This window comes from Panthera onca, chromosome D3, assembly GCF_046562875.1.
Source record: "Panthera onca isolate mPanOnc1 chromosome D3, mPanOnc1 haplotype 2, whole genome shotgun sequence".
Classification (NCBI taxonomy): Eukaryota; Metazoa; Chordata; class Mammalia; order Carnivora; family Felidae; genus Panthera; species Panthera onca.
Window position 1 is genome coordinate 76093816 of NC_138350.1, and position 70926 is coordinate 76164741.

Sequence of the window (70926 nt, forward strand, 5' to 3'; positions counted from 1 at the left end):
CTCCGGGCAGAGGGTCAGGCAGGTGCCACCCCCCGGGTGTGGGCTTCGCGGTCAGATGAACTTAGGCTTCACCCTGGCTCTCTCCACTTCCTGCGGAGTCCCCCCGCTCGGTGAGAAAATGAAGGTGATGGCACGTGCCTCTTTGGCACAGTTTAGTGATAGCCCCTGTGGCGAGCCTAACGCTGTGCCTGGACCACAGGAAGCCAACTGCGTCTGGCCCTTGGAAGCCGGTTTAAAAAGTGGAATGGTAACAGCAGCCCCTACTACCCACTAAAGTGCTGTCTGTGAGGAGCTCAAGCAGGACGGAGATTGAACACCGAAAGCCTGGGCTCGGACACCGATTGCCAGGCTCTGGGAGCAAGACCCGAAAACCACCCTCACTGCCTCCCAGAGACACCCGCCCTCAGAATCGACCACAAGAGGCTCCTGGGTGGCTCCATCGGTTGAGCATCTGACTCTGGCTCAGGTTGTAATCTCATGGTTCATGGGTTCAAGCCCCACGTTGGGCTCTATGCTGACAGCTCAGAGCTTGGAGCCTACTTTGAATTCTGCGTGTTTATCTCTCTCCCCCTCTCCACCTCTCTCTCTCCTTCCTTCCCTCACCTCCCCCCAAAAAAATAAAGTAAAAAAATTAAAAAGAAAGAATTCACCACGAAACCAGACAGCTGCCCACAGATTCACTGCTTGCTTGACCTCCATACTTAGCACAGACAGCATGATCCCTCTCTTTTTTTCCCTTTGCACAATAATTATATTCATGTATCTGATTATAAAACAGTAATTTAAGTAGTAAACCGTTACAATAACTATATATAAAAATCACCCATAGTTCCTCTCACCTGGAGAAGGTTCATGATTAAAATTTTGATGTTCTTCCAGAATTATTCTTTGTAAGCACATGCACACAAGGTTTTTTATTTTTACACAGTGGAATTGTACGATGCATATATACGCTTTGAATATATCCCAGATACCTTTCCATGTCAGGAAATGTCGATGTATTCCATTAAAGTGGCTACACCGAATTCCATTTCCTAGACCGTGCATTTTTTTACCAGGCCCCATCGCTAGGCGTGCAGGCTATTTCATTATTTTGCTACACAGGCAGCATAATGATCATAATCTTGGGAGTATGCGTCTTGTACATTTGACCAGTTTTTTCCCCGTGGTATAAATTCTAAAAGTATTATGACAGGGAATGCTGTGCCCATTAAAATTGATGCCTGTTGCTAAATGATCTTCCCAAAAGGTTGAAGTAATTAGACTCCCACCAGCAGAGTGGGGAAGAACTGTTTCTCTCCAGTCAGCCCTGCTGGCTGGCTGCTCTTTTTCCTCACTACGTGTTCCTTTTGGAGGCCCCAGAGGTGTTTTTCTCCTCTTCATGCCCCGTTCTCTCTCCCTGTGGTTGATCTTCTCATTCTAGGACTCTCTGGAAGCTGCAGCCCCCGGAAAAAATTCTACCTTAGTGTTGCTGAACTGTGCGTGAGACCTCTCAGTCCCAAGGGCTGGGCTTGGATGTATTGACTTGCTTGGTGTGAATGTGATGGGGAGACTCCGTCACTGAAAGGGAACAGCAGTGCAGTCTTCGAGGAGGAATAAATGGAGAAAAGAAAAGCCATCGGGGGCTTATTACAAAATACAGGATAAATGAATACGGTCCACAGACCTCTAGAGAGCGGTCAAAGAACTGAAAAGGTTGTCTTCTAAGAAACGTGCCCATCTCAACCCCACGCGTAACCGTCCACCATCCTCGAGGATTGCCGTGGCACTTACGGGACGGGCAGACAACTGCAGGGAGAACCAGGGAGACAGGACCACGGCCGTGGAGAAGGGGAAAGTGGGAAGTAAGGAAGAGCTTGAAGAAAACTTAAAACTTCAGTAACAATTAAAATCCACATCGCGGACAATAAAGAGCTGAAGTAACATCGTAGAAAATGGAGTTCAGTCATGTGATAGAGGCACCAGATCCCTCCCTGAAGAAAGAGAAGTAGAAAAGAGAGGAAAATGGATGACCAACGTGCTTTGAAAAAGCTATCTCATCATGACCAAGAGCAGTAATCAAGTGCATAATCCAGAGAACAAGGTCTGAGTTTCGGGGCCAGAGAGGCTCAGTCTGTCCCTGGGTGTGTGTGGCCTGGAGGTGAGGCCTCACTGATGGGGGACCTCCGCCAAAGCAGAAGATTTCATTACAGATTGCAATCTATCCCTTGTGATGGATGTGACCTGGAAACTTAACTCTGGAAAACCCTTTCCGCAGGCTTGGCTCATTCTCAGAAATAGCCAGTTATGCATGGGGGTGGGGGGGGAAGGCAGAAAGGGATCCCAGCAAAACATCAACGTAGCTGTCGTTGAATATGGGACTTGGGGGTGGTATTTTTTTTCCTCCCCTCCCCCCCTAAAATTTTTATAAGAGTAAGCATTTTATTTATAAAATAGTAAGTCCCCTCCTCCCTTGGTTTCTGCTACTTAGTGCCTTATACGCCATGATGTTGAGTTAGGGCCGGCATGAAGTGCAGAAAAGGCCACGCTTGCTTTCAGCCTCTTTGCCCTTAAAATCCTGGGTGGCCCTGCGGGAGGGAGCCTGCCCGGGCAGTGGATGAGGATGTGTCTGGATGCACACAGAAGGCCAAGGCCTCTCAGAACAGCAGGGAAATCCATCCCTCAGCCTTGCTTCTGAAGCTGCTTTTATTTTTTTAAGGCCCTGTGCTTTGCCTTTTTGAAAGAAACTCCATGTATCTTTTCTTAAGATTATAAAATCGAATTCTCAGAAACAAAGTGCATTCGAACTTGGATCTCTGTAGTCTTGATAAGCGTACCCTGTCATTTCTGTTAAATGTAATTAATTAATTTCTTGATAAATGATAGCAGATGAAAAAATGTTGCTCTTCTCCATTGTTGGTCATGTACGAGAACAATTAAAACTCATAAATAACCGCAAAATAATTCACCTTTGATGATAACATCTTTAAATGTGTAACATCTCAACGATATAAAAGCCTCATTAGATAATCTCTTGTACACAGAGCCCATTTGCTGGGAAATGTTTCCGAATGAATTTTGCTTATCTTCTTTTATAGTAAGACGTTATTAGTAATGTGCAGAATAATTTCACGATGGTGATCGTTGTCTTATCTTTGCAATTACAGACCTATCAAGTGGATCTGAAGCCCAATGGGTCAGAAATAATGGTAACAAATGAAAACAAAAGGGAATATATTGAGTACGTATACACATATTTACAGTCTCTTCTTTTTATTAAATTGAATGGCATATTTGGTTCGTGTCCCTTGCCAAAACAGCTCATGCGTGTCGGGGACATACTTTTCAACAATATGAGTTCCTTTCTGGCTTGGGCTAATGGGAAGTCAAATTATAGGGTGGAAAGTTTGACTTGTATCATGACTTCAGTGAGCTGCCTTGTATAAAGGAGCCACAAAAGGAGAAAAAAGTATACGGTATTGAGTAATACAGCAGACACGCCATGGGAGTACGTGGGTATGTGGTCTAAAATTGAGATTTGCAGTGATGAACCGTAGTGTCAACAGCCAGTGGGGTAAAATTAGGAACAACCAGAAATAAAATATTGCATCTCTCTCGACCTCATTTCCATAATAAAAATGTAAGAACATAGTTAAAATGGGTAGGAAAATTCATATGTGCAAACATAATGAATTGTTTCTGATAGCTATAATTTTCTTAACCTAATCTCAGCCTCAGTTGGTGGCACACAGTGTTTAGTCCTTTGGAAATCCAACTGTTAAGTCATCCTAGGGCATTTCTGCCCGTCAGAAGGCCTTTGTCTGTTGGGCACGTTACATTTCCCTCTTTGGTACATGTGTCTGCCTCAGGCACGCAAGTCCGGGATCCTCCTTGCTGGCCCCAGAGCAGGGAAGAGGGTCAGTGCAGCCGACCGGTGTTTGGTTCCCGGGCCCTAGTTTCTGGTTCTTGCCGGTTGCAGCCGTGGCCTGAGCCCCGTACCTGCATTCAGGACTCCATTACGTCAAGCCGGTTCCCTCCTATCTTCTCAGCGTAATTGTTGGTCAGAGGACTTGAACTTGGAGAATTGGTGAAGAGTCTTGACATCTTTTAGCGTCCTCTACAAAGAAAAACCTGTCCTTCCTAATTAGCAAGAAACGGAGAGTGTCGGAGCCTCTGCCTAGAGACCCTGACAGACCATGCACTGTTAAGTAGCAGACTTCTCCCCTCATAAGCTAAAAGCTTGCTGCGCTTAATTTAAACAAACAAACAAACAAACAAACTAGAAGTAAGATACTCCGGTCCTTACCTGTTCACATTAATTGGCACACTTATTCCGAACTTGAACAGTCTCAGGCAGGGTGACACCTTGGCGGATGCCATTGTCTTCATTTGAAGGTACAGGCTTTGAATGGGTTTTTTAAAACACTGCCCTGAAGGGGATTGGGGTCAGATGTCTGAGGGTGTGGACATTGTCATGCATGTTGTACATCATCCTTTGCAGTTCTTTTTAAGTTTCAAATTTGGTGGGAAAAGACAAGATGGTTAAAATCTCCACCTGCCCCCTGACACATGGGTTCCCCCAGTGCACGAAGGCTCTCGGGCTGATGCGTACAGCAGGTGCAGGGAAGCCTGATGTGGCCAAGCAGTGGCTGTGTAGTGGGGCTGGGCCTCAACGGCCCAGGGTTGCCAGGGTACCATCTGGTAGGGGAGAGCCTTTCCGATAAGGTCCTCATGCTATTTCCAGGACTTGAGCCGGAATCTAAAGTGGATTCACCTAACAGTAAATTCTGCTGTGCACTAAACATTGTCACGGAGAAGATGGTTTCAGTGGATTTCTGTTATTTAAGGAGGTCTTATCATTAAGCCTCCAAATTTTGGTATTAAAGGGTTAGTGTAAATCATTTTGCTGGTAAGTTATGTGTCGTTGAAAACCAGTACACTGGCTAGCGCTTCCAGAATGAACTGTCTCACGAGATATGTTGTACTGAGTACTCCTTTTAAAAACATAACGTACATGTTGGGGCGCCTGGGTGACCCAGTCGGTTAAGCTTCCGGCTTTGGCTCAGGTCATGATCTCGAGGTTCGTGAGTTCAAGTCCCACGTCAGGCCCTGTGCTGACAGTGCGGAGCCTGTGTGGGATGCCCTCTCTCTCTCTGCCCCCGCTCACTTGCATGCGCACGCGCACTCTCTCTCTCCCTCTCTTAAAAAAATAAAATGAAAATATATGTACATGCTTATGTATACGTGGATGTGTGTATATGTGAGTTCACGTGTGTATACGTGTACCATGCGCATATACATCCATACTCCACAGCCTTTTTTATCCCTCTTCTCCACGTAGTCGCATTTATACGCAGCTTTGTTAAACTAAGGCTTGGTTGGAGGGAATGAATTACTTTTGAAATGCTCAGGCTTTAGGTTTCCCACCCATGTTCCAGTCACCCTTGAAAGAATGAATGCATCAACTCTAGACCCTCCCGTTTGCCCCCCATCAAAAGTGGGGTTTCTCCACTTTCCCCTCCCCCTCTGAGAAGGTGTGAAGAAACGAATGTGTGCCCGTGGTGACGAGGGTGGATGCAAATTGTCCCATTTCTCCTGCAGCTTGGTCATCCAGTGGAGGTTTGTGAACAGGGTCCAGAAGCAAATGAACGCCTTCTTGGAGGTAAGTCTTGGGCCGCCAATCCTCGCCTGAGAGAGGATGGCTCTCCTCCGTGGGGTGGCGCGGGGGCGCTGTTTGCACACCGCAACATGGCGAGGGAGTGGGGATGCGCGGCAGAAAGGTCAGGCCTGCGCGGCTCACCCTGTGGGCCACCCTTTCTTTTCAGGGATGTTCTCCTGTTACGCTTCCGCCTGAATTCCTCACAGACTTCCACCCAGGCACACGTAGAACACCTCTGCTTAGGCTGGGTTTCTATCTTAACACCGAGCCGTCTTGGGCCAGCGTTCACCCTGTTAGAGGGTGAAGCAGACACTCCTCAGATCCAAATCCGTGATGTCAGCGGTGCTCCCGAGCCCCTAGCGGAGGGTGGGGGGGATTCATCGTTTTTTTAAAAAAAATGGTTCACTTGGACCAAAAGCGAAATTCCTTTTGAAGCCTTGATAACAGCTTTAGTAAAGAGAACACGAGACCACCCCCCAGGTGCACACCAAACCAGTGTGGAGTCCTTAGGCGATGCCCTCCTTGGCCTGCCCCAGCTCGGTCACCCACAGCAGCAAGTAGAGCCCTAGGCCACTCACAAAATTCAGGGACTTGCGGCATGAAAGGGTGAGTTAGACGTACAAGAGCACAGCGAGTTTCATGCTTTCTTTACGTCAGAGACCCGGGAGGCAGGTTCCTGGCCCTGCCCCAAGGGATCCCACTTCCAGGAACCAGGTGCTGCCCACAAGACCCAGCGGCAGGGAGCAGGCCGCTCTGGAGCCCTCCAGGGGTCGGTGCGAACCGGGAGCCAGAGCTGAGTCTCTGTGCTCCTCTCTCCTGTCCCGGATCACATCACTTCCTCTCGTATCGCCTCTCTGTGCCTTCCGTACCTTGTTGTGAAACACGTTCTCTCGCACATCTGTGGCTCGGGTGTTTCAGGACACATTGACTCATCGCTCTGTCATAGATGGCTTCCGGAATTCGCCTGCCTCCAGTAACCCGTATTTTCCAAGGGTTTCTGAGATTACTCAAATATCCGAACCCTCTAGGTCCTCCTGCTTTTCAAGACGTTTCTATTGTGACTGTGCCGTTCGTGTCGAAACTACAGTCACCGGATACTATCGCTGACACATAAATCACCAGCGAAGAATGTTTTTCCTGGCTGCTTTGTTTTTTCTGTGAAATTTGTCTCTTTCAAGGAAAAAGGTGTTGACGGTGATTTTTTTTTTTTCTTTCAGGGATTCACAGAACTGCTTCCTATTGATTTGATTAAAATTTTCGATGAAAATGAGCTGGAGGTTTGTGTTTTAAACGTTTTCTGTAAAGTAGGTATTTTTAAAGTGGTCCTCACTACCTCACCAATGAGATGTTATTTCCTGGTCCGCAAGGTCTTAGGGAGTGAGCTTAGATGGATTGCACTATATGTCTCTCACGGGGTGTGCTTGTCGACCTTAGAGGAGAGAGTAGCAAAAGCAGTCCCTTGTCGGTTCCTCACCCGGGAGAGGGCAGTTCTGGGACACGGGACAAGTAGAGGCCTGCTGAGCTGAGTTGGGTTCGTGGCCAGGTGCACAGGGTAAGGAGAATTGCTGTCGAGAGAGTCAAGGTTGAGACGGCCCGTTGGCTGGGCCTCCCGCCCACACAGGGGTAGCTGAACTGGGCCTTGGCCAGGACGCGAGCACCAGGGGCTGTGGAACAGTGTCTCTGTGGACTTGACGTGGTGCACATTGAGTAAGGGAGAACTTTGGGAGACACCAAGGCAGTAGCAGGAGGCCATTGGTACAGGATTGTTTCAGTTTCTTTGTGTTGACCTAGGTGAGAACTAGGAACCTCTCACCCTTCGTTCTGCCCACAGCAATAGAAGGAGGAAGACTGTGTCCACTGAGATGCTGTCCCCCGTCTGTCCAGGCCACCACATCCAGCGAAGCATTTCTCCTAGACTAGCCTTCTGTTCTTTTATCTTGAAATAGAAACTTCAAGGCCGATGATGTTGAGTCATATGTCGTAATCCCTTCGTTTAGTAGGTGGGGAAACTGAGGCAGGGAGCAATTCATGACCTCCCACGTTTACCCAACAAGGTTTGGGCACGGTCACGCCTAGGATCCATTCTCAGGCGTCTGGTTTAGCTCTCCTTCCATTTTTTTTTGGTGCCTCTGCAGGAGCGTCGTGTGCTCTTGTGCCCAGGAATCCTTCCTGCTGGGGGGGTCAGGTAGTAAGACGAGCCCTAAGCCCCGGTCACTGCCCCGGTCACTACATTAGGACAGGTCCACACGCACACAGCTCTGGTCAGCAAGCCGACTGAGCGGGGCTCTGGCTGCCATAAAGCACTAGTCCTCCTGTGGGTTGGGAGACATTTCAGATATGGAGACACATAACCTCTCCGAAGGGAAGACGGCTGGAGTAATGAGCAGCTGTAAACGGAGCCCGAGAAAATCTGAACACCCAGCTCAGATTAGAGGGGTGGGCAAGAGACAGACGTGGAGTGGCATTTGCACCGTGAGTGGCTGTGGCCTGAACACACGTTAGAACTGGGTCCCCCTCCTTGCCCACGCTGCCTCTTACCTGAGGTGGAGGAGAATGTTGTCCCCGTCACCTGTTTTTAAGAGCTCCTGGCGTACCTGCTTTACCCATGACAAAGTGCTGGTGTTGAGAAAAGGCCATTCCTCCGTGGGTGATTTCTTGGGCCTTCACATGCGCCCGTTCACATCTGGTCCTTCTCTCTCCTAGTTGCTGATGTGCGGCCTTGGCGACGTGGACGTGAACGACTGGAGACAACATTCTATCTATAAGAATGGCTATTGCCCAAACCACCCTGTCATTCAGTGGTTCTGGAAGGTAAGGCCGTGGCTGCTGGGGCGGTCCCTCTCCCCAGCCTGGCTTGGGCCTGAGGGCTCTGTGCTGCCTTCCCGTGGTCCTGCTTCTGCAACCCAAGACTCTGTTGGCACTTGGGCCACTGGGGGGAGAAAGCAGCCCTTCCTGCTGTGTTTCCATCACTCTGGTGAGCAGTTATCCTGCACATGGTCCATCCTTATCAAAGTACTTTGTCCTTCCTTGACCGCCTGACTGAAGCGGCTTTATGTGAGGAACCCACTGAGTACAAGGAAGTCGGTAATTGGGTTCGAGAGTCAGAACTGGTCCACCAAAGTATAAATGAGAATGGGAAGCTTCTCGGGGCAAAGCATGCTTTGAGATTGTGCCAAGATGCCATTTTTGGTTAAAAAATCATTTTCCCCTTTCTTGGTTAATTCCAACAAATATTTTGATATTTTATATCCTTCAGTCAAGGATGCAAATGAAATTTGATGTACTATCTTAGGGCCAACGTTTGCTTTTTCTTTAGCTGAGGAGAGAAGCGAAATAGGAGTGAGTTAAGTCCAGGCAAGAGACCATAAACTGCCTTCTAAAGAACAGTTTCAGGGGGGGAAAGCTTGTTTATTTACTTCCAGAAATAAGAAATCCCAAAACTTGTTTTAATTTCATGATCCCTGGGATCATGACCTGAGCCTAAACCAGACTCGTGACCTGAGTCAGACGCTCAACCAACTGAAGAGAGAGAAAAATTTAAAAGCAGGATCTTCAAAGCCCAGTCCGCCTGTCTACACAATTCTTGTCATAATTCAGATGCGTAGCATACCCGGGTTTTTCTAGAGGCCTGACCTGGCCTCTGCTGTCCTTTCTTTTTCTAAAATGTTACCTTTAGAGGATCTGTCTGGGTCTGAAATCTCCCCTCCTAACCTGGCCTCCTGATGTTGGCGCTTCTCGAACACTGGGGGTGTATGATCGGCCCGCGGTGGGGCTGGCACGCCTCGCCCACGGAAGCGTGAGCTCCGTGCCACCAAAGAGTTTGCTTTGTATTTCATTTATTTTGACCTGTCGGCAGAAGAAGAAAGAGACGTCGCGATCTCTCGTTCTCTGAGATCACACAGGCGGTACTCTTGGGCCCATAAAAAACAGACTCTGTTTTCAGTCAGCGGTCTCGGTCTTACGCTGCAGTATTTATGACTGCGTCTGGCCTGTCTGGGTTACCGCAGCCCAGGCCGGGTGCCCCACGCAGTGTAACGACCTTCTGCCTCCGTTCCCAGGCCGTGCTGCTCATGGATGCGGAGAAGCGGATCCGGCTGCTGCAGTTTGTCACGGGGACGTCGCGAGTACCCATGAATGGGTTCGCCGAACTTTATGGTGAGCGGGGCACCGATGGGTTCAGTTCTCCTCCTGTGACTTTGCAGCCAGGCTTCCGCGGCGGCCCCGCACGGCTCTGCCTCCCAGAATGTGTCACCCGTAGGTCCCGTCAAAGGACTCGTGGGGAGAGGGCTTTGGGTTTAGTACAGAAAAAAGTTGGTCTGTCTGTGTTGTTTTTTTTTTTTTAAAGCTTATTTTGAGAGACTGAGCATGAAAGTGGGGGGGGGCAGAGAGAGAGAGAGAGAGAGAGAGAATGAGAATCCCAAGTAGGCTCCATGCCATCAGTGCAGGGCTCGATTCCATGACTGAGATCACGACCTGAGCCAAAAATCAAGTGTCAGACGCTCAACTGAGCCACCCAGGCGCCCCGTTTTTCTCTCTCTCTCGTTTCGTATCTTGGTGTATCTTGAAGGACTGCTTACCTCCAGGAGACAGAATCCCTTGGAGCTTACTATATAGATGTTAGGAAATCACTCTTTCTGCTCTGCTTTAAGGTTGGAGTTCACCACCCCCCCCCCCACCCCAATGCCTTAAGTGTAAGCTTTCCGGGCTCCGCTGAAAGGCTGCAGCCGGCTGCACTGGGGCTTGCTGTGAAACTTGGTGCCCCTCCATTCTGAAGGAGGTGCAGGGTCTGTGCGAGGCTGTGCAGGCCCCTGTAACTCCCGACAGCAGGGCTTCAGTGCTGCCCGGAGCCAGGACGGTGTTTCTGTCTCCTGCACGACGCTCACCCACCTCCTTCCCTTTCCTTCAGGCCCCACCTCAGCTCTGCTCTCCCACCTTGAGCACGCTTAGCATTTATTTCTCTTTTTTCGCCTAGGTTCCAATGGTCCTCAGCTGTTTACAATAGAGCAATGGGGGAGTCCTGAAAAACTGCCCAGAGCTCATACGTGGTGAGTGACAAAAACACCCAGTTGTCCACACATCGTGTTTGAAACGCTTAGGTGGGGCTGATGCAGGGCTGGAGGTTACAGAGTGCCATGTTGCCTGCCCACGGATAGCGGACAAAGTGTAGATTCTAGAATAATGGCTGGTAAAGCTCAAACCATGGTCTGAACGGACCCGGTGTGTTTGGCTCATAAAGGGTTAACTGCTCCCCACGTTGGGGGGGGGGGCGGGTTTCCTCCTCCAATCCCCACCCCCCTGCTGGTACCTCTGTCCCCAGGCCCCACCCCCCATGCTGGGGGGCGTTCCTTCTCCAATCCCCACCCCCCAAGCTGGTGGGCGTCGCCCCCAGACCCCATCCTTCCTCAGTACTCCAGAAGTACGGATCGCACCTTGCACCGTGTAGTCACCGTACAAGGTCATGGCTGTTCTCAGACCCCATTGACAGACTGGGTTTGTACTGCAACCTGAAGATGGTTTTTATTCCCAGAACTTGGGCTAAAATTCCCTGGAGAAACACTGTTTTAGAAGACCTCTCATGACCATCCGTACCTCGTAAGGCTCTGGAATTGAGCAACAGCACGACGGTGGCTGGAGGGCCGGAGAGGTCTGACAGAGGCCCGCGTGCCCCGGGGGTGGGAGCAAGGCAGCAGCCCTCAGCCTCCAGGATGCGGGGGCCGGGAGGAGGGGACCCCGCCGTCTCCGAAGGCTCCCCTAAACCCTCGGCACAAGAATGACACTTAGCAGCTCTCAGGGCGCTCTTGCTAAGCCAGGCGCGACGTTCCCGGCGTCGGCTTTGCCCACAGACTTCCGTGTCTTGCTCTTAGGAAGCGGGTGGAGGTGGCCCCTCTGGAAACGGTGGGCCGCACAGCCCTGCTCTCCTCACCAGCAGGGGGCCTTCCAGAGCCAGGGGCTGCAGGGCGCCCGGGAATGCTTATCGTGGGGAAACGCCCCCCTGCCCTCTACGTGCCCGCTAGGCGGCAATTCTCCTGAAAGCGCGTTTGCGGAAAATTGGCCGAGGGAGGTCGTTCGATTCCCTTGCCTTTGCTGGAGAGAAAGCCTCCCCGCTTTTACCAGTCATGGGGCTCTGAATGCAGTGAACATGGTGCTTGCCCATCCGACGCTCGGAAGCAGGCTGACTCCACCTAAAGCGGTGGCTCTCCGAAGCGGTGATTGCCGTGATCCTCTGCCTTTATTCTCGAGGGAGAATGCATTGGTGGTTTGGAGCTTGGATTCCAAACAGTGTCCGAGCCCAGTGTAGTTTTCTGGGTTATGATAGCCTGCGTCTGGAAGGCAGGCAGCATTGCGCTGAGCCCCGGGACCACTGGGGTTGATGCAGAACTCCCCAGCTCACAGGCTGGTAAAGCTAGGTGGGAGTAAGGGCTGAACTACCGGCACAGCCGTCTTGTGTGGGCCAGGCACTGGTGAGTCTCGGTGGCGGCCTCACGGGACGCCGGCATCCCCATCAGCGGCCAGGACGCTTGCCCCAGGGTCACACAGCTCACAGACTCCCAGAGCACAGGATTGGAACTCAGCTCCGCCAGAATCGGGATCTGCACACTAACCACGGCATTAGATCTGCTGCCTTTATTGCTGCAGTTCGCTTTCTTTGGAGACTCTCTGAAGAGAACCAAATACTCGAGCGTCCGGCCTGTGTCCCTCCGTGACCCTGTGGACAGACGTCTTTACTGTTGACCTTTTCTTCCGTTTCCGAGTCCGTGTGCTTGGATCACATCTGAAACATGGTGCTGCCCAGAGACGATCTCCGAACTCAGTGCTTCCCAGTATCGGCTGCACATTGGAACCTCTTAGAAGTTTTCAGAAAATCTGATGCTGGGGTCCGGACCCCAGAGATTTGGACATAGTTGGTTTGGGGCGTAGCCTGAGCTGTGGGGTTTTCAGAACTCCCCGGGAGCCCCTGGCACACAGAGTGTAAAACCCCTGCCCTTCCCTAGGGAGGACGGAGGTCTGCCCACGGGAGGGAAGCAGCCCAGTGGGCTCTTAGCGGAGCCTCTTTGCTCCTGTGTGGGTCCCAGAAATCAAGTGACAGGCGTCGGCCTGCTGATGCTCAGACTCCCGCCCGGTGAAGAAGAGGGCAGGCTGCAGGCAGCACCGGCTGGCAGGGGTGGGCCTGTTTCTCTGGGTGACTCTGCTCCCAGCCTGGCCCCCAGACTGCACTGGGCCGGCTGCCTACAGCAGCAGTGCCACCGTCCAGTTTAGCTATAGATAGGTCTGATTTCGTCCAGGTTTTGTGAAAATGTTAAATCGACCATTAAGCTTCAGAATAAAAACCCGATTTACCCGGAGAGCTCATAAACCTCTCAGATGAAATGACTGAAAGGGCTTCATCTCACTGTCCCATCAAAGATCACTGCTTGGATATTTATACTTTTCAAAGACTCACAGACCCACCCACTCTTTGGAGACTAAAAATGACCTCAGGCAGCCCACACGTCTTCCACATGAGGAAGCGGGTCCCACCGAGAATATGGAGGCCACTCAGCTGGCCAGTGGCAGGTCAGAGCCAGCCAGGCTCCTGGCTCATCAGACACTTACCAGGCACTTACTGTGTTCCAGGCATTGTCCTGAGCACGTTAGATGCGTTAACTCCTATGACCATCACGATAATTGGAAGCAACGGTCATACACAACAGAAAGATGGTCACAGATCCTCGAGAATGCATCACTAGGCCCCGTAGGGATCACAGGCCCCGGACTGTGTAAGACCAACTGCAGGTCAGACTAAAGTCAGCTTCTGTGACAGGCTGGGGTTTGGGGTGGTTTTTTTTTTCATTTTTTAAAAAATATGTATTTATTTTTGAGAGGGAGACAGAGTGTGAGCAGGGGAGGGGCAGCGAGAGAGGGAGGCACAGAATCCGAAAGAGGTTCAGTCTCCGAGCTGTCAGCACAGAGCCCGACACGGGGCCCAAACCCACGAACCGTGAGGTCATGACCTGAGCTGAAGTCAGACACTTAACCAACCGACGGATCCACCCGGGCGCCTCTGTGACAGGCTGTTTCTAAATGCAGTCTGCAAACGTGGAGCTCTGTGGTGACAGCTGGTAAGGTAACGTTTGAGACCATTATCAAACTGAAAACCCTTTTGGACTTAGTCTTCAGGATTCCTGGGTTTCTGAGAAGTCCAGTTTGAGAAGCCTCGTGTTGTCCTCTGCTGTAACTTTGGCGTTTAGCGACTTAAAAGTCTGAGTGCTCGGTGGGTCTTGTGAAACATGTTAAGGGTCTCTAAAGGGCCCACCGTGGATGTGTGTCCGCTTCTACTGGCTGCTGATAACTGTTTTTGAAACATAAGGACTCATGCTGTTCATGTTTGGAATCATAGGTCAGTGCCAGGAGGGAGTTTTCAATGCTGGGGCGGCACAGCGGTCTGAGCCAGGTGTTGGAGCCAGCCTGGGGCACAGTCCTGGTTTTCCCACTTACTGCGTGACCTTGGGCAAGTTACCTAACCTCTCTGTGCCTCCGTTCCTCTTTTCTAGAATAGGGGTGATTGCTAGCATTCACTGAGGTAGTAGACCAAGAGTACTTAACAGTGGTGACTGCCGTGCTGCACATTCACTCACTCTTACTCCAGCCATCACCAGCCTTGGCAAGTGCATGTGGCCATTTTCATGACCGGTACGTGTCAGCAGGGCACCCCCATGGGTACCGATTCTAACGCCTTGTGCCCCATGCAGGCATTCAGTGAGAGGTGAGTGACAGAGAACTATGGTCGCCATCTTTGGGCACTTGCTTGGTGCGAGGAACACCTTACATGCCTTCTGGTTTGACCCTCTTGGCATCCTGGGAGCAGTTTCCCCGTTTCACAGAAAAAGCAGACGAGCGCATTCAGAGTAAGGTAACTCGCCCAAGGTCACATCGCAGAGCCAGTATCTGAACCTGTTCTCATAGACGGGTGTGCCTCATCGCCCACGGAGGCCACTGTTTGTCTGAAGGCTTCCCTGTCGCCAGGCTGAAGCCTCTAGATATTTGGAGGCTTGCTGTACATGCGGCTTTCCACTCCAAATGTCGATGACTTGCTCGCCTTTGCTTTGAGCAGGCAGCTTAGCGTTGGAATTCGGGAGACGCCAGCCGCCTGGTTTCCTGGGAATGAGAGCTCGGGCCCCTTGACGTTTCCCCTCTGCTCCAGGACCTGAATCTAGAGAAACCATTACCCGCCTCAGAGGCCCGTGATGAAAACAAACTGAGTTACCACCGGGAAAAGCACTTAGCTTGGGAGCTAGCACAGAATAAGAATAAGCGAGAGCATTCGAAATAGACTCAGCCTTGGTTTTGGTTCATCCCTAACATGTCAGTTCTTTGTGTTTGAGGGTTTGGAACTTGGCACGGATGTCAATGACCCCAGAAAATTCCTTACTCTCCCCCGTGGGTTCTGCAGCCTCTTTGGCGTGGACGATTTCATTGCTGGCCTTTTTCTTTTTTTTTTTAAAGTGTATTTATTTCTGAGAGAAAGGAAGCACAAGCAGGGGGGTGGGGGGGCAGAGAGGGAAGGAGACACAGAATCCAAAGCAGGCTCCAGGCTCCGAACTGTCAACACAGAGCACAACACGAGGCTCGAACCCACGAACTGTGAGATCATGACCTGAGCCGAAGTCAGACACTTAACCGACAGGCGCCCCCATCGCTGGCATTTATTGTTGATAGTCAGAATGGTTGGTGAAGACCTCTGCACGCTCTTGCTCAGGTACCAGATGCCTCCTTAGGCAAACCTAGGAAATGCCGTTGTGACTGCAGGGCAAGAAGGATGCCTTTTTACCTGTTCTTTCTGTTACTCTTGCAGCTTTAATCGCCTTGACTTACCTCCGTATGAAACCTTCGAAGATTTACGAGAGAAACTTCTCATGGCCGTGGAAAACGCTCAAGGATTCGAGGGGGTGGATTAAGCTCCCCCGTCCTCGGGGTGGTTGTTCATCGAGCGAGTCCTGCTTGCACTTTTGCATTTGCCCAACACCTGACTTTGCAGAGACCGAGGCGGAAGAGCGGCCGCACACGGCGGCCTGGCTCCCGGGGCGGGGCCTCCACCCGCGACTTGCCCAGGTTCAGACGCGGGAGCCCGGTCCCAGGCCGCGTTCCTGCATTTTCCACCACAAATTATCAACTGGTTGATGTGTACACTAATAACATTTCAGGAGGACTTATTCTATTTATGTTGTGCCTCTGTAGGCAAAGCCCTTAATAAATATTTTACATACTTTATAATGACAATGAATGGGATTAATCACTCTACAGGTATAGTATTACAACTCATGTTTACTTTTTAAAATGATTTAGACCGATCTTCAGATTTTATTTCATTACAATTAAAGATGTCTCGTGTACTTGGAAAAGTGAGCATATTTTTTTTGTATTTGAATTTCATACCAGGTTTAATGTCAGTGACATTTTTATTTTTGAAGTACTTTGACCGCCCCCCCCCCCCACTCCCTATGTTATTAGAATTGAAAGACTGTTGTTGTTTTTTTTTTTTTTTTTTTGGTCCAGATACCTACGGACAAGTACTTTGAGAGAATTTAAAATAGAACATTAGACATAATGCTACTTTTCTCCATACTCTGAGAGAATGGAAAACAAACTGGATATTACATTTTGTGTGTGTGTGCAAATTTAGCGTAATAGCTCCAGGCTGAGAGAATTGTAACATAGCATGACAAATTTGGTGTTGGCTTGAAGGAAGGAACCACACCGTTATTCCTTAGAAGTAATTCCGTGTGCTAGAACACATCGGAGGCAGGGTCGGACTGTCCTTTCTCATTAGAGAAATCACTTAACCCTCCGTGATGCTGTACAGCCATTCTTTCATTACCTTTTCCAAACTCTTTGCTGTTTGTCGTAGAGACATTTGAATGGGCCTCGACACTCGCTTGATTTGAAACTGTGGAAACCAGCTCTGTGTCGTGTCCCGTTTGTACGCGTTGGCTAGCGGTAGCTAAATAACCAGTTTCTGTCCCAACTGCACCAGTTCTGAAGGCACTTTATGTCCTCCCTGGGGGTCGTATCTGGTTTTGTTGATGGGTGGTCGTTGTTTGTAAATCATAGGCATTAAATGTGATGATGATTTCTTCTCCCTGCACACATCTTTCTGGTGCAATATCTGTCCATTGTGAATCTGGCTGCTGGTGTATAAAACCTGGATGTAAAGCTGAGCCTACACACCTGTCCTCACCAATTGTTTTGTGATTTCTACCCCGCTAGCAAGATTAATTTAATGCGCACTCTGCCTCACCGGGTTTTGTCACCTAGGACACGTTGCATGCTTCAATACTGTGTACCGCCTGAGTTGTGTCTGTTCTGTGCTGGATTAAAAGTGAGCAGGAACTCTCTGACTTGGCCCCCGCGGTCGCGCTGCGAAGCTGGCGGGGCCCGGGGGGGAGGGTTCCGCGCCGTCGGGATCCTTTGGCACTTGTGAGCCTTCGTTGCGGGATTCCGTGGTGTTTTGAGAGAAAGCCTGAGGCAGCGGGGCAGTTCAGCCCTGCTGTCCTTTTCACCTGTGTTGTTCTAAACCCCGTCGCGAGTGGGGGGACTCTAGAGATGTGATCCCTTGCCACTCGTAGATAAAGACAGAAAATTGTGGTTTCAGGGCCTCCCCGTTTGTTACGGAAGAAGGACCTTTTGGTGTAAGAAATTCATTGTTCCCCAGCTCCGGGTGGCTCGTGAGAAACCAGGAACGTTTGTGGTTATAAATGAACTAACTGCATTATAGAGGTGCAGAGGTCGGAGGTGTCTGAGAGAAGAAGGATTTCTGCAGAGCTGAGGATTGGCTCCCCTTTCCTATTGATTTAAAAATACCCAACAGTGATCAGAGAGCTTAGATGTCGAGTAATCAGAAAAAATAACATTGGTTATTATTTTTATCTACTTGTGGGATTTTTTTCCCCCCTACAGTCAATATAACCAGTGTCGCATGGCAAAAAACCCCCTTTGTGTAACCCCTCACTGTCCAGGGGGCTTTCTTGTTAGACTCACGCCAAAGCCAGTGCTTGGATGGATTCTGAGAGTGATCATGTCATTATAGGGGAGAAAGCCTACGATTCTAGTTGAAGAACTGGGATTCTGTCATTTTGCAAACTGTATACTCAAAAAATCAGAATATTTAGTAAATGCAAATTAGGCAAAGTGTTAAAAATGTGAAAGAAAAACCCATCCTAAGCTACTTCCTGTACCAGGAGCAGATAAGAATTATCGAACTGGACCCCTTTGAATACTTGAATGACGTATTTGTGAATGACGTTTCAGTTCACCTACCACTAAATATTGGATTGCAGTAACGGCTGAATAGTGCTGGGTTTGGGGTTTGTTTTTGTTTTGTTTTGCTTTTAATCCACACACGAGGTTCCCTCAATCTCAGCAGTTCTTGAGGCTTCACTCTGTCTAAAACAGTCCTAGATCTTGTTTTCTCCAAGTCCTGACAACCACTGTCCCTTGCCTCCAGCAGGACAGAGTCACAGGTGGTGGTTAAGAAACTGCACCGTTGGAACCCACAGGCCTGGCGGGGAGGGTGGGCCACCTCTTCCTGTTCCCCCTAGCAGTGGCCCTTCTCCCAAGTCCAAGGTCTCGGTCCCCCACCCCCACCCCCACCCCCCGTTCTCTTAAAAATTCCCCGAGTCTGGCTTGTTTTAAGTTTCCGGAAGAAGGTACCATTATTATGGGTCATTTTGCCGCAAGGTTAAGAAGCTGGTTCCAGGGCAACTGCATGATGGACATGAGTTATCACAACTACAGGATTTCGATCCCCGTCCCTTGTTGGCCTGAAGGCGAATTTGGAAAGTCTGGATTGGCTTCCCATAGTGCGCTGCTTTTCCACCGCTGCCTCTGGAACGGGAGACAATGAGGCAGTTGTCTGTTTCAAAGTTGTATTCCGCTTTAACGCATTTTCCGTTATTGACTTTTCTATATTCTGTACCAGATCACAAGAATGTAAGATGCTTCTTTAATTTTTGTTTACAAGGCCCTTTGGTCGAACATGAGCTATTCCTGATGGTCAGATGACAGATGCTCCAAAGCGTCTGACATGGGTTATTACTCCCACATAAGGATGCAGTGACAGATTCAGAGAAATGATTTTGCAAAATATTTGAACCACTTTCTACATCTCACATTGTTAAATAGACAGCGTGTACCATTGCTGTTTGATCTTGCCAGATCCAGATCGGCTCTCTTGAAAGCCACGTTCATGTGCAGCAAATTACTGATTGCCCCAACAGTTACTAATTGTTTAACACCCGACTCGAGCATTTTCCTAAGTCTTGTATCTCACCTCCGAACTTTCAAAATCTATAGACAGCGTGGGTTCGTCAATTCCCAAGCCCCTCCCCACTGTGCTAGGCACCCTCTTTCTTTTCTGCTGACTCCACGCCCCGTGTCCTGACAGGGAGAGGTCACCGCTGTCCGGTGTCATTTCCTGCCTCGTCAGTAGGGGGTGCTGCTGTGCAGAGTAACTGTCTGGCCTGCTCCCTCCCTGGCCCCCAGGAGATCTGAGCACTACCTCTGTCTCATTCAGGCTTTGGGGTACATCCTGATAAGTCATGTCAAAACTGCCACTTTCAGGTCTGAGATGCGTTTTTAAAACTCCTGATAAACTCCACTTTGTACTTTAGATTTTAAAACTGGGAAGAAAATGTGATATACTTTGGACCACTTTTTTTAATTTATCTAAGCCTTAATGAATAGTGTATATACACTGGCATACACACATCCCCACCCCGGCGTGCTTTCAGTGTGTCAGAAACAATGCTGTAGCATTAGGACGTGAGCTTGTATACTGTTTTATTTCAGGAGAGGATCGCTTTCTGTTTGTATGAAATTTTCCAGTAAAACTTCTCCCTAGACATCCGTCCTTTGTGAAAGGCGTTACGCGCAAAGTAACGCATGTTTAAGGTGCGTGTCTTGTTTGTCGGTTTCACGTTTCCGATGGGAATCTAACGACATTGGCGACAGACCTCTGTGTACTGCATCCCAACCTTGTGTCAGAGCATTGAAAGCCTTTCTGATGACCATAACCCTGTGTCTGCAGACATCCGTGTTCCTGTATAAGCCAGCTTGCCCTCTTACTCAGACTGATTTCACCTAGATTGTCACGGTTTCCTTCATGTTAACTTCGCGTGACTTTGTTTTCCCTTTACTACTACTTATGTGATATGTATATACATACGTACGTACGTATGCTGTCCAAATATATATGTATATATTTGTATAGCATTTTTACACCTTTCTTGAGCAATCTGGTTTCGAAAGGGAGTGAGAGCTTAGTCCTTCTACAGTTTTCTCCAAGCCGTGTCCTGAGATTTCTGACCCTCGGAGCCTGAGAGCACCCCAGGAAAATGATGCTAATATGCTGTCATTCCCTAATTCAGGATTTATTACCAAATGAAACATGAAAACAACAGTGACTTTTAAGGTGAAAAGAGTTTCAAGCATTCCAAATGAATTCTCAATGTTTCGTAACTTTTTATTATAAACCCCACCTCCTAATACAAAGCCAAGTACTATTTGATACAGTGACTAAAAACCAAACTACTTGGAAATTTTTTAAAGACAACTTACGGATAACGCTCCTTTTCACAATCAGAATCGCTTTAAAATATGGTTGAATTTGATACAGGAAAAGTTTTAAGTACAAATCCTTTTTGCTTTTCATTTTTCTTAAGAGATCTGAAGAGAAATTGTAGATTGTTTTCCTGACAGCAAAAGAGTAATGTGACAAAATGAAGTCGTTGTAAAGAAGTGATACAACTTGTCAAATATTTAATAAAGAATTATGGAAGCTGGAACGTTTTTCTACACCGAGTATTACGGGTTGTCTGATTTGATTTGAAGCTTCTTGGTGAACGCATTGTCTTAATTGTTTCAGGGGTTTTAAATGCCTGCAGATTTATAGGACGTTCTTTCCCTTAATATCCCTCAAAGCCCCACACCTTTAAAAAATCATTAAAGTCCGCCCAAAGCACAAGGCTTACACTCGCTGGAATGCGCATCAGTTCTGAGCCATCTGTCCTCTTGTTATTAAATTTGAGAATTAGTGACTTTACACTTGCATAATTCATAGGAGTCCATCCCTAGCAGGGCATATTTTACCTCTGGGTTTTAAGCAACCAACTCTCAATTTAATGTGAGTTACTAAGACTCAGTAATGAAGCCCAGAGAGGTTCTCAGAAGAAAGATGCTATCAGATTCCAGATTTCCTGTCAATTCCCGGTGAAAACGGTAGCCTCCTCAAAAACGTTTCCTTTTTATTGTATTTTTTTCTAAACCTTTAGTGTTTGTCAGCATTAAAAATGTTTTCTTTCAAAATTAAAAAAAAAAAAAAAGGTTCCTTTTTAGAACAAAAGCCTCCTCTTGATGGCCCTCGCCTGTCCCCTCAGGGACTGCCAGGAGGTAACATCCAAGCAGGACATAATTTAGTCCTTTTTCAGTTTAGCAGCAGATGGCACCTTGCTGGGCAGGCCTGCCTCCTCCGGCCGGATGCACACAGGCGAGGGAGGGAGGTGCCGGTGGGGGGCACAGCTCCAGACTTGCGGATGTTCTTTCTTAGAGAAAAAGACAAGGGGTGGAATAAAGAAAGAAGTTCTCGTGTATCCGTTACACGGTTGCTCGGTTAATAAGCTCTTGACCTGCGCCAAAGCCCAGGAGCGATCTGAGCCCCTCGGTCACGGCAAAAGCCCCCAGTAGGAGCGTCGGTGCCCAGCGCCGGGGATCCGAGAGTTCTCATCCCCGAGGTTTGCCTCTGAAGGGGCCACGGCCAATGGTCCCCGGATGTAAGAGCGCAAAAACCACCTGCAGATCCCTCACCTCGGAGAGAACACGAAGTGGTAGGTTCCCACAGAACTCAGGCGGCGGACCCTCAGCAGGTCTTTATGGGACTTGGACGGGAAAACATCTCGCTGGGGAGTTTACTGAAGACCCAGTCTCCTTGGTTAGTAGATTGCAGGACCCTGTCACGACCTGGGGGACGCCCACGGGTGGGGACTTCGTGAGAAGGAAGCTTCCCTTTGTGGGACTGTCTCAGGCCAGACCAGGAAAAAAGGTGAACTCCGCCAGCCCCACCCCTGCCCTCCCCTCTGCAGAGCCCCACGGGAGATGCGTCCACCTAAGTGACTTCTTGAAGTGTGAGCTGCCTGTTCTGACCTGACCCCACTCTCAAGCCAGGTGCCCAGCAAACTTGCGGTTTTCACGCATGGATGAGGCCCCCATCGCCAGTTCTGCCGCCTGGGCACTTTGCTCCCTATTCGAACAGGGTACAGAGTGACAGAGACCGGGGTTTGGGGCCAGAGTGGCAGGAGAGGAGGGCACCGGTTTTCTCCCAAAGCTTTTCTGCTTTGCCTCAGTGTTTGAGGAGAGCCTCTGTTTCCCCCCTAAGGGCGCAGCTGGCTTGCAGACAAGTTCGCTTGGAAGGCGTGTGGGACACGGCACACAGCACACCAAGACGGACGTGATGTGGAGATTTGGGGTTCAGAGCAAACGGTCGAAGAATTCTTGAGACCTCTTCGGTGCAAAAAGGTGGTTTTATTAGCACATGGGGACCCCTGGGCAGAAAGAGCTGCCCTGGGGTTGTGATGGGTGGCGGGTTTGTATACCTTCAAGTTGGGAGGGGGTTAGGGAGAGGGTAAGTCTCGGGAATTTTGGAAGCAAAGTTCTCAGGACCCTGAAGGGCCTGGGTCATCTGCTACTGTCTAGTAGAACCTTCATCATGATATATATCAGGGGGCCATATGCTTGGAGTTGATCACTGACCTATATCTTAAGAGGGGGGGGTAGAGACCAAGGAATTTTTATATGGTAAGACTTAACAGGATCCTGGAGGTGGGGATAATGTTAAGCTAAGACTGCCTTTTGCCTCTAGCAAAGAATTAACATCAAGGCAATTGAGTTCGTAGAGGAAGGTCATGGCCAGCCTCAAGAACACGTCCGTGGGCTGTAAGCTGTAAGGCAATTCAATGTCTTCTTTTGCCGTTGTTTCCCACATCAAATAGATGAAGCACTGAAGAGAGCCTTGTGTGAGAGGCACATCCCTCTGATTAAAGGGGTGGTGTACTTTGGGGCAATTTCTAAGTATTATCCTGCCACAGACGTGGTACACAGAGTTCCCAGAATTCAGATATTAACCATTTTCAGTCCTGCTTGGCCTTGGGGAGACTGAATAACAATACAAGCCAAAGGTAGAAACTATGAATCGTCTAGATTTAGCTCTGGATTAGAGAAGATTTAAGAGCGGACAAAAACCGGGGTGCCTAGATGTCTCCGTCATTTTGAGGGTCCGGCTCTCGATACAGCCCAGGTCATGGGCTCACAGTTCATGGGATCGAGCCCCACATCGGAGCCCTTGCTGAGCGTGGAGCCTGCTTGGGATTCTCTCTCTCCTTCTCTGACCCTCTCCCACTCGTGCTTTTTCTATCTCACAATAAATGCATTTTTATCAAAATGAACAAAAATCTGCCTCTTATCAGAGCGTGGCAATGCCATTTTCCTTAGTACTAAGGACCGTCAGCCTTGAGTCCCAAAGCGCAACTTTTTTTCCCCTCCCACATTTTGTTACGAAAACATTCAGAAAAGTTGAAAGAGTTTTCTAGTGAACAACGGTACCCCCACCCCATAGCTCTGCCGCTGCATTTCACTCTTTGCCTTACCCTAGTCCTCTCTACCGATCCTTTAATTCATGGTGATTATTGGAGCCCTGCAAAGTAAATTGCAGGGACCGTTGTCTCTCCCCCCCCCCCCAATTCCTTCAGCATGCCTGTCATTAACTAGATTTATCATTTGCATTTTTTTTCCTTTGGAGACGTTAAATGACAATTCAACGGAGTAAATTTGGAGAGGTAATTGGCCTTACTAAACGACTCGTGAATCAGGCAGCATCCAATCTAACAAAGAGAGCTCCAAGGAGCGGTACAAAATGGAAGGGTTTTAAAGGGGGGGGGGGGGGGGTAGGACATTATTAGCAAAGAATGCATTGTCTCAGATAAGTCACCCTCCTAAGGGGAACAGAAGGGGTCTCCGTGAATTACCCCCTAGTGCTGACCCAGGAAGTTCCAGGTTAGCTGGTTAAAGGTCACGTTCCTGGGAGTGCGGGGAGGGGATGAGACTGCACCTAAATCAGGTATTAAGTCTTGGCACAAGTGACTCCATTTTGGATATGCTGTCCCCTTTCTAACAGAGGTAAAATTCGCATACGATGAAATTAATCTTACGTGTACATTCACTGGGTTTAGACAAAGGCATGCACCCATGTAACCCAAATTCTCATTGCCCCAGGAAGTTCTTTCATGTCGCCTCCTGGTCAATCTCCACTCCTGTGCGCTCCCCCCATCCCCCAGTAACTGCTGTTCTGAATTTTTTCCACCATAGATTAGTTTTCGCCTGTTCCTGAATCTCATAGAAATGGAAGCACGCGACTTATTACGGTGACTTTTTCAATTCTAGCAGGCGTCTACACGGCCTTAGAACCATAAAACCCATTAAGCCTATGGGTGGGAAGCCATAGGTCATCATGAATGAAAAAGACAACAGTTTAATATCCAAATAGTATCCCCTGTTTCATATATATTATGAGAATCTCCACTTTTCAAACAGATGCAATCACACCTTGCAGGATGTTCTTGCCTGTTGTTTACATGCAGCGATCGTCTTGAACTTACAGGTTGAAATCCAGGCACGTTTGGCTGCAGTCGGTCATCAGTGCCTCAAGATGGAGAGGGTGGTCTGGATTGCCCCCCCAGCCCCCCGGCCCCCTTCCTCGTGAATGCATCCTGAGGAGGGAAGGAGACAGGAGTTTTATCAGTCAGGGCAAGTTAATGCTGTAACAAGGAACCCCCCAGCGGCTTCTTACTAAGATAAAGGCTTATTCCCCATGGCCCTGTGTAGTTTAGAGGGGACACTCGGCTCCCAAAGTCCCCCGGAACTCAGGCACCTCCCCTCATGGGTCCACCATCCCCTGGGGCACGGTCCTCTGTAGCCCACAAGCAGAGGCTGGAGGACTGCAGGAGGGCCCTGTCTGGAGGGGGGACATCCCCACTTGCCCACTGCAAAGGAGGCTGGGAAATCTCTGGTGGTGCCCAGAGGAAAGGTGAAGGAGTCTGGGAACAAGAAGCCAAATGCTGCCCTGGTGTATCTTGGCCTCCGGCATCCCTTTGCAGAGTGAATTTCCCCGTGGAATGGTGGCCTGGCTGCCATTTGCCAAGCTTTTGGAGTCCTCGGTTGACTCTCAGGATAAGACTACGGGTACTTACCATAGATCTCTACGTCAGCCTAACGAGGCCGGTGTCAGTAGGCCCAAGTTGCGCACGAGGAAACAGACTGAGAGGTGAAGAGACTTGCGAAGGGGTGACCTGAGCCCAGAACATCTGGCTGCAGGCCTCCATTCAGCCAGATCTGCGCCCCCCTGCCCCTCTGCCTCCCCTCCGCCAAACCTCTCGGAGGGAAGAACCACCACACTCGTTTCCACCAAGATGTAGATGATTGATAAGACTGAACGCATGACCCCTACCAGAAGTATTTTCACCTTAAGCAATTCCAGAGGTGCTGCTTGGCTTAAACGAAAAGGAGCAAAGATTGAAACGATGGCCGTTAGCCATCGGCAAACCGAGTAGAGGGGGACTTTTGAGGGCGGGGGCCATGCTTTGGGCCGTAAAATTCATAAGGGACACGCACCTGAAAAGCCAGCCTGTTCTCAGCAGCAGCCCCCACCCCAGGCCCTCAAAGGAAGCCACACTGCCTCCACCTGCCCACAGGACAGAGCTCTCTCCACCCGCAAAAGCAAGTGCGTGTTTTCCAGATACCGTCCAGGACAAGACAAACCCCCCTTTGTCCGACAGATTTGAAAGGCCGTAACAGACCAGAGCCTGAGGGCCGGTTTCTCTACCCCTAAGAAGGATTTCTCTACCCCTACCACCAGGATGTTGTTATATTTTTTAGAGTTTCTATTTGATAAAGGATTTCTTACAACATATTTAATATTACTTGTGACAGAAGGTTTGGGTTTGGGTTTGGGATTGGTCCTTCCAGTCCTAGTTACTTAGCTCTCTTAACAAATTCTGAGGGCTCCTCTGCCAGTAGGGTCTTTCCACTGTCCCAACCCCCAACCCCCAACCCCTCCCCCTCTGTCCTCACCCTCTCTTGCCTTCTTTGCTGTCTCTATTGACTTAGAAGATCCTCGCTTATTCATCAGTTGAGATTATCAGAGGGACATGCCCTCCCCAGGGTAATGAGTGTTTAAACAGAAGTCAGGCCTTTGAACCCTGGACTCCGGTTAAAAAATAACAGGCTGGCGACTGGATCAATAAGGGACAAATATTAGCTGTGGAAGCTGGGCCACGGCATTGGGAAATACCCATTGCTGGTGACATGGGAAGAGCGATGGTCATACCCAACCTGAGGGTCTGGGCAACCCAAGGACCCCAGGGACCTCGGGCCAGTCATTTGCTTGCTCTACGAGCATTAAACACTGAAGCCACCAACCCTGAAGTTGGACTCCAGAACTCCTCGAGTTGGGATGGCTGAATTACCCTTCTAGAATGTGTCCTCTTTCTTTCTCTCCTCTTGCCAGCCAACCTGTACTCTTGTTAGCCTGCCTCCAACAAAGCTCTGACTACACCGCTCTGCTATGTACAAAATCTCCACCAGTTCCCACAGTACTCCTGCCTGGTGCTCAGGCCATCCGGGGTATTTGGGCAATAGGACAGCAGGTCTCGGGGTGGCCGCTTCTCCCCTTTCCCCAGTCTTCACTCTTCCTTGTTGTACAGTGTTCAACACTAGCAACCATTTCTTCTTTCTTTAAATGCTCTTTGATTGCCATGACATTTCACCTTCCTGATTATTCTCCCCCTAACTATTCATGCTGGTTTTTCTCCTCCCCTGAATGATGTTCCCCAATAATTTGGTCTTGGTTCTCTTTCTCTTCCCCCCCACCACCCCACCCACCTCCTTCTCCCCCTCCTCCCCCTCCTCCTCCTCCTCCTCCCCCTCGTCTTCCTCCTCCTCCTCTCATGGCTTAAAGTCATCACCTCTGTGTGGGCAATTCCCAAATCTACCTCCTCCCCCAGCCTGACCCAGAGCCCTCAACTCTCACATCCAAAATCTCAGCATACCGCAATTCAAAGCGAAACAAAACAAAAATCCTTTCCATCCGGAAACGTATATTCTAGTGGAGGCAAACAAACGGGAAACACGTACACAAATAAAATGCACGTGGCCTTAAACGTTGAAGGCAAGAAAGGAAAGCGAGCAGAGGAAGGATGAAGGCAGCGTGGGAGGGTCCAAGCCTAGACGGGGTGGGTCAAGGTGAAGACCTCAAGGAGGTGGGAGGGTGAGCCACGTGGCTCCATGGGGAAACACACGTGGGGACGAGGAACAGAAACACAGAGACTCTAAGCAGGACGGGGGAGGAAGGTCAAGGCCCTCTTGCAATATACGAACGTGAGACAACTGTTAGACAACCCAGAGAAGAGGTCAAGTGGAAAGTTGAACACAGAAGTTCAGGAAGGGGTCCGGGCTGGAGATGCCAACGTAAGTGCCGTCAGCATGTCGACGGAATTTAAAGCCCTTCCGAGCCTTTGCAAAGGAGGGTCCCAGGACAGGAAGGTGAGACCGTCAGGAATGGAGTGGCCAGAGGTGGGAGGAAAACCGGGAGCCGGTGGGGTCCCAGAAACAGGGAGAGACCTTATTTATGAAGGTGGGGAGACTGTGTGTGTCCGTTACAGACAGTCCCGACTTCACTGTGGCTCAACTTACTGATTTTTTACCCTTACGATCGTGCAAAAAGGCACAGGCATTCAGTGGAAACCATACTTGGAAGTTTGAATATCGATCATACCCCGGGCCAGTGACATGCGGTGGCCTCTCCGGTGACACTGGGCAGGGGGGCAGTGACCTGGCCCCCCGTCAGCCAGTGAGCACGAGGGTCAATGACCGCCACACTGACAACCGTCTGTCCCCACACGCCGTCCTGTTCTTCAACCTCAGCGCCGGGGTCGGCGCGTCGCATGCGACAGTCAACACCTGGTTCTCAAACCTCAGGCTCGTATCAGCGTTCGGAGCACGGGTGAGGGAGGCCGGGCCAAGCTCTGATGTTCCATAGGTCAGGTGTAGCAATGCATTTTTGACTTAATGATACGCTCCACTCACGATGGGTTTATCAGAACGTAACCCCATCGTGAGTAGAGGAAGATCCGTGTTGCTGGAAGATCCCCAAGAAGCGACTGAGGCATGCCCGCTGGAAGCGGTCGTCCGGGCGTCCCTGGTGATCTCAACAGCAGAGGTTCTGGGGGGAGTCAGGGGCAAACACCTGACCAGAGTGGGGGCTCGGGAGAAGGGGGAGGGGCAGAGGACAGCAGGAACACCCTTACCGGCTCAGGAGGGTGCAGACACCCTCACCTCCACCTTCCCAGCCTCAGAAACTTCTCTCCCCGTGAGGACAGTAACCCCCTGACTGCACACCCCTTTTCCTCCTCGCCCTGTTCCCAGTTCCCAATCCAGTTGGCACACGGCTCAGCGCTAGTCACCGCGTCCCCCTGCAGAAATCCCTCAACAGCCACCGGTGCTCACCCATGACAATCTCAACTCCTCAGCCAAGCACTCCAAGCCAGGGTCAGGCTGCAGACTCACATTCCCTTCCTGCCCCTCTGTTCACTCCCAGAGAGCGTCTCCCCACCCACCCCGGGCACTCCTCCCCTCTTGCCGTCGTTCACACTGTCCTCCCTACAAGGAGTGACCTTCCCACACACATCCAGCTCTACCCGGACCTCAGCATCCATCTCTGATGTTGCTTCATCCGCAAAACCTTTCCTGGCGCCCCCACCAAATGGAGTTCCATCCTTCCTGGCCCCTTTCTGCCTCTTGTGGTGGTTGTCGATGTAATGGTCTCCTTCCTACACATCACCATAAGCAACCGGGTAGCCTAGGGTTTTATCCGTGTCCTCCGCACCTTGGATGCTCAAGAAATCTGGAATAACAGGAGCTGGACAGCGGTCTGGGGAGTGGGGTGAAGCTGCTGGTTGCAGCGAGCTTGGAGGTTGTCTGTGGATTTCAGTTCAGAGAACGCTCACTGTTTCCTGCGTCTGTCCACCCCCCGAATGACAATCAAATGTTGGCCAGGCTGACCAGCGTCTTCCACCACATGACCTTGAAGACAGACCCGGTTGATTGTTAAAAAAAAAAAAAAAGAAAAACAAAGGCATTTGGGGTCTCTGGCAAGAGAACAGGAGAGGAAACAAGGAGACGGTCAGCAAAAGACTGAAACCAGAAAATGGTCTAAGAGAGTCATGCCGCCTTGACCTCCGGTTGCCTAAAACGGTAGGGAATGAACGTGTGGCCTTTTCGCTCTGCTTCCCATCCTTTCAGACACGATCTTGAAGCCTCATGGCATAAGCAACACTGTGCATGGTTCTCGAGAGATGGCCGTTTCCTTCGAGGCCTGCAGGCGTCCCGGCCACATGGGGCTGTCTAAGCAGAGGTGCCTCGCAAGTGACTTCTGCCGGCTTCCCAGCGGTCTCTTTTGGGTGCTGACCAAGGGCACGGGTAAAATGCCCTTGTGTTTGGAAAAGGAGGAGGGGAGCCCACTCTGCCTTTTGGTGTGAGAGTAGAGTGAGGAGCTACAGAGGAGAATGACAGCCTCCACACAGCTCAGAGCCATCAGAAAATTTTAGGAATTCACACACCGACTTCCCCAAGATCACCTGACTTCCCTGAGATACGGCACCCGGAACGTATGGAAACAAACATCGCAAAATGGCGATGGGTTTGACTACCCATGAACTTTACTTGGCCTTCCCAGGATTTTTTTTAAGAGGAACATTTCGCCCAAAAATCAGGTTTCCCAATTTCTCATGAAAAATTCGAAGGCCTGCCGTCAATGGATGGGAGCTGAATAGGGGCCGAAGCCTTCCAGTTGGCCACACTCCCCTCCACTCCTTCTTGTACTCCATCTGGCCCACTTAACTCATTACCTAGAGTACCTGCCTGGCCCAGGTAAGCATGTGAGTTTGCAACCTCTGCACATGGGCAAAGGCAGTTTGGACCAAGGTGAGATTTGGACTTAAGTTATCTAATAATTCTCCCATTTTTCTTTACTTAGAACGTAAACACATTGTCACAGTATATCCCAAAGGCCTGCATGCTTTAGCTCGTGGACACTGGGAGCCAGAACTCTCATAACTCTGTCTGGGCCTCCTCATCCTCTCCTTGTCTAATAACTCAGCTGGAAGCTGCCAAGGCGTCTGTCCCACTTTCCTGCCCTGGAGTTCTTGACCTTTATCAAGTCCAGAGGAGCGGGTCTGGTGGAGTATCCTCTCCTTTTCTTTTTTTTTTTAATTTTTTTTTACATGTTTGTATTTATTTTTTGAGAGACAGAGAGAGACAGAGCACAAGTGGGGGAGGGGCAGAGAGAGAGAGGGAGACACAGAATCTGAAGCAGGCTCCAGGCTCCGAGCCCTCATCCCAGAGCCCGACGTGGGGCTCGAACCCACAAACTGCGAGATCATGACCTGAGCCGATGACGGACGCCCAACCGACTGAGCCACCCAGGCGCCCCCTCTCCTTTTCGTATGATACAGGTAGAGTTTTCTCTTGGGGGAGAAGAAGGAAAAGAGGATCTCAGGAGTGAACACTTCGACTCGTCCTCCCCAGTCTTGGAAAGTTCTTCTATGAAAGACATGCCAATGCCCCAGAAATGCTCCCTCTTTATCAAAACCCTATTCAAATAAATGGAGAATGGAAGAGTCTAGCTCTTTGAAACACATTCTTCCCAGGCCCTACCCATCCCAACCTGGGGACAGCCTACCCAATTACAGTCCCGGTCCCAAGGAGGAAGAACCAAAGAGCCATGTGAAATTAATTTTACAAACCCTACCACAAATATCATGGAGTGGTGCAGAATGCCACAGAGGATAAGAAAGACCATTTCCCTGCAAAAAAAAAAAACAAAAAACAAAAAACAAAAAAAACATGCATGCATTCGTTCATTCAACCCAGAAATACTAATTGATCATTATTTGTACCAAACATTCGCCCTTAGGATTTTCATTTAGTGGCAAGGCAAAGGAGAAAGCCAATAATCAGAGCAAAATGTGCTACAGATGCACAATCCGAAGCTCTTGGGGCCAGGTGTATTTTTGGAATGCAGATTTTCAAATGAGGTTTTTGCCCCCACTGAGATTGCTTTCACATTTATAAAAACTGAATTTGGCAATGGCAAATAAGGGCTTGTGCCCCTGCCTGGAGGTGCGTCCCAAAAGTCAGGTAAGGAAGTTTTCCTGGAAGAGATATTGCCTGAGCTGAAATCTGAAGCATTGATTGGTCAAGAGGAAGGACTTTGCAGGGCACGTGAGACAGCCATCTGGGAAGACTCAGGCCACGAGGCAACCAGGGCCAGCGGCCGGGGAAGCAGGGTCGTGCTGCCTGGTTGGGAGATACAGGCACAGCAGGGACCAGGCGGTGCCCACAAAAGCCAAGAACCCCTCACCCAAAGCCTCCCAGAAAGTGGAGCCCTACAGACTCTATTTACAGTTGCACTCTTCCCAGGAGATCCTTATTCGTGTTCAAGTTTGAGAACCACTAATTTATTTGAGACACCCCATCTTCCAGGCTGTGCTCTAAGCTGCTTTAGAAATAACACATTTTGGGCCGCCAGGGTGATTCAGTCAGTTAAGCTTCCGCCTTTGGCTCAGGTCGTGATCTCACCGTGGGTGGGTTCGAGCCCCGCGTCGGGCTCTGTGCTGACAGCTCAGAGCCTGGAGCCAGTTTCAGATTCTGTGTCTCCCTCTCTCTCTGCCCCTCCCCTGCTCATGCTCTGCCTCTCTCTGTCTCAAAAATAAATAAAAACATTTCAAAATTTAAAAAACAAGAGTCGGACACTTAACTGAGCCACCCAGGCGCTCCTAGAAATAACACATTCAATCCTCTGAACAGCCTTTCTAGACAGGTGCATCATTATTCCCATTTTTCAGATGGGAGAAGGAAAGTGATGACTAGATTAAGAAAAATCTCATCTAAGGTCACAGGGCTTGTAAGAGATAGACCGAGCACTCTCGTTACAGAGCTTGCGCATTTAACCGGAATGGAATACTGCCTTTGCGTTGATGAAGGCATGTGTCCCAAGCTACGGCCTTCCTCTCCCCTGCGGCCACAGCAGACCTGAGGCTTTGGCCACCTGGAGCACCGAGGGAGCATCCCTGAAAGTACAGGTCACGCTCGGGTCCCCCACCCATGGGGACCCAACCGTGAGCAGGGAGGGTCTCAAGGAAGGAAGGAGGGGAGCTTTGGTCTTTCACCCCTGGGGGCTGGAAGCCACAGAGAGAAGCTGACCCGTTTGCAATAAGCCTTTTGGCCTTGGGGTTCAAAGCCCATGGGGCCCTGCTTTTTATCTGCGTTATCGATGTCTGTTTCCGTAGCTTGTTTGAGGAGACAGAGCCAGAAAGCTGGAAGAGGGGGTTGGAGCCAGCTGACTGGATGGTCAACCCTGGCGAGCAGTTTGCCCTCTTCTTGTGTCAATTCCAAAAGGCAGGGTTTGGAAATAGAGTCAACAGAGAGCTTTCCTTCATCTGCACATAAACAGCCATGGAGCAGTGTTTGGAGAGAGTTGGGCAATGCTGAAGGGAGTTGGGTCAGGAGAAGAGTCGACCTGGACTTTTAAGTCTCTGAAGCCAGCTTGGGCCTCCGTGTTTCTACCCGCATACCTGCAGCTCACATCGAAAAGAAATGCTCCGGGCTTGTGTGTTCCCTCCCCACCCCCACCCACCCACCATGGAATTACCATGGGCCTCAGAGAATGTTCTGGAACACCCTGCCTTCTCCCCTTACACTGGGTGTCTGTCGTCTCTGCACAAACCGTCACCAAGCAACCTCTTTTTGATGGCCCCAGACTTCTTGTTCAAGGACAACCGCTCTCTAGCTTAAGCCAATTCAGAGCTACTGGAATCACATGGTGTAATAAAAATAGCCAAATGCCACGGGTAGGCATAGCAACCATCTACTCAGAGGACTTTGGAAACAGAGAAGGAACATTAGAAACTATCTGCTCCGAACCCCTTGCTCTGCAGATGAGAAAACTAAGAGTCAGAGAGGGGGGCTTCTTACCCAAAGCACCCCGTTTGCAAATGACGGCACTAAATCAGAGCTCGCTCCCCCCGAAGCCGTTTTCCCACCACACTGTTTGGCCTCCTGCTTGTCTTCAAAGCTTTCTAGTTCCCATTCTCAACCATCCATTCAGCCTCTTGTTGGTTCTTTCTGGAGTATTTTCTGGTACCAAGTGATGGGCCAGGACCTGGGGACGAACCGATAACAAGATTCGTCCGTTCCTTCGATGGGCTCCCATGGGAATCCTTCGTGGTCTCTCCCTCCCTTCCTCCCCCTTCCCTTCAGAAAGGACAGTGCGGGTGGGGTCACCCCTAATGAGTCAAAACAGAATCTCTGCGACCGAGGTCCAGACATGGGTAGTTTAAAAACCTCCCCAAGTGAATCGAATGATGTAGCAGCAAAAGCTGAGAGGCATCACTTGAAGGCACAGCTGTGGAAGTCACAGACCCCAGGTCTACCTGATTGGGCTCCTCAGACCGTCTCTCCTGCTGCAGAGAGAGGAGAGCGAGGGTGACCGAGCACTGTCACACTGTCACTCTCCCTCACCTGTTACCCGGGCAAAAGGGCCAGCGGAGCCTCCCCAGCGACAGCCTCCAGGGTCTGGGGCCACCAAAAAGAGAGAGTCTGAAACGTGTGCAGAGCAGACAGGGCACGACCAGATCTTCGTACTTGCTTTTTCCTTAAAGGGAACTGAGCCACAGTTCTGTTTCACTGATTTGGTAAATTGATTTGTGATGCGGTGTCAGTGCCAGGCGGCTTCCTGTAATATTGCCGAGAGGGTTCACGAGAGTCAAAGGTACGCAATAAATCAGCGAAGGAACGGGGTTCGGAGAAGATCCTTGCTCTCTCCCCCCCCCCCCCACCACCTGAAAGCAATCTGTCACTCCAAATGACTCACGCACTGACAAGAAAGCCTAAAAACATCCAAGCCTGACATTTGCATCTATTAAATAGTGGTTTTGTCGCACATCGCCGGAAATTGGATTTTCTGGAGGTTACTGGGAGTTCTCTGCCTCTGCTTCTGGGTGTGTGCAGTGTCAGAATGAACTCCAGCATGGGAGACGTTCAGGTGGACTCCATGTGCCTCAGAACCAAGTCGAGTCATTCGTTGGTCTGTCCGCAGCATCTGTGAGATTCAAGTATTTTTGCAATAGTTGGGGGAGCGCCTGGTGTTGCCCTTAGCCTGACCCAGGGACAGACGAGTGTCAGATGACCAGGCGTCCTGCTAGCTGAGCGGGGCCGCTGTGCTCCGAGCTCTGAAAAGCAGCTGACTTTTCTTTGCTCCCCCTCAGATAGGCATCAGATTTTCTTCTAGGTGCTTACAGTGAGTCAGGGTTTGCTGTGGCTTCTCGGAGGGTGTCACCCAAGACAGATCAGTGAATTCAGAGGCCCTCATTCTGTCAACCAAACCTGTAGGTTTCTTACTCTGGTCTATTGCATAAGCAAAGCCTGGGCTGTCACAGACCGTCTCCTTCTTCCATAAGAGCCGCTAAGCAACATGGAGCCAGAAGTCAACCTCAAAGGGAACCCACAGTTAGCTTTCTGCCCCTGAAGACGCAGAGGGAGAAGGTCCCTAAAATGACAAGAGCAAGGCCGCTGGAAGAAATGGCCTGTCGGGAGGACCTGGGACTCCACCTTTCCCAGCCCTCTTAGACCGAGTGAAGAGACTGCCCCCCAAATCCCACACCGAGACGAACAAGTTCAGGCCACCAGCAAGGGGGAGCAGTCTGGCTTTGGGGCACTCAGCTGCCAAAAGAGTTTGAGTTCTAAGGACAATGGCCTCCAAGAGGCAGGGGCTGTGTTTGGGTTAAGAAAATTCCGGAGGTGCGCTCTGGAGAATTTCCTTGCAGGTCGACTCAAACCAAACACGTGGCTCCAGGTTGGGGTAGGAAATTGCATGGCAGTATTTTTGGAACGTGCAACAGGTGAAGGGATCCGGGGACCTATTTAAACAAATTACGATCCACCCTGCCCCTAGAATGCATGGTGGCTGGAAGGGGTCCACGGAGAAGTCTCACGGGGTGTAAACGTAATGTCCCCTCAAAATCATTGTTTGCAGCTGGCCTATATATCATCTCCCTTTACTCTCCCTTGAGGCCAACTTGGGAAGATTTTTCAAGGTTCCGTTATTGAAATATGTCCAGTCCTCTGTAAAACTCCAACTCCTTTAACAATTCACAACGTTCTATTACTCAACCAAGAAAGAGAGTCAAGAGTCTCTCTGTGCACTGATACAAAGTGATCTCGAAGATACATTGTGAAATAAAAAAGCAAGGTTCAGAATACTAGATACTATTGCGTGGATTTGTATTTAAAAGGTGGCGAAACCATACATACCTGTGTCTATGTTCATCGTCTACACGAGAACTAACAATGGTTGTCTTGGGAATGGGACGTGGGGCCCCACTTTCAGTGAAGGCCTCTGTGAATGGTTCAAAGCAGCCACCCAGTTAGAGATAAGCATCTCCCCTACGCTGGGAAAGAGAGAGGAGGCCAAATTACATCCATTTAGCAAAAGAGAGTAATGAACAAAATAGCAAGGAAACGGACATCGTCAACTTGGGGTACACAGTAGACGAAGAGGGCACCGGTGCCAGCCAAGGGAAAATGCGTGTTACCACGTTCTAAAACAAAGTTGGTAGCCACGTGTCACCAACTTCTAAAGAAGACAGCTTACAATAAAAGGTGCCAGTGATTTCATATCCTTAAACCAGAGGGAAAATCCAAAAGCCTATGGAAAGGCGGAGAAGTAGAGAAACGCTTGTCTCCGTTGGGCACGGATTTCGCTCACAGACTCATGTACAAATCCTTGGCCATATGCTGTCTCATTCAAACACCACAGCCACTTTGTAGATGAGGACACTTGGGTCTGAGAGCTGCCTTAGTCATGTCACACAGCCAGTAAGTGGCAGAGCGGAGAACCAGACTCAGGTGCTTTTTGTAATTCTGAGGGTGATTCTTTCTTCCACACACATTCCTGGGAGCCGCGTGCCCTGAAGGGAACAGGGAGCCACTGCATGCCACGGAAATACACAGTAACCCCACCATGTGCCCTCTGTCCGTCTAGCCCCCACCAACTGATGCATGCTGCCTTTTATAATTCCAGTTTTGAGCCACATCGATTTAATATCAACCCCCCCGTAGTGTCAGAAATCTTACCAGTTTTGCTATCTGATCCTTTCTCATTCTGTTTTATTGCTGGAACAATGCTCAGTCTACTTTGAAGTGCTAAGGGATGAATGGGTCATACTCTCAGCCCAGATACTGGAACTTACCAGGGGCCTCTGGAGATGAAGGCTTAGCCGAGATGTCTCTACCGTTCCCCAAACCCCAGGCATCTCTTGTCCTCCTCCCTGGCAACCTCCACGAGCAACTTCTCTGACATCCTGCCAGACAAATAAAGACATAGTTAACTCTTTTCCCTTTTCTACTGAAATGGAAACAGGTTATACACACAGCCAAGCATTCTGGGTTTTTTACTAACACTTTGAGCAGAACAATAGATCTCTGAGACTGATTCACAGGTTTCTTTAAAAAAAAAAACAAAACACCAATACATCTGACATTATTTTAATGACCCCAGAATATTTCTCTCTATGAATATACCTTATGTTATTTGACCAGTGTCTTTCTAATAGATATTTGGTATGTTTTTAATCTTTTTCTATGTGAGCAATACTGCGATTTGGGGCACATCTGTAGGAGAAATTCGTAAAAGTAGAATTGTGTCAAAAGATATGGGCTTTTGTAAACCTGATAATTTGCTTTGCAATCCGTACTGGTCTATATTCTCACCAGCAGTAGATGAGGGTGCCAGTTCCCCATACCCTTGCCCACACTGTAGAAAGCTAGATTTCTCTCTCTGTCTCTCTGTCTCTCTCTCTCTCTCTCTCTCCTTGAGAGAGAGAGAGAGAGCGAGAGAGAATCTTAAGCAGTCTCCACACTCAGCGCAGAGCACGACGCGGGGCTCGATCCCATGACCCTGGGATCATGACTAGAGGTGAAATCGAGAGTCGATTTCTCAATCTCAATCGACTAAGCCAGCCATGCGCCCCGAGCTAGTACGTTTCCACAGTGGGCAAGAGGCAAGAGGGTTGCCTGCGTGGGGTGGATAGTAGAGAAGCTTCTGGTGCCTGTAGAGAAGCTTCAAGGCACTGGGAGCTGCCCAGGAGAAGAAATGTGGCTGCCACAAGAGACATGAGAAGCTCTGAGACCAGCTCTACCCACCTCTCAGTCCTGCCAGGGTGAAGCCAGCAGAAACGCCCCCGAATCCACAATGACCTTAAGGCTGGTGCCAAGATATGTTTGCATTTCATTGAGGGGAAGTCACATCCAAGCACGTGAGTCAATCTCAAATGCTCATAGGCACTTGCCCAGGTTTGCTGATCTCCACGCCCGGGTAGCCTGTTGACTCGCATACAGCCTGGTGAGGTGCCAGCAATGATTAATGCTCTCTCTACTGGCAGGGGTCTGGTTTCTCCAAAAAGATCGTGAGGTCCGAGAGAGGAGGTCTCCATCTTTGCCTCCCCCCCTCCCCTCACTACAGCCTGCAAAGGTGGTTTAATGTGTTGGAGCCCCTATAATGGCCTCTGGCCCCTGTCTTCTGGCCTTCTGGTCAGCAAAGGCAGACTTCTCTTTAGCTTTCTAAAGACAAGGCTGGCTGTTACCCTTGTTCAGCGTCAGGCCATTTTCTAGCCACGTCCACTCTGCTTCATCGCGCCTTAGATACCAGAGTGAAGTGTCAGGGGCCAGAACTGACCCCTTACCTGCCCGATGCTGTTTGTCCCTCCCGAGGGACAGGTGAAGATACGGCTTGTCTCCCCGACAGAGAATGACCGAGCGACGGACCGTTGTCTGTAAACAGCTAAGGGATCCTAATGCATCTCGATCTTCTCTGTGTGACAAATCCTCCCTGCCCAACCTGGCCGGAAACATACAGCCACCCCATGCGACCGACATTCATGGGAGGAGAAGGGAAGCTAGCAGGAGAGGGTGAGAGGCGCACTGTACTGGCCACAGAGTAACTGAATCAGAAAACCCCAATATTAGAGCTTCAGGAGGCTTATGTCAACCAGTCTCTGCGTGTCACCACTGAGAAAACTGAGGGCAGCCAGGTGGGGGAAACTCATCACGGAGCAAAGTCTCTACCATCCAGAGCGGACCTCCACTGATCTGGGATGCCTCACAGCAAGGCTGTATGACTTTCAGAGAAATTGGCCTCTCCGCCTTACGATGACTGGTTGAAACATTCTCCTTCACCTTCAAGTATGCTATGACACCAACCCAATGGATGAATGCCGACACAGAAGGCTTATGGAAGGTCTGGATGCTTCTCCCAATCAAGCCAAACTTAATGGTACTCAGATGAGCCTCCCTCGGGAGCACATGCCTTGGCACATAGGTCCCCAGTGGGAGTATTGTGAACCCCTTCCAACACGATAATCGTTAACGACAAAAATACACTTTGAGTCATATCAATTAGGAAGAATACCCTTCAGGACGATTTCAATGATTTTTGAAGGATCTTGATGGTCTAAGTAAGAAAGCCCCTACCGTGTATTATTACCACCAGCAACACGTGATGCTTTACTGTCATGTGCTATCTCTTCCCAGCCAGCTAGGTCCCAAATCCTTTTTCACTAAAAAAAAAAAAAAAATGCTTTGGATTCTATTTCCATTATTGGTAATTTTATCACTGGGCTTTCCTTGCTGTGCATGTCAGGCTCAAATTCCAACAACCGGCTAATAGCCACCAATCTCTAGCATCATTCCAGACCCAGTAAGCATTATTTTGACATTCTAATAGCATCAGGTGCAATTCTCAGACGTGTATCTTTAAATATATGGAGACAGAGTCCCCCACACAGGCACAGCCTATAAATCAATATCAGACACTAACTGGGTAGTATGTTGATGATATTGGTTATTAACATGTATACTCTGGACAATATTTTATTCTTTTAGCAAAGGTTCTGATTTGTCTTCCAGTCTAGCTATTTAAATGGCTTTCCTGAAATCCCACCAGCAGGAACGGAGACCTTTGTGTTAATGTTTATACCCCTCTCAAGGATCCTCTTTCAACATCCATATCCCCGAGGAAGGAGGAAGGACATCACGTCCCTGAGTCCTAAAACTCAACCTAATCTGCTACTTAAAACCAGCTTTTCGCCAGTGTGCCAGTCCCTAACTGCTGTTGACTGACCTCTGTCTCCCACCAGACTGTACATTTCTTGAGGACAGAGGCTATGTGTGTTTCATTCATGAGTATCTCTAGGGCTCAGCATGGTGCTCTGCACACAGGAAGCGTGAAATAACTATTTACGGAATGAATAACACATCGGCCTACTATACCAGATCCTTCTCCCTAGACTAGTAGTTCTTAAGTGTAATGACCTCTTAAAAAAAAACCCACAGAACCCCCCACCCACATAATAACAGGTTAGACTTTTCCAATCTATTGGTTAAGACAATGCATAATGACCAAAGTTATGTTGAATTCAGTGGGACATTGCAATAAATGCCGATGTCATCAATCACAACAGCACCCACATATATTCAAAGGCTTGGTGTGCATGTGGCTTTTCAGGCCTTGGCAGCCTCTCTGAGGCCTCCCACGTCTGCCACTCGGAAGGGATGATGTACTTAAGGCAGGGGAGAACTTTCAAAAGCCGGGGGACTCAGGTTCTCCTAATTCACAATTTTGCCGAGGGAAAGTCCTGTCCTTCACGCTTGGTGAAAAGTAAGAATGAGGCTCAAATGGGGGGGTGGGGGGAGCAACGTAATCAATATCTGCAAAGGCAATTAACCCCCCAGAACGCACCAGTTCTCATTCTAGTGGCTCGTCACCCCTGAAGTCTAGTGCTGATGCGTAAAAATAATCACCCTCTCTGTGTATTCCGGCTCGACTGGGAAGCTTTTAAAGGGTGTTCATTTTACCAAGACAGGATCACTGAGTCAGCAGGGAGAAGAGGGAGGCCAGGAGCACAGATGGGGATGTGGGCTGCAAGCCGATGTCTCAGAGAGTCTGCAGCTCCCACGACCGGTGTTCAGATCTGTGGATCTTCCCCCCCCTTCCCGTTTGGTGCCCATCCCCACGAGCACATTGCAAGGCAGCTCGGAATGGAAGTCGTGCTACCTGGTGCCATCCTCTTGAAACAGAGATCCCAAGGGACACCCATCAACTTCTACCCAACGTGGCACCAGCTCTTTTGTCCCCACCGCGGTCATCCCCCCAAGCGGGCCTCACCAGAGCCTCAAAACTGCCTCTCTTATCCTTCCCCGCACCCCTCTTCTCCCTGCTGACTAAGTGATCCTGTCTTGGTGAAATGAACACCCTGTAAAAGCTTCCCAGAGTGAAAACAAAAACAAAAGCAAAAAAACAGAAAAAGCCCAAAGCTTCCCAGTGCTGTTGGGATAACGATGAACCCTAAACCTTTGCTTTCCCAAGTCCCATGGGAGAGCACCCTGCCTACCTTGTGTCCTCATCCTGTGCCTTTTTCCAGTGGATTTGCTCCAACCCCATCGGCTCACCTTCTGGTCTCTGTCTCAGACGTTCATACATGCTGTTCCCTGTACCTGGTATCTTTCCAGTCCCTGCTGTTGCCTAGACAATTCCTACGCCTCCTTCAGCGGCTCATGCCAAACATGGCTTCCTAGACGAACCGTTTCACGACCCCAGGACTAGGTCAGGCCTCCAAGTACATCCCCCTGACGCCCCCGACACTTACTGCTAACACGCTGAGCTGTCTGCCTCCCTTTTGGATCAAGTTAAAGCTCCCCTAACTCCAGCTCTGAGCGGCCCCCGCACTGCCGAGGGTCAAAGCCCTCTGCTTCCACTTGGAGGTCACCTCTACTATGTTTGCAGCTTCACCGTGACCTCTCACATCAAGCCAACCCGGCCTTTGTCTATACAGAGATCCTAGTTCTTTGATGTCTCGCTGCCTCTGTTCTCAGCTTCCGACGAGAGACCCTGTCCTCCTGCATCTGTTGCCAGGTTCAGAGGCCTTGGAGCTCTGCTTCTGACCCTCCGAGCAATTAAAGGACAGCAAGGTAAAACCCCAAATGCAAAAGCCCCCCACCCCACCTCCCCGCCCCTAGCCCACTCCCCGCAGGCCCGCCATCACTTAAGTTCTTTGTGTCTTTTAAGGAAGAAAGGGAAAAGTAAACTATTTCCACCCAATAAATACATATACAACATGCACCTAAGTATTTTTTTCGGATCCTTTTTATTTATACCAAATGTATTCTGATACATTTTGGACTCGAGAAGCACGGCAGTAGTCATCATCCTTACCCGAATTTCTAGTCTTTTCCTTTTTCGGTTTAAATGTCTGCACAATATTACATGACATAGCTCTACTATTATGTTGTCATATCATAGGGCTCCATTATTTACTTACCCAGTCTCCCATAGATAGTTTGCTTCCATTTTTTGCTCTTATGAACGGTGCTGCGGTGAATATTTTTCTATCCATGTTTTCGTGTCCTTTTGTGAATATACCTGTGCGGTAAATCTGCAGTTACAGAACTACTGGACCAAGAGAGAGGTACTTTCGATTTTAACAGACATTGTCAAGTTATCCTTTAAAAAGCAGACCATCGGGGCGCCTGGGTGGCTCAGTCGGTTGAGCGTCCGACTTCGGCTCAGGTCACGATCTTGCGGCCCATGAGTTCGAGCCCCGCGTCAGGCTCTGGGCTGATGGCCCGGAGCCTGGAGCCTGCTTCGGATTCTGTGTTTCCCTCTCTCTCTGCCCCTCCCCCGTTCATGCTCTGTCTCTCTCTGTCTCAAAAATAAATAAATGTTAAAAAAAAAAAATTTTTTTTTAAAATAAAAAAAATAAAAATAAAAAGCAGACCATCAACACTTCCGGCAACAGTGTTTGAGAGTGGTCAGGCTGCGAGCGGCCTGACCAATACTGGATGTTGACCAGCCTTTTAATTTTTGCTTAGCTGCTCACCGAGAATTGATACATCATCTACATTCTACAGTCAGGAGTGAAGTTGACCGTGTTTTCATGGGCTTGTTTTTTCTGTAAACTCCGTGTTCGTATCCCTTCCTAATTTTCACGTTGAATTATTCAATCCAGATTTCGAGGAATGCTCTGGAAACGGAAGAAATGGAGTCGAGTGCTGTACTGCTATTTTTTTTTTTTTTTTTTTTTTTTTTTGTCTTTTGACTTTATCATTTTAATCCTCTAATGTTAGAAATCCTTGGTTTTAGGCTTTGTGTGCTGCTAAGAATGCATTGCCTGGCCCCAGATTATACACATTTTTATAAATTTTCACAAGCCGGACAGTTGCTGCAGGCAGTTGTGAAGGTTCAACCTAGTGTTTAGCGCTCCTTGGCCCCCTTGGGATATCACAGCTTCACCAGAATGCTGACAGCCTATCTTCCTTTTGCTAGCTGGGATTTTCCCCCTGCTCGCAAGTTCAGCCACAATAAGGCAGAGAAAGACAGATATCCTGTTTTCACTCACATATGGAAATTGAGAAACTTAACAGAAGACCATGGGGGAAGGGAAGGGGAAAAAAACATAGTTACAAACCAGAGAGGGAGGGAGGCAAACCGTAAGAGACTCTTCAATACAGAAAACAAGTTGGTTGATGGGGGTGGAGGAGGGGGAGAAATGGGGGATGGGCATTGAGGAGGGCACTTGTGGGGACGAGCACTGGGTGTTGTATGAAACCACGGATCACGGGAATCTACCCCCAAACCAAGAGCACACTGTATACAGTGTATGTTAGCCAGCTGGACAATAAATTACATTTAAAAAATAAATAAAAATAAATATTAAAAAATAGCCAATACACATGAGATTAAGTCAACTGATCTGTTTTTCCCCTCGTTCCAAACTCTCAGCTAGGTTATTGGCTACTTTCTGTTGCCCTTTACACAACCTGGATTGAAGAAGACACCCCATAAACTCAGGTCTCATTAAAATCCTGGTTTTCAAACATAAGAATCTATTTGAACGCTGTTCTTAAAGCTTTGGGAGGAAATGACTTCTCCAGTGTTCTTTGGTCTTCTGTGTGCCCCGCCTTCAGGTGAACAATTCCTAAGAGCCGTGGGTGTTTTTCTGATGGCCTGTGGAGTAGCTTTCTACTTGCGGGCGCAAGGGGTGAATGGGGGATGCCGGGCAGGTGACTATTAGAAGAAACCCCAGCAGCACAAACCCGGGAAGATTCAGTATGTCTACGTTTCTGGCGTCATGGGACTTCTACCGTGACGTTCAGACTATAAAGTTTGGAGTTTTGCAGTTCGTAAAAACCTTTTCTGTAGATCAGCCCATTGCTGTTTTAGGTAGCAAGACTGAGGAGAGTCATGATGTTATTCCCTGCTTTTTTTGTAGGAAATGGAGGTTGCTTCAGCTCAGGTCATGATCTCGCGGTTTGTGAGTTCGAGCCCCGCATCAGGCTCTGTGCTGACAGCTCAGAGCATGGAGCCTGCTTTGGATTCCGTGTCTCCTTCTCTGTCTGCCCCTCCTGCTCATGCTCTTTCCCTCTCTCTCAAATAAATAAACATTAACAAAAATGTTTAAATATGGCATATTGTTAAATTTGCACTTCAGATAAATAATGAATAAGTTTCGGTATAAATATGCCCCAAATATTGCATGGGACATATGTATACTAAACAGTCATCTGAAATTAAAATTTAATTTAAAATTTTAAAGTTTGGGTATCGTGTGCTTTTTTTTTTTTTTTTTTTTTTTTTTTTACTAAATCTGACATTTCTAATTGAGGAGAAACTGTCAATAGGTACAACAAATTTGTGATTCCCACCGTGTAACACTTAAGATCTCATAAGCAAGGAGTGACATCACACTAAACATTAATTGCACAGTATGTATCAAAGTCGTAAAACTTACAAAAGCTGTGAGCAATTATTTACCTGTAAAGATGGTCTTTGCATCATTGTTAATAATTCTGAAAAAAAAAAAGGAAGCCCCTGACTTACTCCAAAATAGAGTTTTGGCAAATAATAAATTCAGCCAATGGAACACCATGAAATAAAATGGAATCCAAGGTTATTTTTTAAGAGTGTTGATACGGATACTCCTTGACACAGAAGCATGTTGAGGAGAGAATATTGAATGAAAAATACAGGTTGCCAAGCTATCATATTTTTGCAAAAGCAATTGTGTTTTGTCTCTTAAAGCACACTTTTGTCCCTCGTGTTTTAACATCTCTGAAATTAGGATGCCTTTAGGATTAATCACGTCGTCCTTGCTCTTGGCCAGGTGGCAGGTGGCAGATAGGATGTAATTGTCACGCGTGTGGGCACGAGCGCTCCGTCATTGCTGGTCATGGTGTCTCCTCAACGGAGTGACCTGCATAGTTGGGACAGCATGTTTTGAGTTTGCCATTTCGAATGTCTTCCAAGAGTACGTTATAACTCGTCACCGAAATAAAAAGTTATTTTCGGGCGCCTGGGTGGCTCGGTCAGTTAAGCGTCTAACTTGGGCTCAGGTCGTGATCTCGTGGCTTGTGGGTTTGATCCCCGCGACAGGCTCTGTGCTGACAGCTCAGAGCCTGGAGCCTGCTTTGGATTCTGTGTCTCCCTCTCTCTCTGTCCCGCCCCCCAACTCACACTCTGTCTCTGTCTCTCAAAAATAAACATTAAAAAAATTTTTAAGTTATTTTCTATGCAGAAGCATGAAAACAAAATAGAAGGACCCAAATATTATTTTAGCGATAAAAAATTTCTTGTTGTCACGGAGAAACAATCACAGTTACATATTTTCTTGCAAAGCAAAAACAACCGAGTGCTTTACAGAAGCCAGGAAGGAAGATACGAGTAGATGAAGGGGTGTGATGTTTTGTTGTATTTCGTAACTGAGAGATGTGCAAAAAGATTGCCTATCACAGGCCAAGTAAAGCAATGGAAGAGCATTAATTTGTTTCTGGGCCAGTTAACCAGGGACAGGGAAGCCTGGGCAGAACGAGGGAGGAGAGCCCAACCCCGGCGCTGGGGACTGTGGCCGCCATGGCTGTCCTGTTGACTTCTGATCCAGTCCAGGCTGGGATCCAGGCAGCTAAAGAAGGCAAGGAGAGTTTGAGAAGGCTCCACACGGTGTCTGGGGCTCCCAGGCTGTCCCTCTCAAGGGCCAAAGGAACTATCTGAGCAACAGGAGGAGGAATGGTTGTGGCCAAAAAGGTATCAACAGACAGGTAAGGAGCCCCCACGTGATTTGTATTTCCTCTATCATCTGGAACTTGCCCTGGCTGTTTGGGAGACTCAGGTAGAGGGGAATCCTCGGGGCTGAGGGAAATACCCCGATTTGCCCTCTAGGCTGGCTCCAAACCTCAGACCCCAGGGTCTTTCTTCCTTAGCCAAGTGAGGAAGGCAGCTTTCAGCAACTGGTGTCTAAGGTCCCAGCTGCAGAGAAGGCAGGAGCCATTAAGGAATAGACCCGTGGTCGCCCATGATGATAAACCATTTCTACCCCCACCCACCACCGCCCCAAACCAACTGAGGGTCTCTCCCCTCAAGCCTTCTTCCGTAATACCTGCTTAATAAGAGTAGTAATATTTATCCACTGCATACTAAGCATTTTGTGTACATCATCTCATTTAATCCCGGCCATAGTCTGGAATGGTAGGTGTTACTATCTGAACTTTACAGATTAGGAGATTTAGGCTCAAGTTCACCCAGAGAGGAAAGGGCAGACACAGGACTCAAAACTTCAGGTTCTCTGGCTACAAACCCCCTGCTCTTAACCACTACTTGTACATTTCTCGGAACAAAGACCCCTGACTGCTATCTGCCCACTCCTTTCCAATTCCTCTACTCTCATTTTACTCCTGCTTCTTGGGTCCGCCTCCTCCCTCCCCTTCCCACTTACACACCAAGCAGACTATGAAAGAGGTACCTCCCATTCCTCCCATTGTGCCCTGTGCCCACGGCGGGTCCTCGGCCCTGTGTAATTCCCACAAAGCCCTGTGCCTCCCAGGATGCCTCGTGCTCACAACAGGAGCGCTTGAGCGGCCCCGTGTGACACCCACAACCCCCTGTTCCTCCCATCATCCCCAGCGCCCACCATTAGCAGATCAAGTCTCCTCAGTGCTACCTTGGGTCCGGCAGCTCCCCACGGCCGGCTGAGTTAAGCCCTTCTCCTCAGCCTGACGGCCGGGCAATGCTTGGATCTGTGCTTGTGAATGCACGACCTGGCCTAAGCCCAGGCCCGGGCTTTACGACTGCCTCCCTCCCGTGGAGGGCTGGCTGCGCCTTGGTCCGAGACCACCGCTCTGACCCCGGGGTCCCGTCCCTACCAGCCGCTGCGGGGTTCGTGTGCGTGTCACCTCGAACACAGGGTGAGTTAGCAGTTCTAAAGCCCTGTCTCGAATTCACCGGGGGGCTCCTTGAGAGCTAGTTGGGCACCTGGCTGAGTGAGTTCTGGCTTCTGTCTCTCTGTCGTTCGAGACAAACCGCATGCCCACTCCGCTCGCGTCTGAAGGTGCGACAGAAGCAGCTGCAGCCAGGATGGAAGGCAAATAAAGTACCTTAATTAAAAAAAAAATCACTTTAAACTCCGTTTTCATTTAGAGTAATTCTTGGGTCGATTCTATCAAAACCTGAGTGTGCCAGGTGGTGAGGGGGTGCGGGCTGAAGAGGAAACGATGAGAGTAGAGAAGCTTTGGTTGGGTGGTGCTGTGGACAGACCTCAGGGGAGACCCGGGGTTGGAGGTCAAAGCTCTCGAAGGCCACGCTGTGCCAGCCAGCGGGGGAAAGGCCCTGGGGGGTAGGGAGCAAGGAGAGGAGAAGGGGGAGAAAGTGACCTGCACAAAAGGATGTGTGTGTGTGTGTGTGTGTGTGTGTGTGTGTGTGGCAGGGGGAGGTGGCCCTTAGAGAACTCTCCCTCAAAGCGGGGTCTCTGAGAAACACGCTCAGGGGTGAGCACGCCGGCCCCAGTGCATAAAAGGAACACGTACCCAGGATCTTCCCCCGGACTTCTCAGCCTGACCCTGGACTTCGAGGGAGGCAGAGGGCGGGTTACTACACTGACCAAATGGCTCAGGATTTCCTGCCAAGGTTCCGTTTCGAGGAAGCCATGCAAGTATATATATAGCTTTGTGAATGGGCCTTGACCTTCAAGAAATTGTAGCAGAGACTCTGAACCTGGAGTGCATTTGAGATTGTCCGAAGCGTGGGGTTAAGATCCTGGCCATAAGTTTGCAGTGTGTATGAGTGTGTTTTGTGTGTGTGTGTGTGGGGGGGGGGGGGGGGGCGGGGGAGTTCCCTACCACCAGGCAATTCTCAGACACCAGGTGGATGTCCTACAATTCAGTTCTAACACTGCCGGGAGGCGGCGTTGGATCCCACAGGGTAAGGGACGTCGGACGCTCCCCTCTCCCTACCATGCTGGCCGTAGGGACCTTCCTCCTGCTGTGACCCAACCACGTAGGTTCCACTGCCTGGAATTGCTCTTCTCCCTGGTGTCCTCAGGGTTCACTTTTTTTTTTTTTTTTAACATTTATTTATTGTTGAGAGACAGAGCATGAGCAGGGGAGGGGCAGACACAGAACCCGAAGCAGGCTCCAGGCCCTGAGCTGTCAGCACAGAGCCCGACGCGGGGCTCGAACTCACAGACCGCGAGATCGTGACCTGAGCCGAAGTCGGACGCTTAACCGACTGAGCCACCCAGGCGCCCCACAAGGGAAGGCATTTCAGTGGATAGTGTTGGTTGCTTGGTTTTCGCTGCTGTATATCCAGTCTCTAGAATATTTGGCGTTATTCTGGATAGTGCTGAGACCATTTTGGCCTTCAACAAGTTTTTCTTTGATGAATAAGTGAATGAGGTCTCATTGGAGATTCTTGTTTGATGTTTATAGAAGATTTACTTAGAGAGTATTTGCTCAATTTCATGAGGCGGAGGGAAGCCAGGTTGAAGGATTTTTTTTTTTTTTTAATGTTTATTTATTTTGAGAGACAGCACGAGCAGGAGAGGGGCAGAGGCGGGGAGGGGATAGAGAGAATATCAAGCAGGCTACACACTGTCTGCATGGAGCCTGACTTGGGGCTTGATCTCACAAACTGTGAGATCACAACCTGAACTGAAATCAAGAGTCAGGCGCCCAATGGACTGAGTCACCCAGACTCCCCTAAAGATTTTTAAAAAGGCTTAAAGGGTCTGCATCTGGGCCTCTCTCATTAGGAGTCCCAGAGGAGTGGCCAATGCCTGGAAAAACTATCATGGAAACATACCATTTGACAGTGGCTGTGAGCATCTAGATTAGTTTTGTCATATAAGCAGTGAGGGGGAAAAAAAACCCAAAGACAAGGCACAAGTCTTGACCAGATCGTAGTTTTCAAAAAAGAAAGGAGAAAAGAAAAGAAGCTCTACAAAAGAGTTTGGAGATACTTGGGAAATTTGAAAACGAGCTACATATGAGATGCTATTAGGGAATTAGTGTTAATTTAGCCTTCCACCCACTCCCGACAGGCTCCTGCCCCCCACGCCTCCTGGAGTTCTGAGCCTGTTTCCACCATGAGAGCGGGACCTTTAGTGGGAGAAAGTGACCTGCGTGGGACTTAAAGTGATAAAACCGGTACTCGCTGTCAGAACTGTGTGTTTTCACTGGGGCCCTGGACCGTGACACTGGTCTGAAAACGATTTTGATTCTCTAGATAGTAAATCTGAGGCTGTCACAATTCGGCATCCTTCCCGTCCCTCTGTGCTTGGTCCTTTCCCACACCGGGTAAATTCGACTCCTTCAGTCTCTTCCTGTCTTAGTCCAATAAAGCGCCACTTTGTTCAACAGCTCACGCCCTTTGTCATCGCTCTCTGCCCATCTTTGTTCTTCTCTACTCATTAATAGAAACCAATTCATCTGTTTCACCTAAGGTTTCAGAGCGAATGACAAGCAAGTGTTCCCAGCTTTGCTCCTCGGAGAGGAAACTTGAGTCCCAGAAATATAAAGTGTCTTGTCCAAAGGCAGAAAGCCACATGGCAAAGAATCTCACACGAGACCCAGGATTTCCAGCCCCCAAACTTCTGCTTCCCTCCTGGCAAAATTCGGCATTCTTCAAACGGAAGGCTGTTTTCCATTTCCAAAAGTCTGCTGCTCCTGGCCAAAAGAGAAGAAAACGGAGTCACCCACAGGGGGTGGGGTCTGTCTTTCCAGCTGCCGCCAGGGGACACTTACCTGCTTCTGTTTTTCACTGTTCCAGAAGCCCTGTCTTGTGGCCTGTATCCGAGTACAAACATTAGGGAGGCAGACATGCCAAGTTGAACTTCAACCTTGCAGGATTCAGTCTATCTTATCTTAAAAGAATGCATCCCCTTTTATTTAAAAAAAAATTTTTTTAGGGGCGCCTGGGTGGCTCAGTCGGTTGAGCGGCCGACTTCGGCTCAGGTCGTGATCTCGCGGTCCTTGAGTTCGAGCCCCGCGTCGGGCTCTGTGCCGACAGCTCGGAGCCTGGAGCCTGTTTCGGATTCTGTGTCTCCCTCTCTCTGACCCTCTTCTGTTCATGCTCTGTCTCTCCCTGTCTCAAAAATAAATAAACGTTAAAAATAATAATAAAAAAAAACAAAAAAAAATTTTTTTAAAGTCAATTTTAAAGGCAGCTGAGGTGGAGATTGTGTCATTTGCTGGAAGAAGTTTGTTAAAGATTCTAAATAGGACATAATTTATCCTTTCTCTGAAGTCCAGAATCCTTGCAAATGCCATGCCTGGGAATTTCAAGGAAATCATCTAAAAGTTGAACATCCGTCTTCGTCACGGTTTTCCAAGCAAAGGGCAAAAATGCAACTTGCATGGACCAGAGAAGCTGGTGAAAACGACCCGGATGTTTTCTGCTGTGAAGCTTGGGAGTGAGAGGGATTTGTCCTGCCCTTTGAAAGAATGTCTCCATGGGAGGCTCTGGGGGAACCCGTTTCCCTTTAAAGGAGAAAAACCAACAGTGATTCTGAAAAGAAATACGATCGTTGCAACCAGGAGAACAATTTGAAAACTAAGAAGCAAGTTAACCACAGGCAGTGCCCGCCACACAAACGTAACAATATCACGCTGCCGCCGTAGCCGTGGAACAAAGCCGGAGCGCACAGGCCCTGGCGATTTCCACGGGGCTCCGGAAGCTTCCCATCTCGGGATGAGTATTTGGGCTTTTGCCATAGGAATGTGTCGGCCTTTGGAAGGTCACAGCCAAACCCCTCAGCCCTCCTGGGTAAGATTGGTCTTTTCTAGGAGTGAGTTTGCAGGGTGACCCCAGGTGGTCTCGGGCCACCAGGGGAGGGGACCCCCCCAGGCACTTAGGGAGCAGTGGCAGGACCCAGCAGCAGGCAGCTCTTTGGGGTCACTTCTTGGGACCAGTTCTTAGAGGAAACGATGGCACAGCATCTTCGCTTTCACCTGGAAAGAAACGGGGGGTATCTAAGAGTTAGGGGAGGGCGAAAGGAAAACACCTAGTACTTAAGGCCGCACAGTGCCTCAGATCACCGCGAGCTCGGACCGGGATAACCAGCCGTCATTTTACGTTGCATTTATTACCAGAGAGGGTGACAAACAGCTCAAGAAAGCAGAATGACAACGTGGCCCGAGGAGGGAAAGAAATGATCAGAGGCATTAAAAGTAACAGCAGCGACGTGCAGAATCGTTCAGTCGCTATGTTGTGCACTGGAAGCTGATACAACACTATACGGTCATTATACGGGGATGAAAAACAAACGAATTTTAAAAATAAGAATCACAGCAGCTCACAGACTACGTTTAGGACCGACGGCAGCCCCCGCGGTGGTTGACTTTACTGTCCCCCCTACCAGTCTGTAAACCCTGTCAGTCTGGCTCACCATTGCATTACCAGAGCTTAGCAGATAAGGAGGAGTTTAATAAATAATTGTTGGCGGGAACAAATAGATTGGAACTACGTCAGAGATGACCCGGGCGAGAGGAGAAGGAGCCTGGCTGCCAAATATCGGTCAAGAGCTCCAAGTAGGATGAGTCAAGAATATATCTTTTGATTTAATAGGTTCCTATAACCAAGTGGCTTTTCTGACGCTAAGAAATCTGAGGAGACGCCAATGTCATAAATGTCAGTCTTCCTGTAAGGAAAGAGTAAAACGCTGGGGTTTCTGAGCGGAAGCCTGTGTTCACCAGGAACCACGGGCCGGCTTTCCCCGACGGCCTCCGTTTCTGCCTGTACCTCACGCCGCCACAGGACAGAGGCGGGCGCTGGGCTTTCCGGTCTGGCTTAGCGTGCTTGACCAAAGGTGACAATGACTTAGTGGGCTAAGGTCATGCTCTCCCTGCCTCCCAATCAATAATTTAATGTGACTTATCAGAAAGAGAGAGAACTGTTTACTTTAAAACCCCGGATCCCATAAAGGGAGAGGGAAAGACCTAAAACCCACAGAAGCTCGGGGCTTGCGCCCAGGCGGCCCGGCACAGCCCAGCAGAAGTGGGGGGTGGTGGGGGGGGGGGTGGTGGAAGGTGCCGTCCACTGGCCAGAGAAGGGCCCAGGCCCAGGCCCAGACCCAGGCCCAGGCAAGACAGACACGGACTGGAAGGTAAGTGTCCCCTCCCCGAGCACCTAACAACTCCCCTGTGTGAACCGAGCTGTTCTTTGGGGGGGGGAAACAGACTCTCAGAAACAGAGGTGTGCCGAGTCCCAGGGGTTTCCAAAGACCCCGCACGGCACCTGAGCAGCGGCAAGTGTTACCTAACCACAGCCTATTTGAGTTTGTCTGCAGTGATGATTGTGTTTCTCCGGAAAGCCCGAGAAAGCCGGACACCTTTCTGGGGGTTCCAGCAGCGGAAAGGGCAGCTAGGGGGGAGTCGAGGGCCCAGAGGCAGCCTGGACTTTTGTGTCCTTGGGCCAACACGGAGCCCTTTCCTGTTTTATGATGGTCTGATTTAACAATAACACCAGACCTTCAAACAAGACCCCACCAGCAAGATAATTGGAATGAGGGGGTTTGGCCAGGAATCCCACCCCTTCCCCATGCTTTGGGGCTAGCATGCCAGCAAGGCTCCCCGTGTTTCGTTCTGGTGCTTCTGGAACGCCAGCCTCAGAGTCGTTCTGTCCAGCCTACGGTTCCCTGGACAGCCCTGAAAACAGCTGGACGCTCGCACAGAAACAAAACCGGTTTCTAGGAATCCCCAAGCCTCCGCAATTCTCTTTAAAAAGAGCCTGTTGAGACCCCAACTTGCCTGAGAATTTTCCCCATGATCCTTCCCTCACTCCTGGTGGGCAATAAATGTGGATAATAAATGCAGGCATAAGGAACTTTCCAGATGTTTCCCTTGTAGATGGATTGCAATGAAAAAAAAAAAGAAAGAAAGAAAGAAATGGGTCTTTGCTCTCTGTTGACAAGAACATTCTATTTTAAAATTTCCATGTACTTTCAAAATGACAAGGCTCAGGTATGTGATACTGACTTCCTTTGCCTTTATCTAGACTATAACAGCCTAAAAGAATCAAGCTGATGCCTTTAATACGTCTGTTTGAAATGACAGTAATTGTGAATTCGGAATTCAGAAAAAGCATCTCCATTTATCTTTTGCTTTTAAAGAAATGTTTGGTTTTAATGCTGATGGGTTAGGTTTGCAGTGAGGTGACACTTCACAGACCCAGCAAGCACTCAGTCCTCTGGGGTTGGCTCTAGAACATTCTCAGCCCGTGGGAAACAAAATCTAAAAGCAAAGACAAGCTGCTCGCACCCAGATCCGTTGTGAGAAAGAATGGCGAGTTTTGGGGTCTATCTGGTACTTTGGAATCTAAGACAATTTGCAAGGAGTCGCAAGGCATAACGAATAGTTACAGTTACAAAGGCCTCTTCCTTAATGAACTCGCCCTCCCCATTTATGAAAAGAAATCCATCACATAAAAAAGGGAGCAAACCCAGGCTAGCCTGTGTTTCACACCCCGGGCTCAGTGGGAAAACTGCATTCTGAATTGACCACAGCAACTAAAAATGTCTAGACGTTCAGTCCAGGTTGGGATGGTGAGGAACAAGAGAGGGGGCCACTGCACAGAAATTTAATTTTAATAGACAGCCATTTAGGAATGCTTCACACGCGACCTCTCTCCAGAAGTAAGAGGATCCCTCAGGCCTTTTATTTTATTTTTAATTTTTTTAATGCTTTTTATTTATCTTCGAGAGAGAGACAGAGCACGAGCAGGGGAGGGCCAGAGAGAGAGGGAGACCCAGAATCCGAAGCAGGCTCCAGCCTCTGAGCGGTCAGTACAGAGCCCGACGCAGGGCTCGAACCCACGAACCATGAGATCATGACCTGAGCCGAAGTCCGGACGCTTAACCAACTGAGCCACCCAGGCGCCCCCCTCAGGGCCTTTCCAGCTGCAGAAAACTTTGCTGGCATTTGCACACGTTACCCTGAATAACATTCAACGTCTTTGCCTCATGCATTACTTTTTTTTTTTACAGGAAGTAACAGGTGTAATCATTTCCCAACCTGCTTCTAAACATCCTGTTCTTTATTAACTGGTACTATTTAAGGGCAGTTGTTAAATTTGAAAATACTAGAACAAAAGATTTTTTTTTCAAGCTGCCCAATGAGAAATGTCTTTGAAATTAAAAAAAAAAAAAAAGAAAAAAAAAAGATCCAAGTAGATCCTGGCATTAACCACTGCTAATTTTTTCAATTATGGTATATTATTGGATGGCATTTGAAAAAAACTGAAAACATTCTACTTGCTTGTTTATGCTGTTTTGCCAATTGACATGTTAACCGCTCCTACAGAAACAAAGAAATAATGAAAGATGAGGGCCATTCTAACTATGTTTAAAAATCGTTCACAAGGCTGAAAACATAATAGGCACTCAATAAATACGTGTTTTTCGATGGATGCAATAAGACGATAAAATTGTTCTGCATAATAAAGTCACTAATAACTTGCCAGGAAATTAACCTGAAGCTTCTCTCTCTGCACAGCACTAACTTTGAAAGCTTGTCCCCAAAGAACTGTAAGCTCTAACCTCCCAATTTCAGAACAGTGTTTTGCAAGAAGGAATTTTTATTACAGAGCCCGCCAAAAAAGAAAGAAAGAAAGAAAATCTTTAAAAAATTGTTTGAATTCTAATTAGTGTTCTCATTATGAAAGTACCACATTGATTGCAGAAATGAACAAAGGCAGAGAAGCAAAAAGGAGGGCGAAAAAGCCAAACTAGAATTCCACCACTCAGAGATAACAAGGGTTAACATCTGATGTTTTTGCCCCAGGCTTATATGCACTTGTCACTGAAAGGAGCTCATACTACGTTCGTGGTTTTGTAAACTACCTGCTTCATTCAATAAAATACCTTGAATCTTTTTCCAAGTCAGCAACCGTTTTTCTACAATGTCACCTTCAACGACCAGATTATATTCTACATATATTACCTACCTTTTTCCTCTCATTGGCCATTTGGGTTGCTTGTAATGGTTGCTGTTGTACACAGTGCCTCTGTGGACAACCTTACAGGTTGTCTGCACATTGGTAGACAAGAAAATCTTTTCTCCAAATTCAAGGGCTTTTTCCTTGAGACAATTTCTTGGACCAAAGAAATAGAAGTTTTGGTAAATAGAAAGCGGTTTGGCAAGCTTTACCTGGAACGCATGAACTTCCTCCTCTCTTCTTCCCTGTTTACTCTTGCTTCCCTTCTCTGTCTTTTGCAGATTGTGGAGACGCCTCAGGCACACGGGGGCCACCCGGAGAAATGGAGACACGCTCAGACCCCGCTGCAAGAGCCTGAGAGGTGAAATGGGTCCAAGCCTTTACCAGATGGAGAGTTCTGCAAGTTCTCTTCCAGTTCACCTCCCAGGGCTTCTTCCTAACTGAGGCCAGGACATTTCTGGAGTCTCTTGTCACGGTCAACAACATCCCATGAGAGGCCGGGAAGTGGGGGTTTCTGTTCTAAGTCCCGCAGGCAAAGCCAGAGCAGATGAGCCTGACTATGGGGGAGGAACCCGAGATAGTTCATGACAAGAGCGTGTCCACCATGGCTGTGCCCAGAGTGCCAAGAGTTGGCGTGACTGGGGCCATCTGGACTTCTAGAGTTTGTATTCGGTGTGAGTCATGGCAAAGCCGTCTGAAGAGAGCAGGGCTACCAGTGGGCCATGTGGCACATTCCTGCTACCTTGCAAATGACCGCACCCTGTCAGGGCAAGTGAGAGTCTCGGACTGAACCAGAAGAAGTCAGTCGCTTCGCAGGAGGGTAAGCAAATCAACACACTCAAGAAGGTAAGGAAAAAAGGAGGCAGGGTTCAACCTCCAATCCCATGGAGACTGAGAGACTTTTGTAATGTGCTAATAACTGCACATTCTAGGTTGAAGAGGGTGATTTCGTGGTCTGCATATGAATAAGAGCCATTTTTACGAAAAAAAAAAGCCAAAGGGTGCATATTCAGTTGTTAAAAAGGGGCCAGTTTTATGGCCACAGCAAGGTTCTGGCCAAATGGTAACCACTCAGTTATCCTGGGGGAAAAAAGAAACCGGCCCCCAACCTTTGCCTTTCCTAGCATTTGGGGGAAAATAAAGGATCAGGTGAAAATGGTTTATTTCCTCTTCTTCTCCATCGTGGGCAGGAGTTCAAATAGCAGTTAGAAACCATTTTTAACAGGAAACCCAGGAAAACAGAAGGGATTTATTCATAGGAGGCTCCCTTTTGCTAGAAAATGAGTATTATTAACAAAAAATTGAACAGTTCCTCTCTCTCCATTTCCCCCCTCTCCTTACCTCCCTTCATCTCCCACCCACTACTATGGTGGAAAATGACTATGGCGAATAAGATTTAAAACCTGAGCACCATCGGATGCCTTCGCATCCGATGTATGTTCCTGAGAGTAAATTACAGCACATTCAAACGCCACATCCCCATGCAAAATAATGCCAATCTCCTTAGACTGCAGAATTTACTGGCAATGGATTGGGATCGACGAGGAGGTAAGAGCTGAGGAGGACCCATTGATCTGGTCGTATTATTACAGTTTACAATACGGTCTTCCACGGAGTCTTTGTCTCCTACAATCAGTTCCCGCTAGGGATTCTCTGGCTCTTAACCCTCTTAGCAAATCGATGCAAACAGATTTCCCATCCACTTCCATAGGGTGTCTCATTCCTGCCGGTGGGAGGCCTTTGCGGGGGTGGTAACCAAGCACAAGGCAGCGGGTCCCTTTGGTTGCTCAACTGTTCCCGACAGAAGCCTGACATCTTTGCCTTCCTGTTGCTCAAGACGCTCCCTGGTCGTGACCCCTGTTTTCTCTGCTCAGGTTACTCTGTGGAGCTGGGAAGCTTCCCTGATGGTGGCCACGGGCAATGGTGGAATGTGGAGGTGATGTTAGCACCTTCGTGGCTACAGATTTTCCTTAGCAGAGCTGTGGAGTGTGACAATGGTGTTTGTGTCCAAACTGTCAAACGCCATTATCACACTAAATAGCTACTGTTAGGCCATCCCTCCGCTCGATAAACGCCTTGGCATCCGTTCGGTTTGGGCAAGAAGGTTTATGTTATAGCAGTGTGTGTTCCCAGTCCGGAATCCCGGAGCGAATTCAGGCCTGTTGGCGCTCAGAGCCCGTACATCACCCAGACTGTGCCCCTCACACGCTGTTGTTCAATACTTTAGCTGAGGATGAATTTTCTTGATTTCTGGAGTCAATAAAAAATAGGGCAGTGCTCCCCAGAGCACCCACCACAAGGGCAGGCGAGCAGTCGTTGTTCAACCCGTGCGTATTGAGTTGAATAGTGAGCGAAATGTGAGATGCAGAAGCAAAAAGTGGGTCAAATCTAGGATAAATAAACCACAGGGTTCTAGGAGCAAAATTAAGGCGTGCGGGTTCCTCACTCTGCATCACACAAAAGCAATCTTCTAATAAACGTTCACGTGGCTTCACTGACCTTCCCGAAATTCTAGGACGTGTTCGATCTCTACGGATTTTCACCACGGTCGAGGCTGATTACCTCATGCGCGTGCGAGGTTCTTTTTCCTTATGTTTCAATGAATTGCCATCAGGAAATTACACATGAACTAGGTGTGAGTTGCCATAGCGAATCTGAACATTCTAAACCCAAGCAGCTTCCGGGAAAATTGGACCAGCTGGGTGTTCTTGTTTGAAACACATTTTTTTTTTTTTTCTCTTTTTCTTCTCTGAGAGGCGTTTAAAGTAAGGAGTGGGTTCTGTGCGGGCCTGAAGCTTCTTTCCCCGAGACTTGGCTAAACGAGCTCGTATATGTTTAATCCAACTGCAAGGTTTGGAACAACCCTCAGAAACAAGGTCATTCGATCATTCAACCATTCATTTATCAAACAAATATGTATTAAGAGGCTACCACGTGCCTGGCTCTGCCCTAGGCCCTGCGGATACTTTTAAGTGAAATGTGTCTGACATCCTTTCCAGCAAGGAGCCCAACTGTGCCAAACAACTCCAAGCCCCTTGCTGGAGGGCACCACGGGGAGTGCAGTCCATACAGCAATGATACACTGTAACGGCTCCAAGGTCCCGAGAAACTTCCATCCAAAGAGGAGGTCGGCCTCTCCTTCCACCTTCCTCTTCTTCCCTCCTGGCATCATCCACTGTCAGGAGGAGAGCCAGCCTCCCCCACCCCGAAATAATTAATATACTGACATTCTTTCGTCTGTCCTTCTGGAAAGATCACTCACTGAGGAAGTGATGATCGAGGGCTCTGGGGTATACGGGTCGCCCCCTCGCACACTATTTCGTCCCATCCGTGCAACACGGCAAAGATGACAGGCGTGGGGTTCCTTCCACCGGTGACAAGCTGAGACTGAGAACGGCCCTGGAGTTTTCTAGAAGGGCAACCGCAGGTCAACATGGGTCTCCTAAATCCGAAGGTCTGTCCTTTACCTGTGGCCTTCCTCCTTGCCCCGATTACTCCACAGAACCTCCTGCTTCATAGCCCAGAAGCTGGTCACCTGTCTGCTCTGTCAAGGGACTCTGAGGGACAGCCTGTCAACTAAGAGATGACTCATATGACAGTGTTTCCTTGGGAGAGTTCATAATGCAGAGAAAGTCAAAAGCAGCGAAACACCATAATCGTGAAGTGGAAGGGAGGGAACATCCCAGAGTTAGTGTCGGGGTCCAGAGGGGGGTGGCCTAACTGCCCAGACGCGGAGTGACCCGGCCAACTGATGTGGCACATCCCGACCCAGAGTCTCAGGATGTGGGCCATTCCCAGGCTCAGGGACAACGCAGAGATGGCCTCAGGCACCCCTGTCCCTCATTCCCACTTGCCCTGAGATTTTCTTCAGGCAAAATTAAACAGGAAGCAAACGGAAGGACATTCTACATCTTTTCTCCTCCGTTGGCTCACCAAGTGGCTCATTATGATTCCTGCCTGGGTTAGTTCTGCATCTGAGATTGGGGACCGTTTCCTATAGATCTCTAAGGAACACACAGAAGGCAAACCCACTCCCCATTTTATTTCTGAAGTTGATTTATTTATGATGAGAGAGAGAGTGAGAGAGCTTGAGCTCATGAGCCAGGGAAGGGCAGACAGAGAGGGAGGGAGAGAGTCCCAAGCGCTGTCAGCTCGTAGCCCGACGTCGGGCTCAACCTCAGAAACAGTGAGATCACGACCTGGGCCTAAGATGAGTCAGACGGTTAAGCGACTGAGCCCCCTAGGCGCCCCCACTCCCCATTTGAGAGCCCTGTCTCCCTCCACCCCGCTGCTCAAATCTCTCACTGTGCATCCTTCTGTGGCTCTGCTCTCTTCCCCCCCACTGCCCGGGACGTGATTCCTGCAGGGTTCTCCAACAAAGCATTCCCAGGGGACACTTCCTGACTCCCAGTAGAGGCTGTACGAGGCAAGGGTCCACTTGGCAATGCAGGTGAGGTCACACTCGAGCTGAGAGGCGGCAGAGGGCCCAGGTGGCCGCGCTGAGGTGCTTTCTTCCCCCGGACACAGGTCTTACCCTGTGAGCCATGCCAACGAGCTTCATCTTAGTCCTACGTGACCTGCGAATGTGCTGGTTGCCGCTTAGAGCCTGTCCCACGTCCCATCCGTCCCCAGAGGAAGTTTTGTGAACTGGCTCTTCGACACATTTTTTTCCCCTGCACTATTCTTAAATCTATATTTTCCACTTGGTGTGGTTTTTTTTTTTTAATTTTTTTTTATGTTTATTCATTTTTGAAAGACAGAGAGAGACAGAGCATGAGCAGGGGAGGGGCGGAGAGAGAGGGTGACACAGAATCCGAAGCAGCCTCCAGGCTCTGAGCCGTCAGCCCAGAGCCCGACGCGGGGCTCGAATTCACGAACTGCGAGATCGTGACCTGAGCCGAAGTCGGACGCTCAACCGACTGAGCCACCCAGGTGCCCCCCACCTTTTTTTTTTTTAATTCTTCATTTTTCCACTTGGTGTGGTTTTTGAATCAGAAGACACTAGGATGTTAAACTGGACACCAGTTTCGGCTTTGTTCCAATGAGGAAATTGAAGCCCAGAACGGTTGAGGGACGTGCCCGAGGCCAGTCAACTCGTCTGTGGGCGAGCTGGGCCCAGGCTTCGCCACCTCATGCCTGTGGTGTTTTCTGGTGTTTCTACTGCCTGCCAAGAATAAGCACAAAGAGAGGTCAAGCAGTACTTGCCGAACGAGGGACTGGAGGCCCTGTAAAGTCCCCTTTCCTTTTATTCCTCTGAGAACTGTCTCCTTTAGGTTTCAAAGGGACGCTCCCGAGTGTGATATTCTAGAATTTGGTGGATGGGTCCACCTTCGCCTCCCCCCGCTCCCGACATCATCTGCCGTTCCCTGGAAAGACGTGGGTTGACTGGTTACTTTGTGTCTGGTAACGTACCGAGCTCTGGGGACACAAAGGAGGCTGCGTCCCTTCTCTGCTCTCAATCTAGCAGCTGGACAGTGGTCTCCACGAAGACGTTTAAGACCTCAGCATATTAGACGCCATCACAGAACCAGAGAGCAGGTATCCGAGCGAACAGGGCCTTTGGTTCCCACTGGCCCTGGTCCAGACACACTGAATCTTTGACATTATAATCCTTTTTGGAAAATAATCACTCACGTTTATTTTGGTGATACAGTTGCCAACAGGCTATAGATAAAGGGCACTTTGTTGCACACCGGGTGGCTGTGCCGAGCGCATAAAGGTTTTTTCCTTTTGCTTTGCAACCGGGGAGCATGGTGAACAGCATAGGAAGTGCTGACGGGGCCCTCGCAGGGGTTGGGGGATGGGTTAGAGCACTTTTCAATTCGGTGTCTGAGGAATCTGCATTTCTGGAAGGAGCTGGGTAGGCTGTGAGCCGGTTGTCTTCCACAGTGCGGTCGGCGTTGATTTTCACACCACCAGGCCATCAGGCTGATTCCTCCCTTGCTACCCCCTGGCCCATCACACAAAGCCTCGTCCCAGACCAGCGCAGAATGTCCGCTCTCAGTTTCCCCTCCCTTGGGACAGGCTGGAGGAAGCTGCCGGGTACAAATCCACGCACCCAAGGTGTGCCATTGCTTCTCTTTGACATCCCGGTTTCCTTCCAAGCTTTCTGAAGGAAAAGGAAAGGTTCCAAAGCCCATCCGGGTTTACAAAAAAAGTATGGGGCGCCTGGGTGGCTCAGCCGGTTGAGCGTCCGACTTCGGCTCAGGTCACGATCTCACGGTCCGTGAGTTGGAGCCCCGCGTCGGGCTCTGGGCTGACGGCTCAGAGCCTGGAGCCTGCTTCGGATTCTGTGTCTCCCTCTCTCTCTGACCCTCCCCCGTTCATGCTCTGTCTCTCTCTGTCTCAAAAATAAATAAAACATTAAAAAAAAAAATTAAAAAAGAAAAAAGTAGACGGCCTCCGAAAATTCCAAAGGGCTTGGTCGTAAGATAGCCTACTTTAGACGGCAGGGTCACCATACGTGTCCTGAAAGAAAAGATGGACGTGACACAAATTTATTGTGTACTCAGAATACTTAGACACCGTGCGTAGGATGCACAGATGAGCAAGGCATTCATGCACTCATTCATTCATTCATTCACTCATTCAAGCAACATTCAGCCCCGTGTTCTTACTATGTGTCCGGCATTATGCTAGTCTCCGGGAATTTAAAAATAAGATGCTTCCTCCAGAATAGAGTGCTGGCAACCTAGTGAGGACACAGACGGGCAAATGGGTAACGGCAGAGCCGAGCCTCAGATTCTTTGAGGTAGGTGTGGGGTGTCACCGGGGCCTTTAGGAAGGAAATACCGCCGGTGGCAGGTCAGAAAGGCAAGCGCCAGAAGGAGACCAGGTGGATCTCCAACCTGGGCTGAAGTGAATATCCTCCTGTTCACCCGCCCTTTGAGCCTGGGGCCACGCTTGGGAATACTGCCCCCTCGTGGTAGGATATGCCCTGCACTTGGGAATACTGCCCCCTCGTGGTAGGATATGCCCTGCATTTGGGAATACTGCCCCCTCGTGGTAGGATATGCCCCTGCACGTCAGAGCGCCAGGCGCCCCCAAGGGTCTCAAGTTTGCTACCCCAGCGTTCCCACTTGACTCCGTTCAGAGCTTCCCTGACAGCAGAATTGGGCGTTTTCTTTGAGAAGTCAGTTTTCAAAGGCTTGAAGGGGACGGAGGGAGCAGCGGAAGCCATCGTTCTAGCGAGTGTCCGCTGGCCTGTTAAATGGACCAGGCAAGAACTAATCTGGTTCCACCTAGAGAACAAGTGCCTTCCTTTTCTCTTCGCTGGCACAGTTGGCCCGGACAAAAGCTCATTACAGCCCTTCCTGTTTCTTAAGGCTGCCTGTCTTCTAAGCACCGCCCCCTGTCGCGCTTTTCCACTTGGCTTCCAATTCCAGTTGGGTGCAAAGAAGTCGGAGGTCGTCTCCCCCTATTTGGATGCACCGGATGCTGTGTTTACCGTCGTTCTCCCTGAGCCCTACGCCTGAGAATTCCCAGGTCTCGTCTACATCTCTGCACGAGCTCAGGCCATCTCAGCAATTGGAGGGAGGGGTAATGCTGGACTGGGTAAAACAGGGAAAGGGCCGCTGTATGCGAAACCAAAAGGAGGTGGCGGCAGACTACCCCCAAATGTAGGTCGTGTGTCAGGAAATTTTGATTGCAAGAAGCAATGTTTTCTTAGATTATCTCAAGCAATTCATTCTTATGGCAGCGCTTCTGAAGTACCTGCTAGATATAAGGCACTGAGGTGCAGAAAATTTCTTGGCAGGGGCCACACAGCACGAAAGGGACCGGAATCACCCAGAAGCTCCTGGTCACCAGGTTGGGCCTCGTAGAAAGTGGCAGATAGTCAGGATTCATGAGTGTTCCAGGGACTGGGGTGTCTGGTCTCCCCCAAGGCTCTAGAAATAAATTAAGCCTCTGGGGCGCCTGGGTGGCTCTGTCGGCTCAGCCTCCAACTTTGGCTCAGGTCACGATCTTGCGGTCTGTGAGTTCGAGCCCCGCGTCGGGCTCTGTGCTGACAGCTTGGAGCCTGGATCCTGCTTCGGATTCTGTGTCTCCCTCTCTCTCTCTCTCAGCCCCTCCCCTGCTCCTCTCTCTCTCTCTCTCTCTCTCTCTCAGAAGTAAATAAACATTAAAAAAAAAATTAGAGGGGCGCCTGGGTGGCGCAGTCGGTTAAGCCTCCAACTTCAGCCAGGTCACGATCTCGCGGTCCGTGAGTTCGAGCCCCGCGTCAGGCTCTGGGCCGATGGCTCGGAGCCTGGAGCCTGTTTCCGATTCTGTGTCTCCCTCTCTCTCTGCCCCTCCCCCGTTCATGCTCCGTCTCTCTCTGTCCCAAAAATAAATAAAAAAAAAAAAAAAAAAAAAAAAACGTTGAAATAAAAAAAAAATTAGAAGTAAATTAAGCCTCTACCATTAAGGTGATTCCTTTGTTCCCTTTTTCTGTTCTCCCTGTTATCATATCTCTGTCCATCCTTACCCACCGTTTCTGCTGACCTATAACTACTTTCTCATATCTTCTGCTAATTCTGGGGTCTCAATGGCCCCCGCTACTTAACGGCCTCCACTTGCCTGACATGTGTGGTGTCATTTCAGTTTCTCTACATGCCAACAAGTGACTCCTTCCTCCCTGTATCTCCAGTTTGGAGCCCGGAGCCACAGGACAGATTGACTCGGTTAAGCTGTGTGTTCCCCTTGGGGTAGAGCTTTCCCTCTAAGCCAGGACAGGCTGCTGGTCAGCCTTTGGGGCAGGAGAAAACGAAGGGGGTTTGTACGAGGAAGTCTAACCCAGGACTTCATATGTAGACTTTACTCCGAGCAGGGGCTATCCATTCTCCAGATGGAAAGGTCGGGGAAGAATTCTCAGGGAAGGGAGTTGACATGTGTGAAGTCCTAGTGAGATAGAGTTTGGAGCAGCCAAAGAGCGTGAAGCTGTCTGATGTGGCAGGAGTGTGATTAGGAAGCCGAGATTAGGCTAGAGAGGGGCTGGGGGGCTGGCGTCCCTGGCAGCAGGAGGGAGGAGGGACAGGTGAGGTGGGCAGGCATGATGGCCATCACTTTTTCACGGTCGTGCAATTTGCTGATGGCTCATCAGGGCCCGGGGTTGACAGCTTCCAGCCTGTGGATCCAAGTTCAGATGGCTGCCTGCTTTTGTAAGAACTAAGCACGATTTTTGTGTTTTTCAATTATTGAAAAAGCAGTCCAAAGAAGAATACTATCTCATGACATGTGCAATTCATATGCAATTCAAATTTCAGTGTTAATAAATAAAGTTTTATTGGAATTTACAACCGTTCCCATTGGCCCAGACTGGCCCAGTTGGGAACTGACCGTCTTAGTTCCGAGCAAATTGGGACGGTCGTCACCTGGAAGGCAGCCAGGCTCACTCATTTACATCTTGTCTGTGGCTGCTTTCGTGCTCCGATGACAAACTTGAGTAGTTATGACAGAGGCCATATGGTTCAAAAAGCCTAAGATATTTCTATCTGGCCATTTATAGAAAAAGTTTGCTGACCTCTGATCAAGACCAATGAAAACGTAGATCATTTATCTGATAAGGCAAGGGAATATGACTGATTGTTACTTTAATGAGCGTGTTGACTATGCCTATTTATTTTCTCCATCGGAAGCTGATTCATTTTTAAAACCTAAATTAGATTGTGTCACTCTCCCACTCGAGATCCTTCAATGGCTTCCCATCCTACTGGGAATAAGATCCCATGCCTCCCTCTCAGGCAGACCTCATCTTTTTCCTTCTCTTCCTCTGGCTCATTCCACACCATTCCTACCCCCTTGCTGTTCCCCAAATATGCCAAACGTAATCCTGCCTCAGGACCTTTGCACTTACTGGTCTCTGTATCCAGACCCTGTCTCCCAGATATATGCATACTTCGTTCCTTCACCTCATTCCTGTTTCAATTCAAAGTTGTTTTTTCAGCGAAGCCTGTGCCTTCAGCATAACACTCTTTCCTTCTTGACATTTCTTATTTACTTATGTTCTATGTCTCTACTAGAAGGTCTGGCACATGGGGACAGGGACCTCGCTCTATCCTTGCTCACAGAGCAGTGCTGATCACGTGGTGGGTTTGCGATAAATATTTGTCAGATAAATAAGTGGTTGGTGAAGTTACGAATCTTATGCGTGGGGGGGGGGGGGGGGCCTGGGTGGCTCAGCCGGTTAAGCGTCAGCTCTTGGTTTCGGCTCAGGTCATGATCCCACAGTTTGTGTGATCGAGACCCACATCCGCCTCTGCGCTGACGGCGTGGAGCCTGCTTGGGATTCTCTCTCTACTCTCTCTCTGCCCCTCCCCCACTCGTGCACGTGCATGCGCACACGCGCACTCTCTCTCTCTTTCTCAGAATAAATAAACTTGAAAAAAAAATCTTATGCGTGTCTCTAGGGCCACGTCCCCACTCATTGGACCATATTTCCACCAATCAATATTTTATGGTAGCCAATATTGGTCCTGTTACAATTCCACAGCTGCCTGTCTCTGGCATCCACTGGCCTCTTTTCCTGCCAAACACCTTGTATTTAACCATCTGCACATCTGCTCTGTGGATGTCTCGTGCCAGATGCCAACCTGAGATGCTGCCATTTCTCGCGTCCTAAGGACGGATCCTGGGCCCAGCGGTGGCATCAGGGTGATTCTTCAACCTGTGAAGCCGGCAAATGACAGTGTATGCATCGAGGCCCTTGGCTAGGATGAGCTGTCATCTGATGGCCAAGAGCGTCGTCCTCCACCCTCGGAAAGCCCGAGGAGCTCTGATTTTAAGCCACGGGAGTTAACTGTGAGCCACGCTGTCTAGTCTGTTACAGGCCCCCCTGTGGGGCGCCCTCCGCTCTCCAGCACCTCGTGGTGATGGATGCTTGTGCTCTTAGTACTCAAGCTGGTGCCACTGGGATGCTCTCTGCTGCTGGAAGGTTCCTCCCTTCGGCCCTGTCCCCAGATTTCAGGGTCTTCTTTTCCAAGAAGCTCTCCTGCAAAGGCAGCGGCTGGCAGTCTCTTAGGCAAGGACAGAGGCCCCCACTCGGCTCAGCTCCCTCCGTGCCCTGGGGCCCGCTCTTAGGTTGGCGCTTTGTTGCCATTTCGATCACCTCCAGGTCAGAGTTCCGGGGCTCTCTGGGCCCAGCCCGGGGACTGCTGTGACTTACAGGCTGACTGACCCCACGGAACACCAGCTGGCTGAGCCAGAACTGCCAGGCACACGGGCACACGGGGGTGCCGTCCACATTCTCCCTGAGGCTGCGGGAGGGAAGCGCGCCCCCAGGGTCTCTCCAACCGCAGCCGCAGACATGTGGGCTGGAGAATTCTTTGTTACTGGCGACTGTCCTGAGCACCCTGGGACGTTTAACCGGATGCCTCGAGAGTCCTCCCTGTTCTGACAAACCAAAAATGTCTCCAGACGCAGACAAATATCCCATGGGGACAACATCCCACGCCGTCGAGAACCACGGCCCTAAAGCAGCTGTCCGTCTCGGCTGGGAACTTCGGGACGAGAGGTAGGGAGGACACTAGGTTCAGAGGGGCTGCTGGCGAAGACCAATCTTGAAGTCAGTCCGATAACAGCAAATGGCCCACACAGCAAAGTATGTTTGCAGGGTGAGCAAGAGAGAAGCAAGGGCAGAGCTGGGCTGGGAGTCAGAGGACACGAGGAGGGATGCGACCATGCAGGTGCGGGGAAGGGTCTCAGGGAGGGGTGGACAGAGGGCAGGTTTGGGCTTGGCAGGGATGTCTTCGGGTCACAAGGGACACACCGGGGCCTCTGTCTGCTCTGGCTTCGGCTGGGACCCCTCCCAGCTCCTCCTTACTGTTTTCGAGGCCCAACCTGCCTGAACCCCCCCCCCCCCCCCCCGCCCACCCTTCATGCAGGGACGATACTTACTGAGTCCCCACCCATGCCAGGCCCTGGGGATGTGGAGAGAAGACGTATTTCCGTCGTTAGGAGAATAGCGAATCAATGAAGCCATTGCACCCAAGGATAAGGAGATAGAGGTATCAGGGGCTCTGAGGGCATAGACGTGGGGCTCAAAGGAAGGCTTCCTGGAGGAGGTGACATGTAAGTGGAAACGGAGGTGTTTCAGACAAATGAGGAGGGAAGAGTCGTGGCATAGGTGTCTAGGGTGCTACCACCTAAAGGTCTTTTAAAAGGAAACCAATGTTTCGTTCTGCTCTCAACAGAGCCTGAAGAATAAAGCAAACCACACAGCACTTGGGGCCTAGTGGGGCGGCAGAACCAGAAAAAGTCACAAAAGGGGGAGGCATAGGGACAAGAGAAACCACACCTCAGCTGTGACCCTTGACCCGTAGCATCAGCATCGCCTAAGACCTTGCTAGAAATGCACATTCTCTGGCCCAGCCCAGACCCCTTAAAGCAGAAACTCTGGGGGTGGGGCCCACAGCCTGTGTTTGAACACCGCCCCCCCCCCCCACCACCACCAATACCCACCCAGGCCCTGGCAATTCTGCTGAATCCTGGAGCTACAGGCCTGGCCCACTGAGGCATTTATTAGTGTTTAATGAGACAGCAACGAGAATCAATCAACCAGTCCCTCTTGCCTCGGAAAAGAGAACAGCAGAATGTTCTCAACCTTGGCTGCACTTTAGAATCACCCTGAGGGTTTTTTTGAAAACCCCAGTGCTCAGGCCAAGTCCCAGAACAATGACACAGGAGTCTCTGAGGGGGACCCAGCCACGGACATTTCTAAAGCACGCTAGGTGACGCGAATGCACTGCCAAAATTGGGCACCGCTGTTGTAAGAGAAGGTATTAACGAGATCCTCTGCTTTGAATGACGGAAAACTTATTTTTAAATAGGAGAAACACACATAAAATGTATGTATCAGGTAACAAGCGAGAGAGACAAACTGGAACTTTCTTTTTCTCTCCTTTAATAACAAACTCAGGAGGCTGGGGCACCTGGGGCTCAGTCAGTTGATTTGGCTCGGGTCATGATCTCATGGTTCATGAGTTCAAGCCTTGTATCAGGCTTTGGATCCTCTCTCTCTCTCTCTCTCTGACCCTCCCCTGCCCCCTGTCTCTCTCTCTCAAAAATAAATAACATTTAGAAAAACAATCAGGAGGCAAAGAGTCTAGGACTGGGGCAGCGGCTCTACAATGTCTTTAGCAATTTGGGTTCTCTGGATGGCCATGCCTTCCTGTCCTCATGGTTACAATGTGGTTGCTAGGGCTCCAGCTATCAACTTCATTCTCCAGGAAGGAAAACTTAAAGGCTGAAGGACAAAAAAGGGTAGCTGCTTGCTAACTCAATCCCCTTATTATTTCTTTTATTTTTAATTTTAATTCCAGTGCAGTTAACATACTGTGTTGTATTAGTTTCAGGTGTACAATATAATGATTCAACAATTCTCTACGTTACTTAGTGCTCATCATAAGTATACTCTTAATTCCCTTCACCTATTTCACCCATTCCCCCCACACTTCCTCTCTGGTGACAATCAATATGTTCTCTATAGTTAAGAGTCTGTTTCTTGGTTTGTCTCTTTTTTTCTTTGCTTGGTTTTTCTGACTTATTTCACTTAGCTTCACCCATACTCTCTACCTCCATCCATAATATTGCAAATGGCAAGATTTCATTCTTTTTCATGGCTGATTAATATTCCATTGTGTGTGTGTGTGTGTGTGTGTGAACGTGGGGGCAGGGCACGCACTTTTAGCAAGTCTGGGGAGTCTGTTCCTGCTGAGCCCGTTCCGCAGGTGTCCCTGTGTCCAGGCTGGGCACAGGGGGAGGGAATGGCACCACCAGCTCTTCTGTTCTTGGAGCGGTCCCCGCGAGGTGCCTGTGTCTCCAGCACATGCTCCGAGATTAGGAATCAAATCTCCTTTGTAAGTAAATCTCCTTCCGGAATACTCCGGGTGCTTTTCAAACCGCTGCTTCTATGCTGTGTCTCTGTAGGGCTGTTTGCGGTGCTGTCTCTTTAAGGGCGAGGACTCAGTTTCCTACCACCTCCAGCTCTCCCGGAGCTGCTGGGTTTTAAAATTCCTGGTGATAAGCCCTACTGCTCGTTAGGCTCCTCTGGTTTTCAAAGCCAAACGTTATGGGGATTCGTCTTCTCTGTGCTGGTTCCCCCTGGGCCTGGGCAGGAGGGGGTCTGCTCCTCTCCCCTCCCGGCGCCCATCACATCCCTCCCTCCTGTGGCTAGTCCCTCAAGTCTCTGCCCTTCCTAGCCTCTTCAGTGTGGCCTCTTCTGTGCATTTGGCTGCGGAGAGTGTGTTCTCTTTGGGTCATTTTCTGGGTTATTGACACTGATGTGGATGTTCTGTCGGAGGGCTTAGGCTCCTCCTACTCAGCCATCTTCCCAGGGAGTCGAGCTTGATCCCCTTTCAAGAACATTCCCGGAAGCCCCTCCTAGAGACTCCTGCCGAGATCTCATTGATCAGAGCTGCAGGAAGGGTACCAAAGGCAAAGTCCCCTCACCCGGACCCCAGTACGGCTAAGTGTGAGGACTGTCGGGCAGTCAGGCCCAGCATCCAGCTTTAGACAAAGTGAGAAAGGGGTGGCTCACAACTTTGGGAGAAGGCAGAGTGACGTTTGAATCGCCCACTCGCGTGCTGTGCACTTAGGACCGACTGCACAGCGTGTGTATCCATACGTGGTATAAATATAAACATATATTTACATGAACTGTGGCAATTCCCTCCAGCTGTTGTGCAGTAAAGATAAAAGGATAAAAATAGAACACACTAAGGTTCTTTGGGGAAACATCTCACAAGCTCCCTGGAAGATGTAATGCTGACAAATGGGGTGACCCATCCAGGGAGGTCTCTGAGTCTCACCCCCTGCGTGAAGGCAATAAACATACCTGAAGCACTGAGGCCAGTGACCTCAGAGGCCAGCTTGAGGGCAGTGACAGTGGGACCCCAGCAAAATGGAGAGATCAGCTAGGATGGTCTGGGGGTGGTCTCCTTTGTGAGTCTCCCCACCCCCCTCCCGCCCCCCCCCCCCCCGCCCCGCCCCGCCCCTGCTTTGATACTCTTCTTAGAGGATCCTAGGGCTACGAGAAGCTAGGGCTTTAGGCTTCCCTTTGGGGAATATCACCCAAAACACCTGCCTGGAAGGCGGAGCGATGGATGAAGCTGAAGATCTGATCTCAGGGGGTGGTCCCGGGGCTGAGCCACGGATGAGCGCCTCCAACTCACTGAACGTCCTCTCCATACTCAGCTATCATCTTGAGAAAGGAGGCATTCGGGTGCCGGAACGACTGTCCTCCCTCACTGTCATCAAGCTGAAATGGCATAGTCTACACTGTCAAGAATTGACAGCTGTATACACATGGAGGATGGTGTTATTCTGCTTTCCTGTCGGGCTCCCATCTCTCCTCCACATCTCCGGGTCCACCACCCCTGGGGCCAAGCTTTCCAACAATCCATGGAAGGAGAGGGCAGAGGTGATTCTCCCAGGCAGTCTGTCTGCCTCGTCGCTTGAGACGCAACACATTTCACCCCAAAGGGGGACTTTCTGAACAAAGCAAGTGTTTCGTGACAGGTGAGCATTTGGTCCCCTGATCTCCAGCCACACAGGCGGTGCCTTACTGCGCAGAAGACGCTCTCTCACTTTTAGAAAGTGCTGCTTACATTGCTTGCCTACCACTTGTAGTTTGGTGGAACCGGAAATTTCAGAAAAATAAGCTTGAGTGTGGGCTGCTTCCCGGAATGTTCTCTACCCAAGTCACTGCCTTCCTTGTAGGGAATTCCGGACCTGGAGTGCCTCCTTGATGACTTTGCTGAGGGCGGCGGCACTCAGAGGTGTCCTCTTGGGTGTTGTACTGGTCACTTATGCTATCGTATCTCAGGGAAAGTTGCAGGGTCGGGATGGTACTCCTGATAAGCTTTGGCCATAGCTACGTGCAACTCTGTGATACTGTGATTTAGCACAAGAAATATATATTTGGTCTTTGTCCCTGTGTCTGTCTCTGGTAGGCACAGAACTCCCCAAACCCTTGGAATTTCTGAAGAGAGGGGAGCCACCCGTGGCGTCTTTGGTTATTTTAATGAGGTAATTTTTGGAAAGCCCATAGGCGGTCTAAGGATGGGTGGTTTCCAGGGAAACGAGCCTTGTAAGTAAAGGGCTGGGACTTTCTGCCCCATCCTTTACCACCTTCTCCCCCCCTCCCGGGGGGTGGGGTGGGCGGTGTGTTTCGGGGAAGCTAGAGGTTGAATCAATCACCAACGGTCAATGATTTAATCAATCTTGCCTATGTGATGGAGCCTCCATAAAACCCCAAAATGATGGGGTTAGGAGAACTTCCAGGCTGGTGAACCTGTAGAAGGGCGCCCGGGAGAGGGCATGGGGACTGCACACGCCCATCTCTCCATACATTGCTCTAAACGTCTCTTCCATCTGGCTGTTCCTAAGTTATATCCTTTTATAATAAACTGGCAATCCAGTAAGTAAAATGCTTCTTCGAGTTCAGGGAGCAGCTCTAGCAAATGAATGGAACCCGAGGCGGGGGTGAGGGCTTTGGGACCTCCAATCGACAGTCCGTCTTGTGGGGCTGAGCTCTTAACCTGTGGGATCCGATGCTGTCTCCGTGTAGATAAAGCCAGAATTTAGTTAAATAGTAGGACATCCAGCTGGTGTTGCCGAATTGCTTGCTGGTGTTGGAAAACACATTGAACCCTGAATATAAGCGAGGGGTCCCTGTGGGCCAGTCTCCTGAGTAGGGTTGCATCACATCCCGCCACCCAAAGTAACTGAAAGTGAGTCCAGAAATCCCCCTGCAAGGGCTACACCCCAGAAGAATTCAATCAGAAGGTCTGGGGAGGGGGGGGGCGGTGGAACCTAGCGTCTATGTTTTCTGAAGCCCCTGATGCTGCAGTGCCCAGATAAGGCT

The 70926-nt window shown here is 49.5% G+C and overlaps 1 protein-coding gene and 1 long non-coding RNA gene across 11 annotated transcripts in view; one reads left to right on the top strand and one right to left on the bottom strand.

The window, feature by feature from the left end:
* NEDD4L (NEDD4 like E3 ubiquitin protein ligase) overlaps window positions 1–20474 on the top strand; it is a 341415-nt gene extending 320941 nt beyond the window's left edge. For all 10 annotated transcript variants that reach the window (XM_078435202.2, XM_078435204.2, XM_078435203.2 and 7 more), the window contains 7 exons: window positions 3147–3220; window positions 5581–5641; window positions 6856–6915; window positions 8342–8449; window positions 9697–9793; window positions 10611–10683; window positions 15471–20474. In XM_078435202.2, coding sequence (XP_078291328.1) covers window positions 3147–3220; window positions 5581–5641; window positions 6856–6915; window positions 8342–8449; window positions 9697–9793; window positions 10611–10683; window positions 15471–15573 — 576 coding nt within the window. In that variant the 3' untranslated portion in view covers window positions 15574–20474. The remainder of the gene's footprint in view (window positions 1–3146; window positions 3221–5580; window positions 5642–6855; window positions 6916–8341; window positions 8450–9696; window positions 9794–10610; window positions 10684–15470) is intronic.
* A 14765-nt stretch (window positions 20475–35239) lies between these two features.
* Window positions 35240–40785, bottom strand: LOC132665125 (uncharacterized). The gene is made up of 3 exons (XR_009603986.3): window positions 40222–40785; window positions 36025–36135; window positions 35240–35742 (listed from the first exon to the last, which is right to left on the bottom strand). It is a non-coding gene; the product is annotated as an uncharacterized LOC132665125 (long non-coding RNA).
* Window positions 40786–70926: the final 30141 nt, after the last annotated feature.